This window comes from Apium graveolens, chromosome 11 (genome assembly GCF_009905375.1).
Source record: "Apium graveolens cultivar Ventura chromosome 11, ASM990537v1, whole genome shotgun sequence".
In the NCBI taxonomy this organism is placed as follows: Eukaryota; Viridiplantae; Streptophyta; class Magnoliopsida; order Apiales; family Apiaceae; genus Apium; species Apium graveolens.
Genome location: NC_133657.1, coordinates 170,007,957 through 170,080,045, shown reverse-complemented (window position 1 = coordinate 170,080,045; position 72,089 = coordinate 170,007,957). Strand labels below are relative to the sequence as shown.

General features: G+C 36.9%; 2 non-coding genes across 2 annotated transcripts; one reads left to right on the top strand and one right to left on the bottom strand.

Annotated features, from left to right (window-relative positions):
• The first annotated feature begins 47,155 nt into the window (after positions 1-47,155).
• Positions 47,156-47,262, top strand: LOC141699327 (small nucleolar RNA R71). Its single transcript, XR_012565798.1, has one exon. It is a non-coding gene; the product is annotated as a small nucleolar RNA R71 (small nucleolar RNA).
• A 5,146-nt stretch (positions 47,263-52,408) lies between these two features.
• LOC141698710 (small nucleolar RNA R71) lies at positions 52,409-52,515 on the bottom strand. The gene has a single exon (XR_012565215.1). It is a non-coding gene; the product is annotated as a small nucleolar RNA R71 (small nucleolar RNA).
• Positions 52,516-72,089: the final 19,574 nt, after the last annotated feature.

The following is a 72,089-nucleotide window of genomic DNA, read 5'->3' as shown; positions in this document are numbered from 1 at the left end:
AAGAATTAACAGATGTCAATTTAGAAGTAATAACAAGAAGTAGTAATAAAATACCTAAACATATACCAATCGGACATCATGCAGAATTTAAAGAATTTGTAGGATCCATGACACAAGGTGTAAGCTTAATAAATATTTCTTAGACTTAGATAATGTATATGAAGAACAAGAAATTAGTAGAAGGATTACAGATTGGAATCTAGGAACATATATAGCACTAATGAGTTCTACACATACTGATAATTTAGATTATACTTATGATTTAATATCCAAAATATTAAGAGGAAAAGTGGCATTTTGGATATAATCTATTGTTACGTGCTGATTCTCAATGATCAGGAGAAGCTCATGATCTAACTGTGTTTGGATATCATCAGTATTTGATGTGTTGTCAGGATTTGATGCATCATAAGTATCTACAGAACATCAGCATCTGAAGGCAGTCTGTTGTGAAGATTGATTCTGTTCCTTATTTTAAGGGATGGATATCTGTTACGTTCTGAGTGATAGGACTTTGTATATTCAGTTAATGTAACACCCCCAAATCCGGGGTCGGGGATCCGGGTTGTCACGAGTTCCATTTCCCTTAATAATACTTAATCTTAATAATCAACCAACTACTGCGTACTGTGACCCCACAATACACACACACCACAAGTTATAGTCTCAGAGATGAATATCCAAAAATAACACAAGTCAATTTATTCCACAATTATAAGCCATTACACCTCAAAAGGGTTTCTGAATAAATTTACATATTTCTTTGCCATTATTACAATTCATAAGTATACATAAGTCTGGTACATCAAAAGTTAAAAGCCTAGCCTATTGGTAGTTACTACCTCAGCTACAACGGCATCAACGCCTACAGGAAACTGCGGAACGTTTCCTATCCGCTCACGAATTGGGAGATTTGTCCTGTTCATCTTGTCTATCTGTTGTTGTGTGATGAAAGAAGAAAGCAAGGATGAGCAACAAGCCCACCAAAATAATATGTATAATGATTTACAATATGTGAGCATTCTCATAGTACTCATGAAAGTCTTGGTCAAGCAGATATGAACCAAGTTTGATATCTTAACGCGACCAAATCGCAAAATATTCAGTATATATGTATATATACTTTTCAAAATTTTGGAAATCCTCTTTCATGCATAATATACACAGAGTTCCAGTTTATAACCGTATAAAGATATCTTTGCAAGGTGATCTCATATATCTAACCTTGTCTCAATATTTTTCTGAAAATCTTTGTCATGCATAAGATAATCAATAACCAGATATAAGTTGAAAAGATGAAGTTACAAGATACTCCAATATACTTATATCTTTTCCGAATACTACTTGAACTACCACCGTTCAAGGTATAATCAGTTTCAAAACTTCATCACATAGATGAGACTACAAGATAAGACTTGAATAGATTCAATCTTTGAAATATCATTATAAAGAATGAAGTTACGAGATACTTCATTAGGTCCCGATATATATACACCTATATATACATTTCATACACTCCTTGAAAACATCTGTTATGAAAATTATAAACAGAGTTGCAATATATAATGAATTTGGAAAGGAGAAAACCTTGGCATAAACCTGATATCTTGCTGATCAGGCAAAGATACCAATTAAGTCACCTTTTCTACTAGTAGATGGACGAATTCCCCACTGGTCATCACCCTGGCCGCATTAGGACCTATGCTGGACTGCCACTCAGCCACTTACGCATTGATGGACTCCCACTGAGCCACTTACACTTTCATGGAGGCCCACTGAGCCCATGTTGCTTATGTCGACTCAAATAGATGGACTTACTTCCCGAACGTTGGGCAAGTAATCAAAATGTTTTCTCAAAATAGCAACCTCGTTGCGAATATAACATACACCACAGAGTCGGATCCCTCAGGTTTTGAGCGAGTATTTAAATCCCCTTCGAAAGGAAGATCTTAAATCTAAAAATGAGTTTTGGGATCCACTCTAACTTTTAAAATCATTTTGAAGACTCGAAAACATTTTAAAGAATGTTTAGAGTAATGATGATTTAATAAAATAAATCAATCCCGATATATTAGAAAAAATCTGAATATTATTATTTAAATAATATTCCCATAAGTATAATCTTTATAAAAATAATTGAAGTAAAAGTTTTAAAACTCCTACTTGAAATGAATAATAAATAACCAAAGATATACTTATACGAAAGTACGATCTTTATTTGAATAATCGAAAATAAGTTTGATTATTATTCAAACTATCGAATATAACTTATTCAATTAATAGTTATAGAAACTATATATATATATATATGTCATACTCGGGAACATCGACTCCCGGTTTAGAAAAATGTTCACCTTTGGGTCCCCTATACTAAGGGTATACGCAACTATTGCTTATCTCTAGCATAGGTATTATGCAGTTTATAAGCATTTGAATTGATAATAGAATATCAAGACTACGAAACATGCATGCATATAAATGTCATATCACATGCTTCAATATATCTCAAGACTTTGCTAATAATAACCATGCACTTATCTCAAGACAATGCATATATATATATACATCACAACAACAGTTAGACGGGTGGAAAACTTGCCTGAGTGTTCCGGGATAGACTTAAGCTTAGAGTGGGTCCGGTAACCTATGAACAATAACATAAGCCGGAATTAGACCACAGTCGCTTAATAAACTAGTCAAAACTCACTCATACCCTAACGGTCGCTTACGGTGGCTTATACGCTTAACGATTTGCGTTAATCGCTCGCGTACCCTCGACTCCACTAATTTTAATAAATTAACCGTTACGAATTTTAAGGCGACTCTTTCGCGAGAACTTTAATAACTGCCTTATTCACCTGACATAATTCTCTCGTGTTTCGATTAATCATTTAAGGGTCTCAATTATGGTCTCAAAGTTACTCGAGATTTCGGGATTTGCTCGCGAAATGCCGTTACTTAAAATGGTCGTTTCTCATCGCTCGTAACTCGGATTTAGGCGAACGACATATCAAAACGAAGCTCATAACATGAACTATCTAAAGATGGAAAAGGTCAAAATCTTACAGTGAGTTCACAGGTCCTAAAGTTAATCACATAAACAGTTAAGGAAAATCGGGCATTATGACGGCTAGAACTTAGCGATTTCCAATATTTTTACCACTTTAAATCAATCCCTTCCAACTACAATCCATCCACAACTTCAAGATTCAAACCTAGGCTACTGATCTTAGCCAAAACAAGGTCAAGAATATAATTCCAATTCAATATTATACCATCTCCATAATTAACTAATCTACTTAACAACCAAAGTTCAATTCAAACTTAATCATTCAAACAACTACTTATCCATCCAAACCATCCCAAAATTCAAGCAACAAACTTAGTAATTAAAGTTCCAGAAGTTTTATATCTTTATTTGTGAGGGGAAAGTTTCTAGGAAGCCTTAAAACCTTGATTAATCCTTATACAAGCTTGGATCTCACAACCAATCAAGAAAACACAAAGTTAGATTTTGAAGTTTCTAAAAGTACGATTTAAAGAACTGCAAAAATGAGGGTCTTACCATGCTTATTTGGACGAGACTTGTGAACAAGAGTTGTAGGCCATCTCAATACCTTTCCAACGAGCTATAGAACACAACATTTGAGTGAGTATTGATGGAGATATGGCAGTTTGAAGTTGCTAGGTTTGTTTTGGCCGAGAGCTTTCTTCTTGGAAGGCAAAGTCAACTTTCAATTTTGTGTGTTATGATTTTGCTTGGTTGCTTCTCTTGCTTTGTTAATTAAAATTTTACCATGGTAAATAATACTTGGCTCACATTCAACCAACTAAACATATCCATTTGTCATGCTTAAGTCATCTTGATTGTGTCATCTTGTTTGTGTCATCTTTTAACACATGTCTCTTCCTTGTGGTTTGATGATGTCATACTCATTGGCTTCTTGTACAAGATTATCTCTTGATCGTTCATTTGTTTTACGGTTCGCTTAACTTTCGTTTCCGTTCGTCGTTTGAGGGATCATATCTGGGATCTTATTACTTGGTTCCCCTAAACCTTTCTCAATATCTTAAATTTCCCTTTTTTTATCCTTTCTTATAATCCTTGAATTTAAATCCTTTTAATCGTGTTACCTTATACTCAATTCTTTCGGTATCTGGTGGATTTTCGAGAAAAATCAAAGTGTCCGGATCCGAATTCTAACGACCTTTACATACACTCATTTACTTTATGGAATACTAATACGATCTTAGAATTTCCATAACAGTACTACTATATAGCGTGGTCTGATAATTTTCCTTAATCATCATAATCGGCAAAAGTTACTATTCATCAGTGTCTCATAAATTCCAAAATTTGGGGTTATTACAGTTAAAGATATGTATCATTTTCTGTTAGTAATTTGATAATGCATATCTTAGACTGATTTGTAGCAACTGTGTATTATATAAACACAATTTAGGTCATCACATAGTGATTAACTAGAGTATTGTACGACCTAGCAGCTCTCAAGAACATCAGTATTTCTTGAGAGAGTTTGTAACAGTTTTTATCAGAAATATAAAGAACTGTTATATTTTTATACTTGTTCGAAATATTTATACAATTGTATCCAACCCCCCTTAAATAATTGTATTAATACTGAGCAACAATTATTATCAGAGCGAACTGATAAATTTACAATCAGAAGTGATCTTAACATGTCTCTGAACAAGTATGAAAGTATTTAAATCCCCATTTTGAAAAAGGATGAATATCCTACATGGAAGGTGAAGATGCTCATGCACCTGGAGGCTACAGATCCAGACTATCTCGACGTAATCAATAATGGACCCTACATACCAACAAAACTGGTGTCTGTAACTCCTACTGTTGTTGAACACTATCAGTTGAAGGAGAAGAGTGAGTGGACACCAGAAGAGAAAGTTGTTGTGTTGAAGGATGCAAAGGTAAGAAACATTTTGCATAACAATCTTGATTCTGTGATGTCAAATAGGGTTTTAGCCTACAAGACTGCCAAGGAGATCCGGGATGCTCTTGAAACTCAATGTCAAGGAACCATGGCCATCAAGAAGAATATAAGGGCTGTTCTAATTCAAGAATATGAACATTTTGAGGCCAAACCTGATGAAAGTCTCACCGATATCTATGACATGTTTCTTACCCTGCTCAACAATCTATCCTTGGTGGGAAAAGTGTAAGATCAGGAGGATTCAAACACTAAGTTTCTAAGAGCCTTGAATGAGGAATGGGAGACTTAGACTTCAATCATACGATATCAGTATGACTTGGAAATAATCACCCTTGATAAAGTCTATGGCATACTAAGAACTCATGATTTGGAAGTTCAGCAAAGGAAAGAGAGGAAAAGCAACAATGAAAAATCAGTTGCTTTGAAAGTGAATGCTAAAGCTTCAAAAGAAAGGTTTGTTGAAGCTGCAAGGAAAAAGAACAATCTGCCAAAATCCAATACTGATGGTTCATCATCAAATCCTAATGATGATACTGATTTTGAAACTGATGAGAACATGACAGATTCTGATGTCATGCAAATGGCTGCATTGCTAGTTAAAGGCTTCAAGAGGATGCAATTCAGGAAGTCTCAGAAGAATAGAAGCTTCAGGAAAAAGTTCACTAGAGGAGAAAGGAAGTCATCTGGAAGAAGAGAAGAGAAGGACTCTAAAGCTGGAAAAGTCGACAGGTCAAAAATCAAGTGCTACAACTGTGATAAACCTGGTCACTTTGCTACTGAGTGCAAGAAGACAAAGCATGACAAAGGGAAGAACAAAGCCTTGGTTACATCAACCAAGGATTGGATGGACTCCACTGATTTAGAAGATGAAGAAACATGCTATGCACTGATGGCTAGCTTTGATGCTCCTGCTTCCTCTGATTCCAAGGTATCAACTTCATTCTTCTCTTTTGATACTGAAGATATATCTGAACTAAAATCTATTCTTAAGTCTCTCCATGGAAATTTTAAAAATAAGATTCTAGAGAACAATAGACTGTTAACTGAAAATGAAATCTTAAAATCTAGAAATGATCAGTTGGAGTCTGACTTAGTAAATCAGATTGAAATTCAGAAAGAATGTGAGAAAGCTAAACATACAACAAAGATTACTAACATGACGACTGTAGTATAAAGAGTTTCTGCTGACACAAAAGGAACCGACGGGAACAGTCGACATCAACTGTAGTCGACACAACGGGAACGGGGTAGATGGACGAGAACGGAACAGCAGCTAAACTAAGTCAAATAACAACCCTTAAAAATAGGAGGGAGATTAAACTACATCTCCTATTTTCCAGCAACAAACAGCAAGGATGTGGCTTAATTGTAGCAACCGTGGGAGGTATATGAGGATGGTTAAACAAAATAAAATGGAGAGATAATCATTATCTACATATACACATACTTACACAATTCTACTTGAATTGAAACTCTACTTCATCTCATACACCCACTCTCTTCAATACTCACACATTATATATATAAAAACTCCATACATTATCTACTTATATCCATAACATATATACTTCTACTTACACAAAAACACTACTACTCTCTCTACTACCTATGTATTCGTAATATCACTTGATAATGGTTCATTAGCCAATTTACATTCATATATACTTTATCATCTACACTCATTCACTTCATTACTCACATATCCAATGAATCATATATATTAATAGTTCTAATTCATACATTATCTACAACACACAGCCCTATAATACATATATAAACTACAACACTTCCAATACTCAGCCTCTACATATATACACAATAATACACCATATAGATAATTATCTCCTCAACCGACGAGTAGGCTACACAGCCGACGAGTACATGCACAGATGACGAGTAGGAATTGCACACTCGACCCGTCCAAACAACACATTCGACATGTCCAAACTACAGACTCAACACGTTCAAACTACTATTCGACACGTCCAGACTGCATTCTTGAAGTATCGTTATGTTCTCTTATTATTCCATTGGTTGTAATCACTTGTAATCATCTTGATATGAACTTAGTAGAATCATTTCGGTTGGGTATCGTCCCACCCGCGGTTTTTACCCTTTCACGGGGGTTTTCCGCGTCACCATTTGCTTCTGTCAATTACTTTTATCGTTCTTATTCTTACTTTCTTACTTTTATTACTTAAACAATAAATCATTATAGACTTAGCTTTTAACCCACAAATTTTGGTAAAAACAATTGGCGCCGTCTGTGGGAAATTAGCTAAGAGTCTATATGGTTTTCAACATGGATGACAATTCTACACATTAAGGTATGACGACAAATCAACGTGATGACGTGGATACAAACGGAGATATGGTTCCATTCCTTAAAAGGATTCAATATGACTTGAATGTTTTATTCGGAAAAGGAGGCACTCAAGACGAATCTTGGCTCTATGAAATCATAAAAAAGGTGGACAGTACAAAGTGTGGTACGACGACTAGACAGGGACGACATCTACGATGACGAAAAATAGCGCCGTGTGGAGGAAACTTTTATCATTTCCTTGAGAACCCTAATATGGGAGTACGAAAAGAAAATAACATGCCAAAGCTATGGTGCAAATCAGATTTGAAGAAGGCGGACATGAAGATTCTGAAAATTACCATCATTCTAGTAGGAAGTCGACAACACATGACTCGAGATTCTGAATGTTGTTATTAGATATGACATGATTCCAAAGATAGAGTTCAACTTTATTGATTTTCTGACAAAAATAATGGACGCCTTCGCTTGGGAACATGACGTAATGATAGATACCAACCCTGACGTGATCACACACAAGTTTAATGACAAGTCAAATGATGCACATGTCAAATAGGAAATGAACATAGATTAATTAGTAAATGAAGATATAGATCACACATACTTGACATTATTATCAACATGATAGTTGGACATGAACTCTTGACATGATGATAGAAATGACGGCTAGGCACGAACTCTTGACATAATGATCGACACGACGACTGGATACAAACTCTTGACATTTTCTGGATGCATAAATGGTTATAACTAGATTCAAGTTCATCCTCCAGATGAAGAGACAAAAATTTTCATAACGGATAGGGGCATTTATTGCTACTTGGCCATATCGTTTGGCCTAACGAGTTTCGATGCGAGATTTAAACGTCTTGTCAACAAGATGTTTAAAGCTCATATTGGACATACAATGAGACAACTCCTAGAGATTTAAAATTGGACACATTCAAGAAAATTATGGCATCTTACTCATTTTGATCGATGAATGTCATTGGATGAGAGGCCTACAAGTTGTTCAGAATTGACAATAAACATGTTCCAAAGAATCAGACTTTTCTCAATTGGAAAGCATACTACAAGTAATCTCTTTTCATGCTTCTCTGTCATTTCTTTGTTATTCTAGTTACTTTTAAATAAATCATTAGAAGATTGTGCTAGTTGTCTTCACTCTCCTAAACTTGCTTTCAAATGTTATCTTTTACGTTGAATTAAATAAAATAGATTTGATACCTATAATATCATCATGTTGTTGTGTTGATGAATTTCATTAGATGTTTGGTTGACGTTTGCCATGATACAATGATTCACATTTCACTAGTGTAAAGTGGGGAACTCATTACTCTCTCTTGGCATGATATCACTCACGTACTTATTAATTAATTATATTTAGATCTTTCATTTATGCATGTTATTCACATATCATGACGCCGTGTTGATTCTTGTTATTTTTTCATTAAAACTTTACAAACATGTATTAAACTCTTAGATTAAGCATAACATCTTTGAGACATAAATATGTATATCTAATATGCATCAATTTCACCTTAGATTCACAAGTAGTTGTTATACTGTCATGGCTTCGTCATATGATCACAATTTCTTGTCATCACGTCATAATTATTGAATGTTGTCGTATTAATCAATCAACACCTTGTGGCCAAATATAAATTAGTTTGTGCGTGACGAACCAAAGTAATTTCTGATTGAACATATTTCTTGTCCGGATGTTATTTTTATTCTTATTTTCGTTATCTTTGTTATGTCATATTGAAATGTACTGGTTTTACGATCAATGAATGATACTTTTGTCATGAGTAATATGCTTCTAAACATAAATTGTTTTATAACGACTTCATCATGATATATTCGTACGTAATTATTGCATCAACAATATCGATTAGTTAAATAAAATACATGTGAGAAAGTATGAGCCGGATGTGTGTGATATCACCTAAAAGTGATAACCCACGAGCCTACACAAAATTAGAAATATAATATTACCTTCAATATTACTATGAAGATAAGACACATGAATGCGCAACATTGAGGAGGGAAATTCAAGTACTCTTCAAGAAAGACTACATGACAGAGAACATGTCGAGATGTGAGAACGAGTACGATAAGAGGGAGACGACAACTCCGAAATGACTACCCCCACCTTCACGGAACTCTAGAAACATGATTGATCATGTCAAACACTTGACTAGAGCTTTGGAGTTGACATGTCCAACATCATTCCAATACGTCCAAATATTGACATGATGACTAACTTCTTGGAAAAAATTCATTTCATATTCATTAGGTAAGTGCAGAATGTTCCACGACATACTACAATGAAATAAAAGATTCTATTGAATGGAGTAACATGAAGAAGCCTTCACAATTAAAGGCATACTTGACGACTATGATCTCACAAGATGTAGTGATTTTGTGGCTGATTTCAATCCAAGTCTTTTGACACAACTGAACGGAAAAGTGAAGCAATACATGACAGCTCCAAATGCCAATGAACGTGATTGGGACTTGTCTTAAAATTACCACAAGGGGACACCAAAGCATACTCTATATATCGTGACTTTAAGAACAAAAACTACAAGAGACATGGAATATGATTCAAATGATTTATGATGCTCTAAAGTCCTTAAAAGAGATAACACCGACATTGTTATGATCTGTTATGATCGATGCTTTCAATATGTAGTATGCAAGTAGTTGACAGTTTGAGAAGGAGACAAACGATTTGTATCGCATTGTCCAATATTTTAGAGAACAACTACAAAAGTACTCGTGCGGATTCAACAACGAGAAGATGACCATACACAATTGTGACACGACCACGACCATAGAGGCATTTGAATGAAGACCAACAAAAGATTCACACCTCAACGATGAATCGATAAAGTAACACAACAAGACAGTGAATGACATACACCCTAAATCCATGATACAAATCAGGCTTGAATAAGATAGAAATGAATATTCTAACAATGGCTATGACTTTGGTATGAAGTCGATAACATGAAATTAAAGAGACTACAAAGCTGAGGCAAACGAGGAGGGAAATACGTCAATTCTATGTTAAGGCGCACGATATGTTCACATATTGACAAGGCATACATATATAGAGATAGAGTAAAAACTCGCTAGCTTATTGGCAGATCCACATATTCACACGATGGACAATACAACACCTGAGCAAGAATTATTGACACTTCTGGAAGCATCTACTGGTTTCACCTGATTCGTCTACAACGTGTGTACAAAAAGAAGGCAACAACTGTATCACAGAAGGATGCATAAATCTATATGATGACATGAACTCTGAAAAATAGCTGAACATATCGAACACTTCACAGAAGATTTTGAGCTAACAACTTTGAGACATCTCCAAACGAGTTCCCAAAAGTTGGAACGTAATCCAGTTAAAGGCTTATCATATGTAGCGTCCTTATGCAATTTCTCTATTACGGTGTGTTCCTCTATGAACTACTTTCCTCTTTGTTATTTATTTCAAACAATATGCAACGTGTTTTCCTTCGATAATACATGATATCTTCTTTACAACCTAAATGTTTTATGTGAAAGATTATTTGATTATACATGTTTAAAACAACATATGTCATATATGTTTATCTATAATGCTTTATTCACAATGTCTTTATAGAAATGCTAGATCTAAAGTGTGTTATTTAAGTCTTGCATTTAGTTAATTCATTTGCATTACATATCATACATGATACAAATACATAACAAGTATGACGCACGGGGAGATACCCCACACAGCAGATGAGGGGCATAGTATCCTGACTATAATACTTTGAGAGGACTGATCATCCTACTATGATATATCGACAGGGGCAAACCCTTACCTACATATAATAGAACGAGGGACATGGTATCCCGAATTCTAACATAAAAACTACAAATAATAGGTGAGCTTCAATAGGGAAAGACCTCTTAGCCACTTTACGAGTGCATGCACCAACGTAAGACGACGAAACGCCAACAAAAAATGACGAAATATTAACGAAAGACAATGAAATATTAACGAAAGACAACGAAAAATTTACGAAAGACAACAAAATATTAACGAAAGACAACGAAATGTCAACGAAAGACAATGATATATTAACGAAAAATAACGAAATAATGACGTAAGACAACGGAATATCAACATAAGATGACAAAGTAATAACGAAAGATGACAAAATCATGACGTATTCTACAAGAAGTCCAAAGCTTGTACTTTGCTAAAAACTGCTAAAAACGAACATATGGATACATATTTTATGACGTTTAAAGCATTTAGAGAACATCAGCAGCAACATATCATTTTTTGGAACAACATGAATTCATTAGCTAAGGTGCTACACTTAAGGAATTTCCAGCAAAGTATGTTGCAAGCGAAAGTAACTTAATTTTACCACAAAAATTTGACTTGAAAAAAATAAAAGCCAAGATCCCCCGCTTGAAAGTGAAACAGGGACTAAAGTATCACAAAAACTACGACGAGGAACTAAGTTCGAAATTTAGACAGAAAATGAGTCTGGAATACTTAAGCAAAAAGATACGATAAGAAGACTAAATCACTTGTCTTCAGGAGCATCATCTCGTGGAGACTTTGTTTCATCACCATCACCGTTAACACCAAATTCATCCATACTAAAAGCATCATCCGGGAAAGACTCATTATAGATCTTCACTATTTCGGCAAAATCCCAGGATATCCATTCCCCTATATATCTTCAAAATTGAAGCAACCTACTTTGGTATTACATGAATCTTCTCAACACATTTGGCTTCTTTCGGTTGCAACAATAGTGACATCAGGTTAGCTTCTTCTCTAACTTTTGCACTTTCATATCAAGTACGCTTCATGTTGGACTATTGTTATATGTTTCGCACATTCTCCACACCTTAAGAGCAACGACTTCCTTCAAACGAGATTAATGAACATGGAGAGCAAGTAAAGTATCTTGAACAACATACACATATGACAAAAAAACGAGTACAATTATTACACAATATCATGAAAACTACAAAAGTGATGCAACAAGTACAACGCCCCACAAAAATGTGATAAACGAGAATCGAAGAGTACACACATATGCTGATTTTACAAACATCGCAATATGAAAACAACTTGGATGCAATTTTGCGTAACTCCAAACAACCGAGAATGTACACATCATGGCGAGACATGTACAATGGCTAGACAATTTGTCTATGATAAACTAGATAACAACAAGCACATCTACCTGTAAGTCTACTCAGCAAGGTTTGATTACTTCATCGGAATAAAAAGTCAATATGAAGGTACATACTTATCAAGACAGTAACTGCATGACCTAAGAAGATCAAGACATTACAACGATAGATCAATAAAATGCACATACAACTTGAGCCATAAGCCGAACAGATGAAATATTATATCAGAAATTTAAGAGAAAACTACTGCAAAGAAGTTAATATATTACTCATGTATATATCAACGTGTATAGAAGTTCCACGCGTCAACCTGACAGTAACTTGACATGTGATATTTCGAGTCGTGGTTAGACAAGAAACAAATCTACAATCAAATCGACTAAAGTGCGTGTGAGAGCAAGTTATTCTTTGAAGATGGTGACACTAAAATCAGAATTGACATGAACAAGGATTGAAGATAATTTCATTGGGTATTGCACACTCCCAACAAAATTAGGGGCAAATATTGGTATCGGATTTTCACCCGTCAGGACATGAAGATTACTAACATGACGACTGCAACATAAAGAGTTTCTGCTGACACAAAAAAACCGACGAGAACAGTCGACATCAACTGCATTCGACACGACGGGAACGGAACAGACGGACGAGAACGGAACAGTAGCTAAACTAAGTCAAATAACAACCCTTAAAAATAGGAGGGAGATTAAACTACATATCCTATTTTCCAGCAACAAACAACAAGGATATGGCTTAATTGTAGCAACCGTGGGAGGTATATGAGGATGGTTAAACAAAATAAAATGGAGAGATAATCATTATCTACATATACACATACTTACACAATTCTACTTGAATTGAAACTCTACTTCATCTCCTACACCCAGTCACTTCAATACTCACACATGATATATATAAAAACTCCATACATTATCTACTTATATCCATAACATATATACTTCTACTTACACAAAAACACTACTACTCTCTCTACTACATATGTATACGTAATATCACTTGATAATGATTCATTAGCCAATTTACATTCACATATACTTTATCATCTACACTCATTCACTTCATTACTCACATATCCAATGAATCATATATTAATAGTTATAATTCATACATTATCTACAACACACAGCCCTATAATACATATATAAACTACAACACTTCCAATACTCAGCCTCTACATATATACACAATAATACACCATATAGATAATTATCTCCTCAACCGACGAGTAGGCTACACAGCCGACGAGTACATGCACAGATGACGAGTAGGAATTGCACACTCGACACGTCCAAACAACACATTCGACATGTCCAAACTACAGACTCGACACGTTCAAACTACCATTCGACACGTCCAGACTGCATTCTTAAAGAAGGAGCTTATCTTTATGTTCTCTTATTATTCAATTGGTTGTAATCACTTGTAATCATCTTGATATGAACTTAGTGGAATCATTTCGGTTGGGTATCGTCCCACCCGCGGTTTTTACCCTTTCACGGGGGTTTTCCACGTCACCATTTGCTTGTGTCGATTACTTTTATCGTTCTTATTCTTACTTTTTTACTTTAATTACTTAAACAATAAATCATAATAGACTTAGCTTTTAACCCACAAATTTATGTAAAAACAAGTATGTTAGAGAATGATTTAGAAAATGAGAGGAAAACCCTTAAAGCCTGGATTATTTCAGGTAAAAAGGTTCATGAGATGATCTCTAAGAAAAACTGGAAAGGATGTCTTTGTTATGTAGATGGAGTTAAGGATGTTGACACTGAAAATAAAACTACTCTTAAGACTCCTGTTAAGTTTATCTCTTCAAAAGCTGATGAACCCAAATCTATCTTTGAAAAGGGTTCAACATCAGCATCCCAAGAAAATTCAGTAAGTGATAAATCTCGAAGAAAGGAAAACAAGGAAACCATTAAGACTGTTACGAAAGAAAAGAACATAGGACTTTAGTCTAAAAGATAATTGAAAAAGAAATTATCTGAGGTTACTAACAAACCTCAAGTTAAAAGTCCTAAAAGGAACATGAATGGTAAGCAAGGTATTTCTAAGGATTCTAATTACAAATTTGTTCCCAATGCTCCTAGAAAAACTTGTTTTAACTGTGGTAATACTTATCATCTTGCTATTGATTGCAGGAGGATTAAGAAAATGAAAACTGCTAATCCTGAGTCTAATGTTAGGGGTAGACCAGTATTTTATAAACCATAAAATCCTTGTTTTCATTGTGGTAGTAGTTGGCATTCAATTTACACTTGTAGTTCCTATCATAAGCTATATCACAACTATTATGTACATTTGCCTAAATTCAATAAAACTGCTTGTGTGCTCAATTCTTCTAGTTCTACTAAATCGACTTCTGATAAGACAAATCCTGATAAAGGAAAAACTGTCAGAAGTATTTCTGAATCACAAAGGCTTAAGTTATCCAAAAAGAGGGCCCAACAAGTATGGGTCCTTAAAAACCCTTCTAATTAATTACTCTTCTAACTGCAGGGTAACAAGAAAAATACTCTTGTCTTGGATATTGGATGTTCAGGACACATGACTGGAAATAAATCCCTGCTGTCAGAGTTTCAAAAGAAGGCTGGCCTAGATGTATCTTATGGAGATGGAAATATAGGACATACTCTGGGATATGGCAACTTGATAATTGGGAAGGTAGCAATAGATAATGTAGCTCTGGTTAAAGGACTGAAGCATAATCTTTTAAGCATCAGTTAAATCACTAACAAAGGTTATCATGTGGTGTTTTATGACTCTCACTGTGAAGTTGTTCACTATTAGGTCCCCAATTATCATAGAAGGGGGGGGGGGTCGAATACGATAATCACCAAATTAAAAATTCTTTCGAATCTTTAGCGGATAAAATATTTATTGCTCGGTTAGTGGTTTTGTGTTCTTGAGAGGAATAGTGTTTGGATCAATAAAACGAGGAACACAAGATATTCGGGGAAATATATATTCATATATAAATCCTCGAGGGTGTTGCTACACTCCGGTAAATAAATTAACCGGCTACAATCTAAGAATAACAAAGTTCCTAGCTACTACAAAGATTTACAAATCAAATCCTATACAATAATCTAGCTTTTGTTTGTACTAGGATTTAATTACCGGATAACAATTATAATGCCCCTAAGAATAACAAGAGTTAAATCGGGCATTATAACGTTACTCCGGTGAGAAGTTAAACGGATATTCAAAAAGCTTGAGCTTATCTGTAAATCAATGCTGCCATTTTCACTTCTCTTTTTGGGAGAGAAGATGAACAGAAAAAAATGAATGGCTCATTTCTTCTGTTGTAAAGTGTAGACTTTATCTAATAAAATATGTGGGTGAGGAGAGAGGAGTTCTGTGGCGACAGGTTCTATGTGGTGAATCCTATGATGCTCTGTGGCGACAAAGGGGCTTCTCCTATCACTTAAGTTGACAGCTTCCTGAGATGCTTCTCCTGTCACTTAAGTTGACAGCTTCAGAGATGCTTCTCCTGTCTTTCTTACAACCTGCGTAATCTATATCTATATAGCCAAACATGTTAAGCATAATATCTTTAGGGTACTTTACTCCAAGAGTTGGTAGTCCCTTTAGATATCTAATAATCTTGTTAATAGCTATAAGATTGGATTCTCTAGGATCCATTTGGAACCTTGCACTTTGGCATCTTGAGAACATTACATGTTGTCTATTAGCATTTAAGTAAAAGAGTGAGCTCGTCATACCTCTATAGCTTGTCATTATACCTGAGTTGTACTGATCAAGCTTTAGTGGTTTCTGTTGGTAAGTAGTCTTGGCATGTTCAGAATATTCCAAATTTTGCATCTTCAAAAGATCCTTAACTTACTTGTATTGCCATCATTTTTTTGGTTTACTTATGCTCCTAAAAGAATTGTTCTTTGGCTTGCTTGAGCTCCTAAAAGAATTATTCTAATGGCTTGCTTAAAGTAATCCTAAAAAGAATTACAACCTTTCCAACACGCTCCTCCATACCTACTCTGCAATTACTTAACAAGTAATCTTGCACAAGTTTTTGTTAGTAGACCAACATATAACATTATCATTATATCACTGCACATATAAAATAATGTGTTTGTGCCTAGTGATAAGAGAGTTATTAATATAACGACTCTACTAGTTTATATTAAACTGTAATTTCAGTTAGAGTGTCATACCATGTCCTTGACAATTGCTTGAGTAGTATACTAGTTCATACCAACTTGAAGTGAGCTTGTGAAGAAGAGATATATGTAGTCCAATAGGCCTGTAACTGCAAAGTCCATGAACTGTTGTGCATAGACTTCCTCTTTTGACTCACCAACCAGGAGTGCACTTGTACACATCTACTAGAGTCCAATTCCAAGTGTAATGTGCATCAGGTTCTTGATATATCGTAATATCCTCAAGTCTTTTCACTGGTGCTATCTCTTAGATACTGCAGCCTGATAATATCCTAGCATCCAGTTTGGCCTTGTCCCTCGTAACAATGCCATTGTCATCTAGTTTGACTTCTGGTTATCCTTGTACCAATTACAACATTGTTATTTGGTTTGGATACCAGCTTCCCTACAATCTGCTTGCTGACTGATTGAGTTCATCTTGCTTTGCAATCACCCAATCAATCCGGATCTATCAGAGCTTCTGTAACTTTCTTAGTTTCTTCCTCAGATAAAAAACTAGAGAATTAATTATTCATACTCAGTAGCCCTGCTAATCATTGCTCCACTATTTGGATCACTTAAGAACTAGACTCTGGGAATAATATTGACATCAAACCCATTGTCTCAGCAAATATGTTCTTTAGTGTCCTCTGATTTTCAATTTGGTGTTGTGTCTGACTAGTTAATCCTTCTATTGCTCCCCTAAAGCTGTTACTGGGATTTCCTGAAAATCCTTACCCTTGCTGACTGGCTTCATTGAAATAATGAGTTGTGTTATACACTTCCATTCCACTTCTTGGATATGAATCATCAATACCATCAATTTCACCTTTAACAACTTGGAGCATGGAGTTGTTGAACTGTGCACTTAGACTTTCTATCACCTTCTGTTGATTAAACACAAATGCCCTGTAGGTTGCAGACTCCACTGAGTAGCCATGGATAATATCCTAACTGTAGAACATTCTCTCCAAACACTTTGAGGTTATCCAGTGTTTGCTTCTATTGGCCATTAACTCATTAGTGGTCTTCATGTATACATCCAAATCAAGGCTTGATCTTATGTGTTGCAAACTGTTTTGACTGCTCCAGCCCTTTGGTATTTATAAAATCTTGATTAGCTTGATATTTCCCTTGTAGCTTTAATCAAGTTCCGGTTCTTCCTTTGTACCACTCAATTCTGACACGGAGCTCCCAGTGCTGAATATATCTCAAAATATTCTTGATGTTACAGATATTAATCAGAATTGCTTCTTGAATTCAGTCTCATTATCTGACCACAAGATCATTTCTTTTACAGTTGCTTCCAGCTTGATCTTCTTTGATGTGACCAATCACCATTTGTGATATCTTGTCTTGAGAACGCACGAACAATAACTTTATTTGATTAGAGTAGTCAACCACCATCACTAAGGTATATCTTTACTTTGATGTGATGTTGTCTTTGACTCCTCTTTTTGACATGTCTCACATTTATCATCTTCTGAATTCTAGATGAGGCAGTCTTCTCACTAATCCCTTTTCACAAAAGAGTTCCTTGAGTTTATGTTCAAGGGTGATGGCTTCCAATGCCATAGATAAACTTTTGTCGGATGAAGCTTTACAGTAGAAACCATTGACTTCACCTTTACAGAGATTTTAGTCTAGCCACGAGCATTCCCTTTCCTTACTATAAGAAGAGCAAGGTTCTCAACCTTCCTGCTTCAGATGAGACACTAATCCTTTTTTAAATTGACATTTTGTCCTTTGATGCAGAACTGTCTGATAAGAGGATTTGTGCCTTTATTCTCCAACAAGGAAGTTGCTTCAATTATTATCAGTGACTCCAATGATTAGTTATTATCAGTGATATCAATTGTTGAATCAATGATGACATCCCTTTTTCTGTATAGCTTGTCCCGTAATAAACACCTTTGCTGTCATCTCCAAAGATTATTGACTGAATAGCTTTTGTCAATCACATTTGATTGTGAGTCTCTTTCTTTGATCATATTCCTTGAGTATGAATTATCAAGAATACATATGAATCAATTAACCTGTTATGTCATGTACTCACAAATGTATTAACAGTTCTTGGTACCCAACTTATCAGTTTGGGTCCAGTTGGATTAGAGATGTTATTATAAACAGAAATAACAACAGCTGCAACCTTATCATGCTAATTATAATCTTTGAATGACCTTTTTCTCCATTTTAATACCCTTGACAAATTTGTCTCTAGGGTAGGGGAAAATGGTTTCAACCTTACATAAGGAGGACCAGCAGTCTTTGCCCTATTGTAATTCTAAACATGCTTTTTCTACAATTAATGCAAGTACTAAGAGATGCATTCATGGCATAAAAATAGACAAGCATTGTATTAAAAATACATGGCATTCATTCAGAGACATTACTCATAAGAATTAAGCAAGACATGCATGATATGGAACAAACAGAATTAACAGATAATCACTAATTCTATCTAGTCCAATCATGTTGATGTATCTCATCTAGCTATCTCAATCCAAATATAACTGATAAATCTTAACAAACAGTTCAGATCAAATGAATAAATCACATTGTATTAGAAAATAGGAGATAATCATAAACAAAGATCTTATATGCTGGAAAACATATATCTCACTAAAGCAATTAATCATGTTCAAAAAATATTCAAACAATTATTTAAGATCATCTAATGTAACATGCAGAAGTTAAACATCAATCCTAGTTACCAGAAAATAATCTAGTGAACTAGTCCAGGTTATCTATGTGTGATGCTATCATGCTTGTGTGAGTGTTAAACATTTAAACACTATGATCTTATCATGCATTGAATATTGAGAGCAAAATATTGCAATGGTTCAAGAATTTGAAACCTGAGATATGTGAGTTGGACCATCTTCAGAGATTGCTATGAAAGCAAGATATTCATGATTCTCGTCATCTGATCCATCCCAACTCTTTCCAGTGCACTATAAGTTTTGACTGGTTGCGTCCCTAAGAAAACATTCCACCTTTGTCTCAACTCTTCAACTGAAACCCTACTCATCCTTGTTTTTCAAGCTTCTTGCTCTGTTGTAGCAAAACCCCTGATAGTTACTTGACACATATGTCTTGTCATAATTGTAGCTATCAAATCTTGTATCTATCCCATTCTCAGTCTTTTAATCACCCCTTGAACTGAATCTGTATGAATCTCTGCTTCGGAATAAATAGGCTTGATCCTTGGATATAGCTTATGTACTCCTTGTGAATCTGATGCGACTAAACTTCCCTGACAAGTGAAACACTGCCCTGACGTCCAGTCCCTCAAGTACTTTTACCTGAGCTTCCTTTGATTCAGCTGTCAGTAACTCTTACGTTCTGTCCTGAGGTACCAATTATACTGCATGTAACTGAGATATTTGTCTGTCCCCGCTATAATCTCTAACCTCCACAATTCTTGTCTGTATGATCTCATTGATTCCCGGATAAATATAGCATTGGTACAAACCACTGTCTGACTGTATAATCTGGAATCATAGAGTTGTCATGAAATCTCCGAGAAAAATTGTACCCGGAGAAATTTCATTCATTCCCTGCGTCTGAAAACCCAGTGGTATCCTATGGAGTAAGCCTTTGAGGAAGTTCCACAATTTTCGTCTGTAGGTCTTGAAATCAATTCCCTTGGAGTAAGAAAACCATTATCTTTCCGTTTGAATAGCACATGGTCTTCGTTTTCTTCGAAAGATTAAAATCCACTTTAAAAGCCCGGAGGAATCCTGAGTCTACCAATCCTTTGAGTACCCTTAATTTAATATTTAAGAGAAATTTAAATTTCCAATATTTTAATTTTCTTAGAAAATAAATTAATCAAAAAAAAATATTTACGTAAAATCTAATTTTCAAGAATTTCAAATTTTCTTAAAAATAAATAAAATGTAAATTATTATTTAAGAAAAATTCAAATTTAAGAATTTTAAATTTTATGGAAAAATAAATAAATTAAAAATAATAATTAAGGTAAAAAAAATTAGTTAAGAGCTCTATGGTGACTACTGGCCGTGGCGATCAGTTTGTGCGGCGACTTAGAATGCAGATAGGTTGTGGCGACGAGTAAACAGGAAGCCTGCGCGTCTATGATGACTTAATGTGCCAGGAGTGTACATAATTGCCTTAGAATTTTCTATTTGTATGGCGACTACAATTCCTCCTTGTATCTGCCTTGGAAGATTATTCCTTAGCACAAGTAGTAAGCTGATACTCCTGCTTTTTCTATGGCGATAGTTTTGCTTCTCCCGCATACTCTGCAGGCGCGTGTTGTACCACAAGTGCGTGACTTGTGTTATCAGCCTCCTGCGCGTGATGTGCACGCAGCCGTGACCAACCAATTCCTGTGATTGCATCTCTGGCTGATTTTATGTGGAGGTGCCAAAACACACTACACTGAAGCTGTCGAAGAGTACCATAATTGGCAGCCAATAACCAAACAAAATGGAAGCCTAAATTTTCCGAGAAAATTAATCTGGCAGCTAATTAAATCGAGAATAAATTTAACTAAATCTAAATTAAAAATTCTTATTTACTATAATTTAAATTATAAATTAATTTAAATCAAATTTATAAATAAATTTATTTAAATTAAGTTTAAAACATAAACTTATTCAAGTTTAAATAATAAACTCATTTAAAATAAATTTATAAAATAAATCTCCTAAATTAAATTTATAAAATAAATTAATGTAAATTCAAATTAATAAAATAAATTTATTTAAGAATTCTGATTTGTGTATCAATCAGTCAGCTCTGATACCAATTATTTATTTCCTTTTTTTTATTTTCTTTCTTTTTCCTTTTTTTTCTTTTTCCTTTTGTTTTTTTGTTTTTGTTTTCTCTTTTTTTTGTTTTGTTTTCTATTTTCTTTTTCTTTTCTTTCTTTTTCTTTTCTTTCTTTTTCTTTTTCTTTAAGTATAAATTGTAACTAAATTAATTTATAAAATAAACTTAAATATAACTTATATAAATAAACTAATTTAGATTTATAAAATAAACTTATTTAAAGTTTCTAAAATAAATCATTTTAAATTTATTAAATAAATTATATTAAAGTCCATTAAATAAATTTATTTAATTTAACAATTAAACTTTGAGCTTCGCCAGTCCCCTGAGTTGTTGAGCTGTATACACCGCACACCTCTTCTCGTATTTTAACATATAAATGTTCAATCCAAGTACGTTCCTCAACTTAACAATTCTTCTATAAATAATACCCAGATTCCTTTCACGAGCTGTTGATGCCTAGTGCAAGTGGTCTGGTTCACAAACGACTAACCCCGATTCAGGTCTTCGTATTATGGCCTTGATTAAATTGTTAAGCTTGCCTCAACTTTATTGCTTCGAACACTGACTGTCAATAAACAATTGTACTTTCACTGGAATCCTTTCTGGTACTTTAGACAACGTCTTCATTAACCTCTGTCTATACCCTGTCTTCAATCTTTAGATTCCTATGCTTCGAACACTGTCTATCTTCAATCAATGCCAATACACTGAAATCTTCCGGTAGCACTTGTATACTGAATCTTCAACATTTATGAAACCCTAAAAGTCTTTAACCTTTGTTCTTCACTGAGGCATGATTATATTAATGAACTCCTTTTAGTGACCTATAGACGGACTTCAGGCTTTCTTCTAATCTTCTGATTCTTTATATTCGCCTTGTCTTCATTCTTCCTGATTTCTTGTGTAGACGTAGTATTATTAATCTGTCATGTTCTAGTGTTGTTATCGTGTTGAGTTATCACGTAACTGTTCATACAGCTGCGCAGTCTCACCAACATTCATAACAAGTCAAAGAAGATTGTCTTGATGGGATACAGACATGGCAATATGTATGAAGCAAGACTGCATGAAAGTCTTGAGCAAGAAGCTACTTGCCGTATCTCAAAGGCATCAGTAGATGAGAGCTGGAATTGGCACAAGAAGCTCTCACATATTAACTTCAATTCAATCAATGAACTTGCCAAGAAGGAGCTAGTAAGAGGATTACCAAATATGATATACTCATCTGATTGTCTTTGTAATGCTTATCAAAAGTCTAAGCAAAGAAGAGTATCTTTTAAAAGTAAAATAGAATTCTTTATCACTGAGCCATATCATATGTTACACTTGGATCTCTTTGAACCAGTAAACATAATGTCTATCAACAAGAAAAGGTACACACTTGTAATTGTTGATGATTTCACTCGATACATTTGGGTTTATTTTCTACAAAGGAAGGATGAAACTCCATAAATTCTTCTAGATCATATAAGGCAAATTGAGAATGGATCCACCTTTAAAGTGAAAATACTGAGAAGTGATAATGACACTGAGTTTAAGAATTCAAAAATGGAGGGAGTATGCAAGTACAAAGGCATACAACAACAATTCTCAACTCCTGGCACACCTCAACAAAATGGTGTTGTTGAGAGAAAGAAAAGAACCCTGATTGAAGTTGGCAGGACTCTGCTGGAAGAAGCAAAACTACCCACTTACTTTTGGGCTGAAGCAGTAAACACAACCTGTTATACTCAGAATATCACACTGATAAACAAACATGGTGTTACTCCTTATCAGATGCTGAATGAAAAGAAGCCCAGTATCAAACATCTTCATGTATTTGGATGTAAGTGCTTTGTTCTGAGAACTCATACTGACCAGCTAGGAAAATTTGAATCGAAAGCTGATGACCATCAAGAGCATACAGGGTTTTCAATATGAGAACAAATACTGTAGTTATCTCCATAAATGTATCTTTTGATGATAAGAAGATTCCTGGTTTTGAAGAAACTCTCATGAAATTCTAATCTTTGCAAATGAAAATGCACTGTTGGAATCTGCATCAAAATCTAATGAACTTTCAATTACTGATAATTTAAATCCTGATACTCCTTCAGGTTCTGAAGATGATCATTGTACCAATGAACTTGCACATGTTGAGGGGGAGCAACAACAAGGTTCAACTGATAGTACTAACACTGAACAATCAACTCAAGGTTCTTCTCAATCTGGTCATTCAGAATCCAATGCTGATTCAATATCAGATGGACATGAGTCACGTCCCAAAACTTCATCAGGAGATAACAACACTGATTTAGGGGGAGCCTCAAATGCATTTGATAAGGCATACAATTCAGGGGTAGCATCTAACTCCAGAAGGACATTTCCTAGTGCAAGAAAATGGACTAAAGATCATACTCCTGATCTGATCATTGTAAATCCTGATGAAGGTGTAAAGACAAGGAGTGCAACTCAAAATGAATGTTTGTATCATAATCTACTTTCAAAAGAAGAGCCAAAGAAAGTAAAAGATGAACTCAAGGAAGCAGATTGGGTCATAGCTATGCAAGAAGAGTTGAATGAGTTTTAAAGAAATGAAGTATGGAAGCAGGTGCCTAGACCTAAAAATAGGTCAATTGTAGGAACAAAGTGGGTCTTTAGAAATAAGACGGATTCTGATGAAACCATTGTTAGAAACAAGGAAAGATTGGTGGCTAAAGGATATTCCCAATAGGAAGACATTGACTATGATGAAACATTTGCTCCTGTTGCTAGGCTGGAAGCAATCAGAATTTTCTTGGCATATACTGCACACAAGAAATTTAAAGTCTTTCAGATGGATGTAAATAGTGCATTTCTCAATGGAGAGCTTGAAGAAGAAGTTTATGTTGAACAGTTGTTAGTCGCTAAGCACACGCTAATAATTCACACAAGTATACGCGATCGCAAGTAATATAGAATTATTTCTAGTTCGTTCCCACATAGACTGGTTTAGGTTAACTTTGTGATTTATGCACTTATGCAACAATGATATGGCTATTATTCAATGCTAAGATGAATAATATATAACACAACATGGGATTCTAACTTTATTAAATACTTCATTCAATAGCCTTTTCATTCTTAACCTTAGCATGTAATGGTGATGACATTAATCAGATAACACGAAACTGATAAACACCAACTTTCGTTGTACTAATACCATACTACCAGACATCCACAAAAGAGATAGAAGCTGAATAGACACCAATTATATTGAGACCCTATATGGCTATAGAATTTGACAACATAACGGTTTATTGCACAAGTTAGCTATCGTGATTACATAGGGCAAGTAAGATGGTTTAAATTACCTACGAATCATGCATAACAAATACATGAACCTATGCTAGCATGGCAAGTTCTAAACCCTTAAATTCACTTTCGCTTCATTAAGAATTAACACGCTATCTTATAAGTTCGCGAACTTCAAAAGGGGAATAAGCACAACCAAAACTAGGTTATGATACAATCACCACACACTTAAGCATCGAAACAAATTAACTAAAGAAATCCATAAATAAATCCGCTAGAACCCCACGATAATGATTAGCCCATAATCGGACTCATCATCAACATGGGTTCCGATAAAAGCATGGTATAATAAACGTAGTCTTTATACTGAATAAATAATAAACCAAGTACGAAACAAGAGTATAGGTTCACGAATAAGAAAACTAGCATCCAAAGTTACAACTTAGAACAAAAAAACACAAGTATAAACTAGATCTTTTTCGCCTTCATTGAATTGTGCTAAAACGGTCTTCTTACGCCTTCTCCTTGTGCTCTGGTACGTCTACTTCTTAAAAATGACCTTTATTTAGGTATATAACAGCCCATGCATAGTAGAAGTCCTCCAATCAAAAGCCCATAAGAATCAGGATTCAGAAATCCCGACCCGGCGCGGCTGCACGCTTGATCAGCGCGGGCGCACCGTGTCTCTGTTCTTCGGGCGCGGGCGCGCGCTATGACAGCGCGGGCGCGCCGACCTTCTGGAGAAAATTCTTTTTTCTTCTTTTCTTGCTGCAATGAGTCGGTCTTCACGAGCTTTATTCCTTGGACACCATCCTAACACCATATTAGCATCAAATCAATGTTAATTCACCAGAATTCCAGATTAATGCCTGAAATGCAAAAACACTAGAAAATACATTAAAACACCAATAACTTGAGTACAAAAACACCAATTCAAAGCTTAATGGAGCGTTATAAAGTGTCATAAATGCCACTCAACATACCCCCAAACTTGAACTGATGTTTGTCCTCAAGCATAAACAGACTCGAAAAAATAAGAAACAAAAATGCATGAATGCAAACTATATGAATGCAACGATCCCCATAGAATAACTAAACCAACCGATAAGCAACATCTCAACAAATGTAATTATTCGCATAAAGATCAAAAAAACCCCACAAATCAACCTACAAACCAGAGACGTGCGTGTGTGTAAATGCCTACAGATATACCATTGCATCTAGATCAATAATCATGACTCACTACTCATCAAAGCAATCGCAAGGTTATATATAAAATAAAAGCTAAACTCAAAATAACTTATAACACTTCAATTCTTATATTGGAGTTTCATATGGATTTATGCTTTTATTCATATCACAATAACAACACAAATATGCTTATTTGACCGTGCAATGGGTGAGGTCCACAAAAGACTTATACAATAGTACCCATGTAGCGAGCGTTAGGTTAGCGAATCCCAGACTATACAAGCCTTAGGTCACTAGGCACAAAGTCCCCTAAGAACTTAATAACTCGAGTACTAAAGAGCCCACTCGTGATCAATTATACATAACACTTATATTTTTTTTCTCTTTTTTCAAATTTCTGAACAAGTGCGTTTCGCTCCATCTCGCTCAACCCTAGACTACTCATAAAAAATGAGCTGACTACTAGCCATTTGACACCTAGCCACAACAACTAGCAATGAAATCCAATTTTCTCTAATTTCTAAATATCCATGTTAATTTATTATTAAGAGAATATCTTAAATTCTAAATATAAACAAGCAATTAAACCTCAACAAACAAATAAACCATGACCATGAGCTAGCCCTCAAGCAACCTATAAGAACTAGTGAAATACAATTGTCTCTAGCATGCAAATCAACTCGACAAGACTTAACATCACTGAATACGACCTCACTATACTAGCATCAATATCACAAATCAATCGGAAAAATCATCTAAGGGATCATGTTATTATGTAAATTCATGAAACTATATGAACAAACTATCATAAAAACTACAAAAATAAAAAAAAACTACTTAATGGAAAATAAGCAACTATATGAACTAAACTATCATGAATATGCAAACTATATGCGACTCACATAAAACATATTCCTTCAACTACTACCCCCAAACTTAAATTTTTCACTGTCCTCAGTGAAGGTAATAATAAGGAATCGGGCATACCTACTCGGAATCAGGATCCTCACCCCCAACGGGTGGAGTGTTAGGCATGTCTGGAGGTGGATACACAGAGTCCTCACCAAATACTGGCCACTGGATGTCAATACCAGTGGCTCTGAAAGTAGTCCCTAGTGCCTGGGTGAGATCACGTACAAATCGACCATGGATGTCATGCATAGCATCCATCCTCCTCGTTAGATGCCTATACTGTGCCATGCTCATACCAACTCCAACATCTGCTTCTGCTCCCTCCTGCTCCCGCTGCGATGGACCAACCTCTTCACCCAACTGCAATCTACACGTTGTTCTGCTCGAGTGAGCCACCCCAGCAGTTGGCCTTCCACCAGGCAGATGGTCAAAAGAATAACAAAGTCCCTTCATTTTAGGCTTGCCTCCATCCCACTCTTGCATCATCAATAGAGTGGTGCTGTCAATCGGAGCACTCGGAATCTGGAGCTGCTCGTGTGCTGGCCAATGAACACCAACTGTCACACACAGCTTTGTCACAATGGACGCATATGGTATAAAAACCCGTAGTACTCCCTCGTAAAAATCTCAAAATCCCTTGGTGAATAACCATACCATGGTCCACATAGTCACCCTGAAGAATACCCCACAACAAGTGTGCACGCTCCATAGTAACATCATGCACATGAGAAGATGGCATGATGTTAGCACAAATAAACAAATTTCATGCACGTGCAAACCTGTTCATGCACGAAGCAGGGAACGTGGAATAATCAGTCGTGCCCCTCTTGAACTTCCAGTGAGTCTCAGGCATACACATAATAGCTACTATCAAATCCAAATCAAACTCCTCCGGAGTCTTCTCGTTCCAAATATCCTGACCGGGCTTCCTCGAGGGCTGCTCAATCACCCTCCTTATTGCCTCAACACTGTGCTCCACCGTCATCCCCCGAACCACAATGAAACTATTCTTCTCCGCCTTCGCATTAGCATAAAACTCATGAACCACACTCATGGGCAGAGCAGCGGGTTCCTCGGAAAAAGCAACCCATACCATCTCCAAGATCATCTCCAACATCTTACCATCTTTCCCTGATGGCAGAAAACCATACTCTTTGGCTATAGGCTTCGAGAGAAGCCTCGTATACTCTGTTTCAGCCTCGGGAGTCGAAAACCTTGGCCTCACACCACCTGCACTCGAAGAATCAGTGGTGCTGCTGCTTACTTGAGTTCGCTGCCTTTTGGGTGCCATTGGTTGTGACGACTGAGAATTTTGCGACGTAATTAAGTCAATAAAGTATGCTTTATGTGATTTGATTATAATTATGTGACTAAGTGCTGATTAATTGTCTTTTCTGTATATTAGAATATAGGAGCGTAAATAAAAACGTTCCAATTTAAAGAGTCAGCTTAGGAGTTAAGCTGTGTCGTCGGGCTGTCAGGTAGAACGAAACTCGTCCTAATAAGGAGTTAAAGAATATAAAATGTGAATCATGTGTGATTGAATGAAATGTGTGTTTAAATAAAGTATTTCGTCCTAAGTGACGTGTCGATTGGTAATGATAATGAGAAGCGTAATAGAAACGCTGAGTGTCGGGCCGTCAGGCTGAACGTGACCCGGTACGCGTAGAAAAGGATAAAGATTAAAGAGGGATAAAATCTATGATCAAACCTGAGTCATTATCTGATCGTATATGTGTGATTGCTTGTCTGTGTGCATGACTATGTGCTCTGTGACATTTTTTATGAATTTAAAGGAATTATTTGATTTAAATAAAGATTTATTTAACCTTCGCGCATTTTTATAAAATTATCCGAGTAAGATAAAAATATGGGATTTGTTTTGTTATCTTCATAGTAGTCCTAGAGACTTTTTAAAAATGATGAAAGGATTTATTTGGTGGTCTTTGTATTTTAAATTGATTTTTAAGTGGAAAAGTTTTATTATAAGCTCGAACTTGCGAAAATCATATAAAATTAACCGTTTGCTCAAAAATCTATTATGAGTAATGGTTGGAAAGCTAATTTCGAGATCTACATTTCAAAATCATCAATCGCTATAATTTCCAACTTTCTGAGAGAGATATATTTATTTTTCCACCAATAATCTATGGGAGTAAAAAGAGAAAGGAAAATCACTTTATAAAAGGGAATTAGAAATGTACTAAATTGCCCTTGATTTTGATTGAGTATAAAACTCATCCTCCCCCCCTTTTTTTCCGAGCACATCAATCTCTCTTCTCTCTTTCTTTCTCACACTCTCTCTCTCTCGGCTACTCTCTCTCTCTCTCTCTCTCTCTCTCTCTCTCTCTCCCTCCCTCTCTCGGTTCTTCTTCTTTTCTCTTGGTAAACTCCTTGTTTCTTTTATAACTCTCACCAATCCTTCTCAAAATCTCTTGATTAACATATATAAGTGATTATTGGAGTGTGCATGTGTGTGTTTATGCTTACATGCGAAGTGTGTGTGTGTGTGTTTGGGTTCGGTTTTGAGTCGAGACCCGGGGTTTGCTTGATCAATTCTTGTTTCTGTGATTATTGTGATGAAATCATATTGCATGTAGTGTTGCTGCATTTTTTTAGAGAATCGGAGGTTTTATGGTTGGATACCCTCGAATGAGGCCACCACCGTGAAGCCACCGCTACCGGTGATGAACTCCGGTGAACCGGTGGTGAGTTGTGATGTTAAAAAATGAAATCTAATACCATAAAATTTGATTTTGGTGTTTGCATGCTTGGATCGTTTAAATTTCAAAAAGGGTTTTGATTTCCAAAAGTTAAATTGATAAGTGTTTATTAGAAATGAGTTGTCGATTTGATTATGGGTTGATTTGTGATTTAAGGATTAAGAGAAATCATTTGCATGTGTTGTTTTCTTGAAACACCCCAATGGTTTTGATCCTTGGAGTGATTGATTTGATTTTTCTTGTTGAATAAAGTAATTATGGATTGTTATTGGAATGGTTAATGGATTAAAATGAGTGAAATTGTTATTGCATGCTAAGTTTTGGTCCGGGTTTGGTACTAATAAAAAGGGAATTAAAATTTTGTAACTTGATTCTTGGTTATTTAGCTAGTCTCGAGGGTTGCATATTGATTTACAAGAGGAATCAGTGATGCATATTAAAGTATAGCCTTGCATGTAAATGTCAAGTTAAAAATAAGCTAAAAAGGATGAGTGTTGGAATAATCTCAAGTTTTTAAGCAAATCTAATGGTTGCATGTCAATGTTCGACCTTTGAATCGTGTTTTGTGAATATAACTGAATGGAATGTAGGAATAAAAGGAATTGATTTGATGCTAAGCCAATGCATGAGTAATTTTAGAGATTATGTGATATATATGTTTATTTGGGTTCGAATTTTGATGTTAAAAGAGAAGAGAATGATTCTTTTTAAAGATTTTTGATTATGATATATGTTTATGTGAGCTAAGGTGGAGATTGATTGATTTTGATAACCATAAGTGATAGTTATGGTCGTAAAGGTTTAGTTGTGAATAAATCGTGTACTCGTAAGAATTATATTAGTGTTATTTGAGAAATAGCTAAGGTTAAGCAAGTACTTTCGATTGTTAAGTATATAAAGATATAAAGGTTACAAGAAAGGAATGTGTTATTTGTTATGTGCTTATGTGTATAAGTTATATTCGTATACTCGAGTAAAGGATATAATCGAGTTATCGTAATTGAGTGATCGTTCCGGGAACGAGAGTTGAGAACTGATTAAGGTTTTGGTTTTGATTGTAGATTCGGATCGTGAGGGCATTCAGGCTAGGAAAGGAAAGAATATACTAGGTGGCAGTAGTTCAACCTTCAGGAAAGCAAATTCAGGCAAGTGACTCTGATTACTTGTGTAAAAGGTTATAAAGAGAATGTTGTTCATACCATGTAGAGTATTGAACTGTTTAATTGTAAAACCCTGATATTGATTTGAGATACCCTGCCTTTGATCTTGATAAACTGTTATTGATAAGCTTACTGATTCAACCCTTTGGTAATTTGTCCTTTCTGTTCAAGTTATTTATTAAGCCATGAATTGTATTGAACCCTATAATTATCCTTGTGAACACTGTTTAATGATACCTTATTTCCTGATCACCCTATTGATCCCTAAACAGATGTTGATCCTTCTAACTTAAGTGCCTTGTTATCCTTGATATAGAATCCTTAAGAATTGTTTCTTGCTTATCTTTGAATCACTCCCTGAACTTTGTTTATCTTAAAATCTGACTTAAGAATGAGTTTCGACTCGAAAGAGTCCGAATGATTTCATATTCTTGGTAATGATAAAATGGATTTTAGAAAACCTATTTGTTTTTCCAACTCAAGGTTTTCCAAATGAATTCCTGATGGATTGGATTGGAACATAAGAGCCTAGTGGGACTAGTCCAGTCATGGTAAGAGGCTAGCGGGGCTAGTCCAACTTAAGGCTGAAATTATGTCGATTGGTACCTTAAAGACCGGATGGAGGTCGGTACGGGCTGATCACCCGTATTATAATGAAATGGAAAGATAAAGTGATCCAATCAAGGGTTCTAAATGATTATTTAAAAGGGAACTGAATCTTTCTGTTCAGTAAATTGATTCTTGAAAACTGAAAATGGTTTATATTGTTTTGAAAAGAGTAGATTATGTCAATGTGAAGCTTAAAGCTCGAGAACCCTGATTCTTAAATCTGTTGATCATATGATTGATTCCATATATTGAAATACTGTTGCTTTCTTCTTTTTGAAAGATCTATTCTGATCCTTTAATGATTTGTGATGAATGCCAGCTTTCGACCTACGTTGAGCCTTGTTCCTTACAAGCTCCATATTGTTCCTTCAAAACCTTTCCTTAACCCAAAAGCTGGAAATCTGCCACCTAGAACTAATAAAGTAGAATGCACTGAGTTTGGTAAAGTATATTGTGATTTGATATCGTAGAACTGCTTTATAGTTACTTGCTGAGTTTTATACTCATATGTTTTATTTTAATCTAACCATGGCAGTTAAGCAAGAAGATGGCCAGGCTTAGGCGCACTGCTCGTAAGAGCGTAACTGGTGGTCCCTACCGTGTTGAGGGCTTCCGGTTGCCAGAGCAGGTAGTGGTATTTTTGAGTGAGCACGCGCCTAGAAGGAAATATGTAAAGATACAATGGGTTATCTGTCGGTTCCCAGCCGGAATCGATATTGTTTATTTAATAGTATTTTGGGGTTGTAAGTTATATTTTATGATTGGTAGTTGTAATCTTGTCTCATACTTTATCCTGTTGATCCTGTCAGTAGTTAATCGGGGTTTATGCTTATTTAATTATTATGAGTAAAGGTGTGAGAGTCCTCATTTCCTAACCCCGAGATTGAGGGCGTCACAAGTTGGTATCAGAGCTACAGGATCTAGTCCCTGAGACAAGTTACGAATAAAAAGGGTATTTTGGGAATTTATATATCTCGCAAGAGAGTTCGACTCATATAGAGTTGAGTTAGACTATTAGGTATAGTCCAAGGAAAGTGTTTATTGGTAAAGTGGAAACTAGAGTTAGGGTGTGAGTTAGATGGAAGCTTTATTTAACCCTAACATTGTTTCTTGGTTGTTGTTTTGTGTTTTCTCTCAGGATCCTAGTAGTGGTAGTGACTCAGACTCAGAGATTAGTTTGACTGGTACCCCAGTGGACCCCATTCTACCTTCTCCAGAGGAGCCTGTGTACGTTAGTTCAGACCCAGAGGAGGACCCTTCTGAGAGTAGTGAGATCCCTATGCAGATTTCACTTTTGAGGCCAGATTCAGAGACCCTTCCCCTGAGCCAGAGTCTGAGATGGCTAAGACTGTACCTGTCAGTGTTGGTGGCAAGTTAGCCCAGGATCGAGACTTTGTGTACTCCCGCATTCCTGAGTTGGGAGCTTTGGTAGATAGGTTGATTCGAGATTCTAGGCAGAGGACTTCAGTAGTGATGGAGGAGTGGAGAGCTAGGATTTAGTTGGTAGAGCAGGTTGCCAGGAGGAGACTGGATGAGGGACCATCCACTAGTGATGCTGATGCTGAGGCCCGGAGGCTGCATAAGATCATTCGCTGGATGTTGGTTGTGTTGAGAGAGATTCTAGATGATTAGACGGGATTGTTGGTTGAGCCCGTAGATTGTTATTTTTCAGCGCCGATAGGCTTTGGGATACTTGGTCAGATGCCGGGATCCCTTTTCATTTATCTTGTTGTATTTCAGATCTGTGTTGTAGTAGTAGTTGTTGGAAGTTAGGGGTAGATAGGGGGATATTTTCCAGTTTTTCCTCTGTTTAACCCTGCTATATTATTGTACCTTATTTCAGAACCTGTGATAGCCAGACTTATCTTTATGTACCCTTGTTTAAATAAATCCATTATCTTGTTTTCCATAGTGTACCTTAAATATCTCATAAACTATTCTCAATATCATGTTTCTATACAACCATGTTTTCGTATAACCATGTTTAAATATCATAAACCCCTATTCTGTGCCATGATAAAACAACACTGATATGAGAATTATGTAGTAATAGGATTGCATGTACAAATTGGGTAAAACTTAAAACCCACAAAAGAGATTTTATAGAAACTGTTGTTATATATATGCCATGCCATCGTATTGCTAAATAATTGCTCAATAAGGTTTTTAAGAAATGGCCAACTCACCAGATCACCAAGAAGAAGAAATTCCCACCCAAGGCCCAAAAGTAAACCCAGAAACCACCATGATGAGCAGACTTGCTTAGCTTTTGCAATAACCTGTGGCCCCTAAAGTTGGAAACTTTAAACACTTTCAATCTGTTCATCCCCCAGAATTCTTAGGTTTGACAGACCCGATTAAAGCTCAATCGTGGTTGAGAGAAATGGAAAAAGTTTTTGAGTTAGCAGAAGTTAAGGACGATAAGAATGATATGTCAGTAGCGGAGTATGAAGTGAAATTCTCAGAGTTGTCTAGATTCGTACCTGAGTATGTGAACACAGAAGCGAAGAAGGCTAAGAGGTTCCAACAGGGACTTAAGTCGTGGATTAGGAGTCAAATAGCAATGTTGGAGATCAAGAATTATGCTGCCTTAGTTCAAAAAGCAATGATAGTGGAAGGTGAGCGAGAAGCTGCAAGAAGAGAAAATGAAGGAAGAAAAAGGAAATTTGAAAGCTCTGAGCAAGAGCAAGGGAGCTCAAAGTTTAGAGGAAGGTTTGGAAAGAATGGTGGAGGTCAGAACCAAAAGTTCCAGAAGTTTAAACCCGGTAACGGAGCTCAGAAGAACCGTTTCCAGAAATCAGGACAACCGGGGAAGGATAGCAGACCCCAGATTCAAGAATGTAGGAATTGTGGAAAGGGACACCCGGGAAGGTGTAATAAGTTGGATGTAACATGTTTCAAGTGCAACCAAAAGGGGCATTACTCTTCAGAATGCCCAAGTGGAGCGAGGAAGCCTGATTTGGCTTGTTTCAAGTGTGGTAAAGTGGGCCATATGGCCAGGAATTGTAAAGAGCCTGTTTAAAAGGCTAATGTTCTCAGGATTGCTGGACCGCCTTCTCTCCCAGCACCATCAGCTCATCCCAGAGCTAGAACCTTTAATATGACGATGAAAGATGTGGTACAAGATGTGGACGTGGTAGCAGGTATGCTTGTTATTAACTCAGTAGAAGTAAAAGTTTTGATGGATTCTGGAGCAACTAGATCTCTTATCTCTGAAAGTATTCTTGATAAGTTAAATTGTGTTGCGTACCCTCTAGAACCTAATTTGATTATAGAGGTAGCAAATCAAGAGAAAATTATTGCTAGCAAGATTTGTCCCGATTGTGAGGTGACTATAGAAGGTCGGCACTTTTCTGCTGACTTAATTCCCTTTAAGTTAGGAGAATTTGAGGTTATACTAGGAATGGATTGGTTGTCAAACCATGAAGCGCAAATAGAATGTAAAAGTAAAAAAGTGAAGTTAAGAACCAAGGATGGTGAAGAGGTGATATTTAAAGGAAAGAGGCAAGAGAAGAAATTCCTAACGGCTATTGAGGTGAGAAGATTAATACGTCAAGGATGCGAAGTCTATATGGCTCATGTCGTGAATGTTGAGAAATAATCTATGAAGATCGAGGATATTCCGGTAGTAAGAGATTTTCTGGATGTGTTTCCTGATGAATTGCCTGGACTACCTCCAGATAGAGAAATCGAGTTTACGATTGATTTGGCTCCTGGAACGTAACCAGCATCAAAAGCTCCCTATCGTATGGCGCCGGTCGAGATGAAGGAATTGGCAGCTCAGTTGCAAGAATTGTTGGACAAAGGAGTGATCCGACCGAGTGTATCCCCGTGGGGCGCACTGGTGTTGTTTGTAAAGAAAAAGGATGGAAGCATGAGGTTGTGTATTGATTACCGCGAACTGAATAAGTTGATGATTAAGAATAAGTACCCTCTACCGCGGATCGATGACTTGTTTGACCAGTTAAAAGGAGCTTCGTGTTTCTCAAAGATTGATTTAAGATATGGGTATCATCAATTAAAGATCAAAGCGGAAGATATACCCAAGACAGCGTTCCGAGCGAGATATGGACACTATGAGTTTTTGGTAATGGCATTTGGCTTGAGGAATGCGCCAGCCGCATTTATGGATCTTATGAACCGAGTGTTCGAGCAATATTTGGATAAGTTCGTTATTGTGTTTATCGACGATATACTGATTTACTCCAAGACGGAAGAAGATCATAAGGAGCATTTTAGGATTTCCTTGGAAATTCTGAGAAAAGAGAAGCTGTATGCTAAGTTTTCAAAGTGCGAATTTTGGCTAAAGGATGTGCAATTTCTTGGTCATGTAGTTAATAAAGAAGGAATCAAAGTGGACCCAGCCAATATAGAAGCTGTAATGAATTGGGAAAGACCCAAGACTCCTACGAAAGTCAGAAGTTTTCTGGGATTAGCCAGATATTACAGGAGATTTGTGCAAGATTTTTCTAAGATTGTTGTTCCGTTAACAAAATTGACAAGAAAGAATGAGAGGTTTGTTTGGACAGAAAAGTGCGAGGATAGTTTTCAAGAGTTAAAGAAGAGGCTGGTAACCACCCCAGTATTAGTATTACCAGATGAAAAAGGGGAATTTGTGATATTCAGTGATGCTTCATATAAAGGACTTGGATGTGTGTTAATGCAACATGGGAAGGTAATAGAATATGCGTCAAGGCAACTCAAGCCGCACGAGCAAAAGTATCCAACGCATGATTTGGAATTGGCAGTAATCGTGTTTGCCCTTAAGATTTGGAGGCATTATTTGTACGGGGAAAAGTGCGAGATTTACACGGATCATAAGAGTTTAAAGTATATCTTTACTCAGAAAGAATTGAATATGCGACAAAGAAGGTGGTTGGAATTGATCAAAGATTATGATTGTGCGATAAACTATCATCCTGGAAAGGCAAATGTGGTAGCAGATGCTTTAAGTCGCAAGGAAAGATTGAATATGTTAACGTCATCGGAAGAATTGATTAAAGATTTTGATAAGATGGAAATAGAGGTGCAGACTCCAGAATTTGGAGGTGAAGCTATATATGCAATGTCATTTCAACCTGAAATTTTGGAAAAGATTCGATGCTGTCAAGAGCAAGTAATGAATCACGAAAAGGATAAGTTGATGGGAGAAGAAATTAAAGCTGAAAAGGATGGAAAAGGAATATACCGTGTTAACTCACGTATTTGGATACCTAATGTCGTGGAATTAAAGCACAAGATTTTGCAGGAAGCGCATAACTCGAGATTTTCAATTCACCCAGGAAGTACGAAAGTGTACCAGAATTTAAAAGAAAGTTATTGGTGGCCAAACATGAAAAAGGAAATTGCGGAATGGATAAGTAAATGTTATACGTGCCAAAGAGTCAAAGCGGAACATCGAAGGCCGAGCGGATTGCTTCAGCCACTGGATATACCCGAATGGAAATGGGAGCATATAGCGATGGATTTCGTGGTAGGATTACCTAAAACCAAGTCAAATCATGACGCGATTTGGGTGATAATCGATCGGTTGACCAAGTCAGCACATTTTTTGCCGATAAATGAAAGGTTTTCGTTGGAAAAGTTGGTCAAATTATATTTGGATGAGATCATGATGCGTCATGGAGTTCCTGTATCTATCGTGTCTGATAGAGATCCAAGGTTTAACTCGAGATTTTGGCGACAATTCCATGATCATTTGGGAACTAAGTTAAAAATGAGTACGGCATATCATCCACAGACAGACGGACAAAGTGAAAGGACAATTCAGATAATAGAAGATATGTTGTGAACCTGTGCAATAGATTTCAAAGGAAATTGGGACGATCATTTGAACTTAATTGAGTTTTCCTACAACAACAGTTATCACGCGAGTATTGGCATGCCGCCTTATGAAGCGTTGTATGGAAGAAAGTGTAGGTCCCCTACTTATTGGGACGAAGTTGGTGAGCGCAAATTAATTGGCCCAGAGCTAGTTCAAAAAACGAAGGAAAAGGTCGAAATGATTCGAAAGAGATTAATTGCAGCTCAAGATCGACAAGCAAAGTACGCAAATGAAGAATGTAAAGATGTACAATTCGAAACTGGAGACAAAGTCTTATTAAAGATATCTCCTTGGAAAGGTTTAACCCGATTCAGAAAGAAAGGAAAGTTGAGTCCTAGGTATATTGGACCATTTGAAGTATTGCGTCGAGTTGGGAAAGTGGCATATGAGTTGGCGCTACCTCCGCAAATGCAACATCTGCACAATGTATTTCATGTATCTCTTCTGAAGAAGTATAATGCTGATGCGAGCCATGTGATCGAGTTGGAACCAGTGGAAATCCAACCAGATTTGTCCTATGTGGAACAGCCAGTTCGAATTTTGGACCGAAAAGAGAGGACGCTTAGAATAAAGTTGTACCTCTAGTTAGAGTGTTGTGGAGAAATCCATTAGTTGAAGAATAAACTTGGGAATTAGAAAGCGAAATGAAAGAAAAGAATCCCCATCTATTTGCTTAGATTAAATTCCGGGGACAGAATCCTTTTAAGGAGGGTAGATTGTGACGACTGAGAATTTTGCGACGTAATTAAGTCAATAAAATATGCTTTATGTGATGTAATTATAATTATGTGACTAAGTGATGATTAATTGTATTTTATGTATATTAGAATATAGGAGCATAAATAAAAACGTTCCAGTTTAAAGAGTCAGCTTAGGAGTTAAGCTGTGTCGTCGGGCCGTCAGGTAGAACGGAACCCGTCCTAATAAGGAGTTAAAGAATATAAAATGTGAATTATGTGTGATTGAATGAAATGTGTGTTTAAATAAAGTATTTCGTCCTAAGTGACATGTCGATTGGTAATGATAATGAGAAGCGTAATCGAAACGGTGAGTGTCGGGCCGTCAGGCTGAACGTGACCCGGTACGCGTAGAAAATGATAAAGATTAAAAAGGGATAAAATCTATGATCAGACCTGAGTTGTTATGTGATCGTATATGTGTGATTGCTTGTCTGTGTGCATGACTATGTGCTCTGTGACATTTTTTATGAATTTAAAGGAATTCTTTGATTTAAATAAAGGTTTATTTAACCTTCACGCATTTTTATAAAATTATCCGAGTAAGATAAAAACATGGGATTTGTTTTATTATCTTCATAGTAGTCCTAGAGACTTTTTAAAAATGATGAAAGGATTTATTTGGTGGTCTTTGTATTTTAAATTGATTTTTAAGTGGAAAAGTGTTATTATAAGCTCGAACTTACGAAAATCATATAAAATTAACCATTTGCTCAAAAATCTATTATGAGTAATGGTTGGAAAGCTAATTTCGAGATCTACGTTTCAAAATCGTCAATCGCTATAATTTCCAACTTTCTGAGAGAGATATATTTATTTTTCCACGAATAATCTATGGGTGTAAAAAGAGAAAGGAAAATCACTTTATTAAAGGGAATTAGAAATGTACTAAAAATGTCCTTGATTTTGATGAGTATAAAACTCATCCTTTCCCCCCTTTTTCCTTCTTTTTTTTCCCGAGCACATCAATCTCTCTTCTCTCTTTCTTTCTCACTCTCTCTCTCTCTCTCTCTCTCTCTCTCTCTCTCTCTTTCTCTCTCTCTCTCGGTTCTTCTTCTTTTCTATTGGTAAACTCCTTGTTTCTTTGATAACTCTCACCAATCCTTCTCAAAATCTCTTGATTAACACATATAAGTGATTATTGGAGTGTGCATGTGTGTGTTTATGCTTGCATGTGAAGTGTGTGTGTGTATGTGTGTTTGGGTTCAGTTTTGAGCCGAGACCCGGGGTTTGCTTGATCAATTCTTGTTTCTGTGATTATTGTGATGAAATCATATTGCATGTAGTGTTGCTACATTTTTTTAGAGAATCGGAGGTTTTATGGTTGGATACCCTCGAATGAGGGCACCACCGTGAAGCCACCGCCACCGGTGATGAACTCCGGTGAACCGGTGGTGAGTTGTGATGTTAAAAACTGAACTCTAATACCATAAAATTTGATTTTGGTGTTTGCATGCTTGGATCGTTTAAATTTTAAAAAGGGTTTTGATTTCCAAAAGTTAAATTGATAAATGTTTATTAGAAATGAGTTGTCGATTTGATTATGGGTTGATTTGTGATTTAAGGATTAAGAGAAATCATTTGCATGTGTTGTTTTCTTGAAAAACCCGAATGGTTTTGATCCTTGGAGTGATTGATTTGATTTTTCTTGTTGAATAAAGTAACTATGGATTGTTATTAGAATGGTTAATGGATTAAAAGGAGTGAAATTGTTATTGCATGCTAAGTTTTGGTCCGGGTTTGGTACTAATAAAAAGGGAATTAAAATTTTGTAACTTGATTCTTGGTTAATTAGCTAGTCTCGAGGGTTGCATGTTGATTTACAAGAGGAATCAGTGATGCATGTTAAAGTATAGCCTTGCATGTAAATGTCAAGTTAAAAATAAGCTAAAAAAGATGAGTGTTGGAATAATATCAAGTTTTTAAGCAAATGTAATGCTTGCATGTCAATGTTCGACCTTTGAATCGTGTTTTATGAATATAACTGAATGGAATATAGGAATAAAAGGAATTGATTTGATGCTAAGCCAATGCATGAGTAATTTTAGAGATTATGTGATTTATATGTTTATTTGGGTTCGAAATTTGATGTTAAAAGGGAAGAGAATGATTCTTTTTAAAGATTTTTGATTATGATATATGTTTATGTGAGCTAAGGTGGAGATTGATTGATTTTGATAACCATAAGTGATAGTTATGGTCGTAAAGGTTTATTTGTGAATAAATCGTGTACTCGTAATAATTATATTAGTGTGATTTGAGAAATAGCTAAGGTTAAGCAAGTACTTTCGATTGTTAAGTATATAAAGATATAAAGGTTACGAGAAAGGAATGTGTTATGTGTTATGTGCTTATGTGTATAAGCTATATTCGTATACTCGAGTCAAGGATATAATTGAGTTATCGTAATTGAGTGATCGTTCCGGGAACGAGAGTTGAGAACTGATTAAGGTTTTGGTTTTGATTGTAGATTCGGAGCGTGAGGGCATTTAGGCTAGGAAAGGAAAGAATATACTAGGTGGCAGTAGTTCAACCTTCAGGAAAGCAAATTCAGGCAAGTAACTCTGATTACTTGTGTAAATGGTTATAAAGAGAATATTGTTCATACCATGTAGAGTATTGAACTGTTTAATTGTGAAACCCTGATATTGATTTGAGATACCCTGCCTTTGATCTTGATAAACTGTTATTGATAAGCTTACTGATTCAACCCTTTGGTAATCTGTCCTTTCTGTTCAAGTTATTTATTAGGCCATGAATTGTATTGAACCCTATAATTATCCTTATGAACCCTGTGTAATGATACCTTATTTCCTGATCACCCTATTGATCCCTAAACAGATGTTGATCCTTTTAACTTAAGTGCATTGTTATCCTTGATACAGAATCCTTAAGAATTGTTCCTTGCTTATCTTTGAATCACTCCCTCAACTTTGTTTATCTTAAAATCTGACTTAAGAATGAGTTTCGACTCGAAAGAGTCCGAATGATTTCATATTCTTGGTAATGATAAAATGGATTTTAGAAATCCTATTTATTTTTCCAACTCAAGGTTTTCCAAATGAATTCCTGATGGATTGGATTGGGACGTAAGAGGCTAGTGGGACTAGTCTAGTCATGGTAAGAGGCTAGCGGGGCTAGTCCAACTTAAGGCTGAAATTATGCCGATTGGTTCCTTAAAGAGCGGATGGAGGTCGGTACGGGCTGATCACCCGTATTATAATAGAATGGAAAGATAAAGTGATCCAATCAAGGGTTCTAAATGATTATTTAAAAGGGAACTGAAACTTTCTGTTCAGTAAATTGATTCTTGAAAAATGAAAATGGTTTATATTGTTTTGAAAAGAGTAGATTATGTCAATATGAAGCTTAAAGCTCGAGAACCCTGATTCTTAAATCTGTTGATCATATGATTGATTCCATATATTGAAATATTGTTGCTTTCATCTTTTTGAAAGATCTATTCTGATCCTTTAATGATTTGTGATAAATGTCGGCTTTCGACCTACGTTGAGCCTTGTTCCTTAAAAGCTCCATATTGTTCCTTCAAAACCTTTCCTTAACCCAAAAGCTGGAAATCTGCCACCTAGAACTAATAAAGTAGAATGCCCTGAGTTTGGTAAAGTATATTGTGATTTGATATCGTAGAACTGCTTTCTAGTTACTTGCTGAATTTTATACTCATATGTTTTGTTTTAATCTAACCATGACAGTTAAGCAAGAAGATGGCCAGGCTTAGGCGCACTGCTCGTAAGAGCGTAACTGGTGGTCCCTACCGTGTTGAGGGCTTCCGGTTGCCAGAGCAGGTAGTGGTATTTTTGAGTGAGCACGCGCCTAGAAGTAAATCTGTAAAGATACAATGGGTTATCTGTCGGTTCCCAGCCGGAATCGATATTGTTTATTTAATAGTATTTTGGGGTTGTAAGTTATATTTAATGATTGGTAGTTGTAATCTTGTCTCATACTTTATCCTGTTGATCCTGTCAGTAGTTAATCGGGGTTTATGCTTATTTAATTATTATGAGTAAAGGTGTGTGAGTCCTCATTTCCTAACCCCGAGATTGAGGGCGTCACAAGTTGGTATCAGAGCTACAGGATCTAGTCCTTGAGACAAGTTAGGAATAAAAAGGGTATTTTGGGAATATATGTATATCGCGAGAGAGTTCGACTCATATAGAGTTGAGTTAGACTATTAGGTATAGTCTAAGGAAAGTGTTTATTGGTGAAGTGGAAACTAGAGTTAGGGTGTGAGTTATCTGGAAGCTTTATTTAACCCTAACATTGTTTTTTGGTTGTTGTTTTGTGTTTTCTCTCAGGATCCTAGTAGTGGTAGTGACTCAGACTCAGAGATTAGTTTGACTGGTACCCCAGTGGACCCCATTCCACCCTCTCCAGAGGAGCCTGTGTATGTTAGTTCAGACCCAGAGGAAGACGCTTCTGAGAGTAGTGAGATCCCTATGCAGATTTCACCCTTGAGGCCAGATTCAGAGACCCCTGCCTCTGAGCCAGAGTCTGAGATGCCTAAGACTGTACCTGTCAGTGTTGGTGGCACGTTAGCCCGTGATCGAGGTTTTGTGTACTCCCGCGTTCTTTTTCTGCCTTTTATTTTTTTATCAGAATTAGGGGGCAGCGCGGCCGCACGCTACCTCAGCACGGGCGCGCCGTGATTTTGACTTTTCAGCGCGGCTGCCCCACCAGGCCGGCGGGCGCTCTGTTTCTGGAAAATTGGCGCGGTCGCCCCGCTTCCTCAGCGCGGGCGCTCCGTGCCACTGTACTTGGCCCCAAATTCTTTTATTTTTTTGATTTTGTTTTTGTTTTTCTCCTTTCTTTCTTCTTCCTCTATCTACTAATGTACAATAAACTTGGGTTGCCTCCCAAGAAGTGCTTGCTTTACGTCGTTAGCTTGATGTAGAATTGCGAGATCAAACAGACAATAAAACGATACTAACCACCTCGCGGTTTGCCGTGTCACCATATTAATGCTTCAACCTATGACCATTTACCTTGAATGTTTGGCCCTGATCATTCTCAAAAATTTCCACCGTTCCATGTGGAAACACAGTTTTGACAACAAATGACCCTGACCACCTTGACTTCAACTTCCCAGGAAAAAGACGGAGACGAGAATTAAACAAAAGAACTTGTTGCCCCGACACAAATGATTTGAGCACTAGACCCCTATCATGCCACCTCTTGAATTTCTCCTTATACATTTTGTTGTTTTCATATGTTTGAAGTCGAAAATCGTCGAGTTCATTCAATTGAAGCATCCTCTTCTTTCTAGCTGCATCCAAATCAAGATTCAACTTCTTCAAAGCCCAATACGCTTTATGCTCGAGCTCCACCAGCAAATGACACCCCTTACCATAAACCAATTGAAAGGGCGACATTCCTAATGGAGTCTTGTATGATGTTCTATATGCTCAAACAGCTTCATCAAGCTTCAAAGACCAATCTTTCCTTGATGGACACACAACCTTCTCTAAAATGCGCTTGATCTCTCTGTTAGATATCTCAGCTTGACCATTCATCTGAGGATGATAAGCCGTAGCAATGCGATGATTCACATTATATATTTGCATCATAGCAGTGAACTTGTGATTATAAAAATGCAACCCCTCGTCACTGATTATGACTCTCAGAGTTCCAAATCTTGTGAATATCTGCTTATGAAGAAAATTAAGCACTACATTCGCATCGTTTGTTGGCAACGCCTTGACTTCAACCCATTTCGAGACATAATCGACCGCCAAAAAGATATATTGATTGTTACAAGATGAGACAAATGGCCCCATGAAGTCAATTCCCCAAACATCGAAGACTTCAATCTCAAGAAGCACATTAAGAGGCATCGCATCCCTCTTGGACATATTACCCACACGTTGACATCGATCATATTTCAGCGACATGATTCTTAGTACCTTTCCTGTCTTCAATCTCTAACTCAAATTCTTGAAGCAAAAGAACCCATCTAATCAACCTAGGCTTCGAGTCCTTCTTTGAGACGAGATATCGAATTACAGTGTGATCAGTAAAAACTGTCACCTTCGTCCCAAGCATATAAGATCAAAATTTCTCAAAACCATAGACAATAGCCAAAAGTTCTTTCTCTGTAATAGTATAATTCACCTGAGCACCATTTAGGGTCTTACTAGAATAGTAGACCACATGAAATATGTTGTTCTTTCTCTGCCCAAGAACTGCTCCAACTGCATAGTCACTTGCATCACACATTATTTTAAACGGTTCACTCCAATCAGGTGCAGTTATGACAGGTGTCGTGACTAAACTCTTCTTTAAGAACTCAAAAGCAGCCAAACACTCGTCATCAAACTTAACAGGACATCCTTCTCCAGAAGATTGCACAAAGGTTTAGAAATTTTTGAGAAGTCCTTGATGAACCGCCTATAGAAGCCCGCATGTCCAAGAAAACTGCGAACTCCCTTAACAGAAATTGGTGGGGGTAGATTTTCGATGACCCCCAGTTTGGATTTGTCCACCTCAAGACCCTTACTAGAGACCTTGTGCCCAAGAATAATGCCCTATCTCACCATAAAGTGATATTTTTCCCAATTGAGAACCAGATTGGTCTCAACACACCTCTTGAGAACGTCGCCTAGATTCTGCAAGCACTCATCAAATGAATCTCCAAACACCGAGAAGTCGTCCATGAACACCTCTACATTCTGACCAATCATATCAGAGAAAATAGCCATTATACATCTCTGAAATATGGTCGGTGCTCCACATAACCCAAAAGAAACCCTTCTAAAGGCAAAAGTACCAAATGGACAAGTGAAAGTAGTCTTCTCCTGATCTTCTGGAGCAATGCAAATTTGATTATAGCCTGAATAGCCATCCAGAATACAGTAGTACTCATGCCCAACCAATCTGTCAAGCAACTGATCAATAAACGACAGAGGGAAGTGATCTTTACTCGTGGCCTTGTTCAGCTTCCTATAATCCATGCAAACTCTCCACCCCGTGACTGTTCGAGTAGGAATGAGCTCATTGTTCTCATTAGCAATGACTGTGATACCTCCTTTATTTGGTACACACTGAACTAGTCTGACCCAAGAACTGTCAGAAATGAGATAAATGATCCCTGCATCCGGCCACTTAAGAATTTCCTTCTTCATGACTTCCTTTATGATAGGGTTTAACCTTCTTTGTTTCTCAACAATAGGCTTGCTACCTTTCTCTAGTAGAATTTTATGCATATAATAAGAAGGGTTGATTCCCTTGATATTTGCTATCGTCCATCCAATTACCGATTTGAATTCTCTCAGAATTCTCAAGAGTTTTTCCTCATCGCTACCTAAAAGTCAGATGCAATAATAACAGGAAAAGTAGATGTATCACCTAAAAATGCATACCTCAAATGTTCAGGTAAAGGCTTAAGCTCAAGAGTAGGAGCTTCCTCAATAGATGGCTTCAGGCGCTTAGGAGCTTTGTTCAGATCCTCCATTCCCAGAGATTCAAAAGGCATATCCATCTTCCTCTTCCAGGGAGAAGCATTCAGAAATTGTAACTGCTCATCCCATTCATTATCTTTACTAACGGAATTCCCCAACAAGGCCTTCTCTAAGGCATCAGACCTTAGGAAGTGATCAAGTTCTGAAGTAACCACATAATCAACCAACTCCACCTTTAAGCACTCCTCAATTTTCGGAGGGAACTTCATCGCATTGAACACATTAAAAGTGACATCCTAATCCAACACTGGCATGGTGAGCTCACCTTTCTGTACATCAATCAAGGTTCGGCCGATCGCCAGGAAAGGTCTTCCCAAGATTATGAGAATCTTCTTACCCTCCTCGAAATCAAGAATTACAAAATTAGCAGGAAAGATGAGTTTATCCACCTTGACCAAAACATCCTCAACAATGCCTTGTGGATAAGTAATAGAATGATCGGCCAACTGCAAAGTCAAATAAGTAGGCTTTGGATCCGGTAAGTCCAACTTCTTGAAGATTGACAAAGGCATCAGATTGATGCTAGCTCCCAAGTCACATAAGCATTTGTCAAATGACACCTTTCCAATGGTGCATGGAATAGTGAAGCTTCCAGGATTTTTAAGCATTGGAGGCAATTTCTGTTGCAGCACAGTACTACATTCCTCCGTGAGAGCAACAATCTCTAAGTCATCAAGCTTCACCTTCCTAGAGAGAATAGCTTTCATAAACTTCGCATAACTAGGCATTTGTTCAAGAGCTTACCGAAAGGTATATTGATGTGAAGTTTCTTGAACACCTCCAAAAACTTCTCAAACTGCTTATCCAGCTTTTTCTTCTGCAGCCTCTTAGGAAAAGGAGGTGGGGGATAGATCTGTTTCTCCTCTGTATTACCCTCAGGAGGAGTGTGCTCAATAGTAGTCTTCATTGGTTCCACTTCTGCTTCCATCTGCACTTCTTCTTTTTCAGCCTCAACTTCAGATTCTGGAGTCTTAACTTTTTCAGGATTTGCAACCTTATCGGACCTTAATATAATTGCCTTAACATGATCATTAGCTTCCTTCTTGCCTGGCATTTAGTATCGCTTGAAAGCGTGCTAGGTTGACGATTCAGTAATGCATTAGCAATCTGCCCAATCTGCTTCTCAAAGATCTTGATAGAAACAGTTTGGCTCTTACACATGAGCCTCAACTCCTCCAATTAAGATTTTCATTAGCTTGCGGTAACTTCTGAAGTTGAAGTTGTTGCCTAGGGGCATATTGCGGTTGTTGAAAACCAGGAGGGTTATACAGTTTTGCTGTGCATGGTTGATAAGGTTGTTGCACCACATTCTGATTATTGCTCTAGCTGAAGTTGTGATGATTGCGGTTATTAGGATGATAAGTGGCTGGAGCTTGCTGCTGTAATCTCTGAAAGTTACTCATAAATTGAGCTGATTCGCTAGAAATAGCACACTGCTCAGTTTCATATGCCCCGCACAAAGTTCACAAACACTAGTGATTTGATTAACTCCATAATTAGCCAAAGAGTCCACTTTCATCGTCAAAGCTTGAAGTTGAGCAGCTATAGCAATAGCTGTATCCACTTCCAGAATTCCTGCTACCTGGCCTTACAACATTATTTGCATAGGATTCTGGTATTCATTAGCTGCCATGAGCTCAATCAACTTATAAGCTTCATTATAGCTTTTGTCCCACAAGGCTCCACCAGATGCTACATCGAGCATAAGTCTAGACTGTGCACCCAAACCACTGTAGAAACATTTTATAATCATCCAATCAGGCATGCCATGGTGTGGGCACTTCCTTAGCATCTCCTTATATCAATCTCAAGCCTCACACAGAGATTCTCCAGTTTGCTGTGCAAACTGAGTAAGAGCATTCTTGATTGCAGCAGTCTTCGCCATAGGAAATAATTTAGTGAGAAACTTTTGAGCAAGATCCTCCCATTTGGTGATAGACCTTGGTGGTAAAGAATATAACCAGCACGTTATTTTATCCCTCGGATAGAATGGAAAAAGTCACAGCTTGATAGCATCTTCAGTCACCCCATTGAACTTGAAAGTGTCGCACATATCGATGAAATCCCTGATGTGCATATTGGGGTCTTCTGTAGGAGAACCCCCAAACTGAACTGAGTTCTGTATCATCTGAATCATGCTCGACTTGATCTCAAAAGTGTTAGCCGAGATGGCTGGTCTGATGATGCTTGACTGAATATCATTGATCTTAGGCTGAGAATAGTCCATCAACGCCTTAGGAATTTCTGCTTGATCTCTAATCACTACAAAAGCTGGTTCATTGACTTTCTCTTCTTCTTCTTCCTATTTTCTCTTCGTCCTAAAAAACTTCCCTTCGAATCACTACAGCTTCCTCCTTGGCTTGATCCAGAGTTCTCTTATAAGCCCGCAAACGCGTATGCATGCACGCTCGCTACCTGAAACACGATAAGGAAAAGAGTAGGTATGTAACAATGTTCGAGTCAATGAACTTTAACGATCACTGATGACAAACACATAAAATAAAAGTTAACACGGAGTCCCGGGCAGCAGCGCCAAAAACTTGTTAGTCGCTAAGCACGCGCTAATAATTCACGCAAGTATACGTGATCACAAGTAATATATAATTATTTCTAGTTCGTTCCCACAGAGACTGGTTTAGGTTAACTTTATGATTTATGCACTTATGCAACAATGATATGGCTATTATTCAATGCTAAGACGAATAACAATTTGGGTTTTGATTATACTATGATTAACTATTGAGAATTATCCTAGAGAACATTAACTAAGAGATTAAAGAGAGTTGAATAATATATAATACAGTATGGGATTCTAACATCATTAAATACTTCATTCAATAGACTTTTTGTTCTTAACCTTAGCATGTAATGGTGATGACACTAATCAGATAACACGAAACTGATAAATGCCAACTTTCATTGTACGAATACCATACTATCAGAAATCCAAAAAAGAGATAGAAGCTGAATAGACACCAATTATATAGAGACCCTATATATCTATAAAATTTGACAACATAATGGTTTATTGCACAAGTTATCTATCGTGATTACATAGGGCAAGTAAGATGGTTAAAACTACCTACGAATCATGCATAACAAATATATGAACCTATGCTAGCATGGAAAGTTCTAAACCCTTAAATTCACTTCCGCTTCATTAAGAATTAACACGCTATCTTACAAGTTCGCGACGCTCATAAGACGAATAAGCACAACCAAAACTAGGTTATCATACAATCACCACACACTAAAGCATCGAAACAAATTAACTAAAGAAATCCATAAATCAATCCGCTAGAACCCCATGATAACGATAAGCCCATAATCGGACACATCATCAACGCGAGTTCTGATGAAAGCATGGTATAATAAACGTAGTCTTAATACTGAATACATAATAAAACAAGTACGAAATAAGAGTATAGGTTCACGAATAAGAAAATTAGCATCCAAAGTTACAACTTAGAACAAAGAATCACAAGTATAAACTAGATCTTCTTCGCCTTCATTGAATTGTGCTAAAATGGTCTTCTTACGCTTTCTCCTTGTGCTCTGGTACGTTTCCTTCTAAAAAACGACCTTTATTTAGGTATATATAGCAGCCCATACGTAGTAGAAGTCCTCCAATCAAAAGCCTATAAGAACCGGGATTCAGAAATCCTGAGCTGGCGCGGCCGCGCGCTTGATCAGCACGGGCGCGTTGTGTCTCTGTTCTTCGGGCACGGTCGCGCGCTATGACAGCGCGGGCGCGCCGACCTTCTAGAGAAAATTCTTTTTTCTTCTTTTCTTGCTGCAATGAGTCAGTCTTCATGACATTTATTCCTTGGACACCATCCTAACACCATATTAGCATCAAATCAATGCTAATTCACCTGAATTCCGGATTAATGCCTGAAATGCAAAAACACTAGAAAACACATTAAAACACAATTAACTTCAGTACAAAAACACCAATTGAAAGCTTAATGGAGCGTTATAAAGTGTCATAAATGCCACTCAACAACAGCCACTAGGTTTTTTGGATCCTAAACATCCTGATTATGTTTACAGACTTGATAAAGCACTCTATGGACTAAAGCAAGCACCCAGGGCATGGTATGAGACCCTTGCTTAGTTTCTGTATGAAAGTGGATTCAAAAGAAGTACAATAGATAAAACTTTATTTTATCTGAATCAAGGTAAAGATCTGCTTTTAGTTCAAATTTATGTGGATGATATCATTTTTGGATCACCTAATCAAAAACTGTATGATAAGTTCTCAAAGTTGATGCAATCAAGATATCAAATGAGCATGATGAGAGAGATGAGTTACTTCTTGGGATTGCAAATTAAACAGACTGATAATGGTATCTACATTAATCAGTCAAAGTACACAAAGAATCTGTTGAAGAGGTTTAATATGCAAGAAAGTGCAACTACAACTACTCATATGGCAACTGCTACAAAGCTTGATTCTCATGAAGGTACAACAGTTGATGTGACACACTACAGAGGTATAATTGGTTCTCTTTTGTACCTAATGTCTAGTAGGCCGGACATTATGTTTGCCACCTGTTTGTGTGCAAGATTTCAGGAAAATCCTAGGGATTACAGTGAATAGAATCTCCAGATACCTCAAGAGTACTGTATCACTTGGTCTCTGGTATGCAAGGGAAGCTGATTTCAGATTATATGGATATTCAGATGCTGACTTTGTTGGCTGCAAGATAGACATGAATAGTACATCTGGGAACTGTCAGTTTTTGGGAGGCAGATTAGTCTCATGGTTCAGTAAGAAACAAAAATCCACTTCAACTGCAGAGGCTGAATATATTGTAGCTGGGAGCTACTGTGCTCAGTTGTTATGGATAAGAAACCAGCTTATGGACTATGGATTATCATTTTCTAAAATTCCTATTTATTATGATAATTAAAGTGTTATTGCTATGACAGGAAACCCAGTGCAACACTCTCTTACTAAACATATCAGCATCATATATTACTTTATTAAAGAGCATGTCATTGATAAGTGGCACTTTATATCACTTAGAGCGTCTCATAACAGCTTGAATTGGTATCTTGGACTGAAGTATTCTGTGTATTTGACGCGTTTTCTAGTGTTTTTGCATTTCAGGGTATAACTTGCTTAGATAGGTGGTTTTCATCAAATAAATCTTAAGGAAGTGCTTGAAATCAGTCTAGGGGTGATGAACAGAGAAATCAGCACAAACAGGAGCAAAATAGAGAATTTTCCAGAAGGGTAGCACGCGACCGCGCGCTAGGAGCAGGCGACCGCGTGCTAGGAGCAGGCGACCGCGTGCCAGCAAGCTACCGCGTGGAGGGAGCAAGCGGCCGGGTGCGTGCGGAATTTCAGATTCTGGTTCTATTTGTTTTCAATTCTGTTGGGGCTTCTGTTGGCGCGGTGACTCCTGGACTCTTATATAAACCTTATGGGAAGACGTTTTCTTCAACCAGAGCGAAGGAAAGAAGATTGAGAAGACCGTTTTAGCATGCAACAATGAAGAAGAGGAAGCATTAATTTATCTTGTGATTCTTTTAATTCGTTGTAATAGTGGATGCTAGTTTTCTTTATGCTTTGAACCTTAATACTCTTGTGACGTACTTCATTATTTATTAAGTATTTTTCAGCCTTATACTGTTGTGTTATTATCATGCTTTCATATGAACCCATGGTGACGATGAGTTCTATTATGGGCTAATCGTGATCATGGGATTCTAGCGGATTTACTATGGAATTTTTTAGTTAATTGTTTAATACCTTGGTATGTGGTGATTGTATGATATCTAGTATAGGTCGTGCTTATTCGTCTTATATGCGTCGTGAACATGTAAGATAACCTGTTAATCTCTTGTGAAGCGACAGTGGATCTTGAGATTTATAACTTGTCATGCTAGCATAGGTTCATGTGTTGTATGCATGATTAGTGGGTAACTCTAACCCTTTTACTTGCCCTGTGTAATCATCATGAATAACTTGTGCTTAAATCGTTATGTTAACAAATTCTGTAGACATATAGGGTCTCAACATAATTGATGCATATTCAACTTCTATCTAAATTGTGGATGTTTGGTAGAATGGTATTCGTACAACGAAAGTTGGCGATTATCATTTTCGTGTTGTTCGATTAATATCATCACCATTACATGCTAAGGTTAATAACAATAATTATTGAATGAAGTAGTAATGAAGTTAGGATCTCATGTGTGTTTAATATTGATTAATTCAAGTGTTTAATTCTCGTAGTTAATATTAGTATTGAATAATAACCATACATTGTTGCTTAGGTGCGTAATTTAGATAGTTAACCAATACAGTCTCTGTGGGATCGAATCTGATTTATATATTATACTACTTGCGAACTCGGGGACTGCAGTGTTAATTATTAGTTTATGTGCTTTCCATCAGTGGTCGTTAAAGTTCATTGACTCGGACATTGTTACTTATTTGTTTCCTTGTCTTGTTTCAGGTGATCTAGCGAGGGTGTATGCATACGCATTCGCGTACTCGTAAGAGAACACTGGATAAAGCCGAGGAAGAACTTATGATAATTCGCAGGGAAGTTTCTGAGGAAGAAAAGAAGGTAGAAGAAGAAGAGAAAGTTGAAGAGCCAATTATAGCAGTTATGGGTTATCAAGCAGCAAATCTGAAGGCTTTGATGGACTATTCTAAGCCTAAGATTAATGACATTCAGTCTAGCATCATTATACCAGCCATCGCGGCTAACACTTTTGAGATCAAGTCAAGCACGATTTAGATGATACAGAATTCAGTTCAGTTTGGGGGTTCTCCTACCGAAGATCCCAACATGCACATCAGGGATTTCATCGAGATCTGCGACACTTTCAAGTTTAATGGTGTGACTGAAGATGCTATCAAGCTATGACTCTTTCCATTCTCTCTGAGGGACAAAGCTAAGTGCTGGTTACACTCTCTACCAGCAGGGTCTATAGAAACTTGGGAAGATCTTGCTCAAAAGTTTCTCACTAAATTCTTTCCCATGGCGAAGACAACAGCAATCAGGAATGCTCTTACCCAGTTTACGCTGCAAACTGGAGAATCTCTGTGTGAGGCTTGGGATTGATATAAGGAGATGCTATGGAAGTGCTCACACCATGGCATGCCTGATTGGATGATTATCAACTATTTTTATAATGGATTGGGTCCTACTTCTAGGCCCATGCTTGATGCAGCATCGGGAGGAGCCTTATGGGCTAAGAGCTACGATGAAGCTTATGAACTCATTGAACTGATGGCTGCTAATGAGTACCAGAATCCTACCCAGAGGTTGACTAAGGGAAAAGTTACAGGAATTCTGGAGTTGGATGCAGCAACTGCTATCACTGCCCAACTTAAGGCTTTGACAATGAAGGTGGACACTTTGGCTAATTATGGAGTTAATCAAATCACTAGTGTCTGTGAACTTTGTGTTGGTGCCCATGAAACTGATCAGTCCACAATTTCTAATGAATCGGCTCAGTTCGTGAGCAACTACCAATGATCGCAGCAACCTGTGCCAGCCACCTATCATCCAAAAAACCGCAATCATCATAATTTCAGTTGGAGCAATGCTCAGAATGCGGTTCAACAGCCTTATCAGCAGTATTCAGCTAAGCAGTACAACCCCCCTGGTTTTCAGCAACCGCAGAATGCGCCAAAACAACAACTTCAGCTGCAACAAACTAATGAAAAATCAGAATAAGAGGAGTTGAAGCTTATGTGCAAGAGCCAAGCTGTTTCTATCAAGACCTTGGAAAATCAAATTGGGCAAATTGCCAATGCCTTGCTAAATCGTCAACCTGGTACACTACCTAGTGACACTTAAGTGCCAGGGAAGAAGGAAGCTAAGGAGCAGGTAAAGGCAATCACTTTGAGGTCTGGGAAGGTTGCTAATCCCGGACAAACTCAAGATTTGGCTGAGAAAGCTGGAGCTGAGAAAGAAGTAGAGTAGCAGGATGAAGAAGTGGAACGAAGGAAGACTACTGTTGAGCACACTCTTCCTGAGGGTAATACATGAGAGACACAGATCTATCCTCCACCACCTTTTCTTAAAAGGCCGCAGAAGAAAAAGCTGGTTAAGCAATTCAAGAAGTTTCTGGAGGTGTTCAAGAAACTTCACATCAACATACCTTTCGACGAGGCTCTCGAGCAGATGCCTAGTTATGCAAAGTTTATGAAAGGTATTCTCTCTCAGAAAGTGAAGCTAGATGATTTAGAGACTGTCGCTCTCACAGAGGAATGCAGTACTGTGCTGCAGCAAAAGTTGCCTCCAAAGTTTAAAGATCTAGGAAGCTTCACTATTCCATGTACTATTGGGAAGGTGTCTTTTGACAGATGCCTATGTGACTTGGGAGCTAGCATCAATATGATGCCTTTGTCAATCTTCAAGCAGTTGGACTTACCTGATCCCAATTTAACTTACATGACCTTGCAATTGGCCGACCGTTCTATTACATATCCGAGAGGTATTGTGGAGGATGTCTTGGTCAAGGTAGATAAACTCATCTTCCCTGCTGATTTCATTATTCTTGATTTCGAGGAGGATAAGAAGATTCCCATAATCTTGGGAAGGCCTTTCTTGGCAACTGGCCGAACCTTGATTGATGTGCAGAAGGGTGAGCTTACAATGCGAGTGTTGGATCAGGATGTGACTTTCAATGTGTTCAATATATGAAATTTCCTACTGATAATGAGGAGTGCTTAAAAGTTGAGTTGGTCGATTCGGTGGTCACATCGGAACTTGATCAAATGCTAAGGTCGGATGCCTTAGAAAAAGCCTTGTTGGGAAATTCAGACAGTGAAGATGACGAAGGAGATGAGCAATTGCAATATTTGAATGCGTCTCCCTGGAAAAGGAAGATTGATATGCCTTTTGAATCTCTTGGAATGGAAGAATTAAGTAAGGCTCATAAACGCCTCAAGCCTTCTATTGAAGAAGCACCTACTTTGGAGCTTAAACCATTGCCTGAACACTTGAGGTAAGCTTTTTTAGGTGAGGCATCTATTTTTCCTGTTATTATTGCATCTGACCTTTCAGGTAGTGAAGAGGACAAAATCTTGAGGATTCTGAGAGAATTCAAATCGGCCATCAGATGGAATATAGCATATATAAAAGGGATCAGCCCTTTGTACTGTATGCATAAAATTCTGCTAGAGGAAGGTAGCAAGCCGACTGTTGAGCAACAGTGAAGGCTTAATCCTATCATCAAAGAAGTGGCGAAGAAAGAAATTCTAAAATGGCTGGATGCAGGAATCATATATCCTATTTCTGACAGTTCTTGGGTGAGCCCCGTGCAATGTGTACCTAAGAAAGGAGGTATTACTGTGGTAGCAAATGAGAAGAACGAGCTCATCCCCACTCGAATAGTCACAGGTTGGAGGGTATGCATAGACTACAGGAAGTTGAATAAAGCCACAAGGAAGGATCACTTCCCTATTCCATTCATTGATCAGATGCTTAACAGGTTGGCTGGTCATGAGTATTATTATCTTTTGGATGGCTATTCGGGCTACAATCAGATTTACATTGTACCAGAAGATCAAGAAAAGACTAAATTCACTTGTCTATTTGGCACGTTTGCTTTTTGTAGAGTTTTTTTGGCTTATGTGGTGCACCTGCCACTTTTCAGCGATGTATGATGGCCATTTTTTCTGACATGATTGGCCAGAATGTGGAAGTGTTCATGGACGACTTTTCAGTCTTTGGAGATTCTTTCGATGAATGCTTACAAAATCTTGGACACGTCCTCAAAAGGTGCGTTGAGACCAATCTGGTTCTCAATTGGGAAAAATGTCATTTTATGGTGCGTCAAGGCATAATTCTCGGGCACAAGGTTTCTAATAAGGGTCTTGAGGTGGAAAAGGATAAGGTGGGGGTCATTGAGAATCTTCCTCCACCTATTTCTGTTAAGGGAATTCGCAGTTTTCTTGGTCACGCGGGTTTCTACAGGCATTTCATAAAAGACTTCTCGAAAATTTCAAAGCCATTGTGCAGTTTACTAGAGAAAGATGTTCCTTTCAAATTCGATGACGAGTGCCTTGCAGCGTTTGAGACATTGAAGAAGAGTTTAATCTCGGCACCTATAATAACTGCACCCGATTGGAATGAACCTTTTGAGATGATGTGTAATGCAGGTGATTATGCAGTTGGAGCAGTTCTTAGGCAAAGGAAGAACAACATATTTCATATGGTCTACTATGCTAGTAAGACTCTAAATGGTGCTCAACTGAATTATACTACTACGGAGAAGGAACTTTTAGCTATTGTCTACGGTTTTGAGAAATTTCGATCGCATCTACTTGGGACAAAGGTGACAGTGTTCACTGATCACGCTGCCATCCGCTATCTGGTCTCAAAGAAGGATTCAAAGCCTAAACTTATTCATTGGGTTCTCTTACTACATGAATTCGAGTTAGAGATCAAGGATCGAAAAGGTACTGAAAATCAAGTAGCTGACCATCTCTCTAGATTGGAGAATCCCGATTCTACTTCACATGATAAGATATTGATCAACGAATCTTTTCCTGATGAGCAGCTGTTCACAATTCAGGAGGAAGAGTCATGGTTCGCAGACATTGTGAACTATCTTGTTAGAAATATAATGCCTCCTAATATGAATGCGGCTCAAAGGAAGAAGTTTCTGCATGAGGTGAAGTAGTACATGTGGGATGAACCATATTTGTTCAGACAGGAAGCTGACCAGATCATCAGGAGATGTATCAAATTCTGTGAGACGGAGGGGATATTACGAGACTCTCATTCCACAGCTTATGGTGGTGAAAAGACAGCAGCTCGTATTCTTCAAGCAGGTTTTTTCTGGCCTACGTTGTTTAAGGATGCACATCAGTTCGTTTTAAGGTGTGATCGTTGCCAAAGAGTGGGGAATCTTTCCAGAAAGGATGAGATGCCTTTAAATGTGCTACTTAAAGTTGAGGTCTTCGATGTTTGGGGAATCGATTTCATGGGACCATTTATCTCATCCTACAATAATTAGTACATCTTGATGGCAGTCGATTATGTCTCAAAATGGGTAGAAGTCAAAGCTCTACCGACTAATGATGCAAAGGTAGTGTTGAGTTTTCTTCACAAACAGATATTCACAAGGTTTGGTACGCCACGAGTTATCATAAGTGACAAAGGGTCGCATTTCTGCAATCATAAGTTAACTTCTATGATGCAACGCTACAATGTGAATCATCACATTGCTACTGCCTATCATCCGCAAACTAATGGTCAAGCTAAAGTGTCTAATAGAGAGATCAAGCGCATTCTAGAGAAAGTTGTTTGTCCGTCAAGGAAAGATTGGTCTTTGAAGCTCGATGAAGCTGTTTGGGCTTATAGAACAGCATACAAGACTCCGTTTGGGATGTCCCCGTTTCAACTTGTCTATGGTAAGGGATGTCATTTACCTGCGGAGCTTGAGCATAAAGCTTATTGGGCATTGAAGAATTTAAACCTTGATCTAGATGCAGCTGAGAAGAAGCGAATGCTTCAGTTAAATGAACTTGATGAATTTCGACTTCAAGCGTACGAAAAAAACAAAATATACAAGGAAAAGGTAAAAAGGTGGCATGACAAGAAGCTATCGCTTAAGTCATTCATGCTGGGGCGACAAGTTCTTCTATTCAACTCTCATCTCCGACTTTTTCCTGGAAAGTTGAAATCAAGGTGGTCTACACCATTTATCGTCAAAACTGTGTTTCCACATGGAGCGGTGGAGATTTTTGAGAATGATCTAGGCCAAGCATTCAAAGTAAATGGTTAGAGATTGAAGCACTATTATGGGGATACGTCAAACCGTGAAGTGGTTAGTGTCATTTTAATGTCAACTTGATCGCATAACACCATGTCAAGCTAATGACGTAAGAGAAGCGCTTCTTGGGAGGCAACCCAAGATATGAGACCATATGACACCTTAGAATATAGTACTTTATCCAAAAACCCAAAACAATCTGAAAACAGTAGCAGAATTTTTTTCCCAGTGCTAGGAGCACGCAACCGCGTCCGACCCTGACTTTTGAAAAATCGTTTTTACTTTAAAAAAATCATGTTTTTATCAAGAGTGTTCCAGAAGCTATACCACCCATTAACCCACAAATTCTTCTCATATTTAGCCACAATCCCCACTCCTAATCAAATTCTAACCCTAATCTTACCCTATAAATACATGCAACCTCTCCATACACATCCCACACACTTTCAACTCTACAAAATCTCTCCTACACACCAAACACAAACTCTCCAACTCTTATTCTCAGTTCTCATGGCCCCAAAGAGATCACAGACTGTGGGCGCAGCAGCACCAATCCGACTGCTACTGATTCTTCGAGGAATACTGCTGTGAGGCCCCGATTGTTTGATAGGGCTGCTGAAAAAGAGTACGCCAAGCTTCTGACTAAGCCTATTATGAGGGAGAGGGGGTTCTTGCCATCAGGGAGGGATGGTGAGTTGCTGCCGATGATTGCTGGGAAGGGATGTATTACATTCTACGAGTCACCTGAGGCGGTTCCGATGAGGATTGTTCGTGAGTTCTATGCGAACGCCAAGGCCGACAAGAATGGGTTTTCTGTTGTTCGTGGGCTTACTGTTGATTAACAGCCCGAGGCGATTTTCCGTGTGATTGGACAGCGACAAAGGGAACCACATGAGGAGCACTGGAAGACTTTGATTCGGACTTGATTGTTGCTACGCTCTGTCGGTCGGGCACAGTATGGAAGTTCAAAAAGGGATCCAACAATTATCATACTTTCCTTGTAGCAACGATGAACAAGTATGCTCGTGCTTGGAATGCGTTTATATGTGCTAATATTCTTCCTTCTTTGCATGCACATGAGGTTACTGTGGAGAGGGCGAGGTTGTTGTGGGGGATTCTGAATGATGATTACGTGGACCTTGGTGAGTACATCTACCAAGGGATTTTGAAGTTTTTGAGGGAGAAATCGCAATACTCTATCCTGTATTCCTATATTGTCACGAATCTTTGTAAGGCAGTTGGAGTCCAGTGGCCTTCTTATGAGCAGCTGCAGATGTCGGCCGCTCCTATTAATTTGACTTTGCGTGCGATGCAGGAGTGGACGGGTGGAGAGCCCGATCCACATGGTTTGGGGTATCACCTTCCAGGAGGAGTTCCAACAACTAGTGCTACCATGGCTAGGCCCAGTCAGGCTCAGGGAGAGGCAGGCTCTTCGAGAGCCCAGGGAGGAGATGGTTCAGGATTGGCTGATGTCCAGTACAGGAGGCTTTCGAGGAGGATGGATGCGATGTATGAGTCACAGAGTCAGTTTGCGCAGGAGCTCACCCAAGCACTTGGGACTGCATTTAGAGGCCTTCGAGCTAACATCCAGTGGCCGGTTTTTTGGTGAGGATTCTGCTTATCCACCTCCTGACACTCCACCCTCTGAGGGTGATGATGATGATTCGTCTGAGTAGGTATTCCATGTGTTTCTTTCTATTACCTTCACTGGAGACAGTGTAGATTTTAAGTTTGGGGGTAGTAGTTAAGGAGCATATTTGTGTGTGTGTCATGTAGTTGCATATTTATGATAGTTTAGTTCATATAGTTGCATATTTTTCCATATAGTTTTTTTATTTATAACTTTATTTATCATGTCATATAGCTCATGCATATACCATGATCCCTTTTCTATTGCTTTATCGATTAATATGTTATATTGATGCGAGTGTAGTGATAGCGTTAGAGTGATGTTGAATCTTGTTAGGTTGATATGCATACTAGTAACACTTGTAATTTCACTAAGTCTTAGAGTATGCTTAAGGACTAGATCGTTGTCATGGTTTGATGGTTTTTGAGGTTAATCTATTGCTTATACTTAGAATGCATGATAGGCTTTTAATGATAAAAGACATGAAAAGAAAAAAATTAGAGATAAAAAATTGGAATTCATTGCTAGTTGTGGCTAGGCGTCAATTGGCTAGTAGCCGACTCGTATTGTATACGAGTAGTCTAGGGTCGAGCAAGATGGAGCGAAACGCACTTGCTCAGAAATTGAAAAAAAATATATGAGTGAAAAAGAAAAAGAGAAGAAAAGAGAAGAAAAAAAATGGTTTAATGCACAATTGATCACGAGTGGGCTCTTTGGTATTCGAGTTATTAAGTTCGTAGGGGACTTTGTGCCTAGTGACCTAAGGCTTTAATAGTCTGTGATCCGCTAACCTAACGCTCGCTAAATGGGTACCATTGCATAAGTCTTTTGTGGACCTCACTCAATGCACGATCAAGTAAGAATTTGTTTTATGTGTTGAATAAAAGCATAAATCCGTAATAAACTCCAATAATCTTGTAGTGTTATATGTCATTTTGTGTCTAGAATATATTCTTCGTATAAGCGTGTGATTTCCTTGAGGATAATTAAGTTATAATGATTGATCTAGTTTCGAAGCATATCTGTTAAGCATTCGCACACACCACATTTCTAGTTGTATGTTAGCTTGCATGATTTGATTGATCTTTAGTAGCATAATTGCATTTGTTGATATGTCATGTGTTGGTTGGTTTAGTCATCGCGAGGGGATCACCGCATTCATATAGTTGCATTCATGCATGTTTTATTCTGAGTTTGAGTCTGTGATGCTTGAGGACAAGCATCGATTCAAGTTTGGGGGTGTGATAAGTGGCATTTTATACCACTTAGAGCGTCTCATAACAACTTGAATTGGTATCTTGGACTCAAGTATTTTGTGTATTTGACGCGTTTTCTAGTATTTTTATATTTCAGTGTATAACTTGCTTAGATAGGTGGTTTTCATCAAATAAAGCTTAAGAAAGTGCCTGGAATCAGTCTAGGGGTGATGAGCAGAGAAATCAGCATAAACAGGAGCAAAATAGAGAATTTTCCAGAAGGGTAGCACGCGACCGCGCGCTAGGAGCAGGCGACCGCGTGCCAGCAAGCTACCGCGTGGAGGGAGCAAGCGGCCGCGTGCGTGCAGAATTTCAGATTCTGGTTTTATTTGTTTTCAATTCTGTTTGGGCTTCTGTTGGCGCGGTGACTCCTGGACTCTTATATAAACCTTATGGGAAGACGTTTTCTTCAACCAGAGCGAAGGCAAGAAGATTGAGAAGACCGTTTTAGCACGCAATAACGAAGAAGAGGAAACATAAGTTTATCTTGTGATTCTTTTAATTCGTTATAACAGTGGATGCTAGTTTTCTTTATGCTTTTAACCTTAATACTCTTGTGACGTACTTCATTATTTATTAAGTATTTTTCAGCCTTATATCGTTGTGTTATTATCATGCTTTCATATGAACCCATGGTGACAATGAGTTATATTATGGGCTAATCGTGATCATGGGATTCTAGCGGATTTACTATGGAATTCTTTAGTTAATTGTTTAATAACTTGGTATATGGTAATTGTATGATATCTAGTATAGGTTGTGCTTATTCGTCTTATATGCGTCGCGAATATGTAAGATAGCCTGTTAATCTCTTGTGAAGCGACTATGGATCTTGAGATTTAGAATTTACCATGCTAGCATAGGTTCATGTGTTGTATGCATGATCAGTGGGTAACTCTAACCGTTTTACTTGCCCAGTGTAATCATCATGAATAACTTGTGCTTAAATCGTTATGTTGTCAAATTCTGTAGACATATAGGGTCTCAACATAATTGATGCCTATTAAACTTCTATCTTAATTATGGATGTTTGGTTGAATGGTATTCGTACAACGAAAGTTGGCGATTATCAGTTTCGTGTTGTTCGATTAATATCATCACCATTACATGCTAAGGTTGATAACAATAACTATTGAATAAAGTAGTAATGAAGTTAGGGTCTCATGTGTATTTAATATTGATTAATTTAAGTGTTTAATTCTCGTAGTTAATATTAGTTAACCAACCTTAATTTGTTATAGTCTTAGCATTGAATAATAACCATACATTGTTGCTTATGTGTGTAATTTAGATAGTTAACCAATACAGTCTATGTGGGATCGAATCTGATTTATATTTTATACTACTTGCGAACTCATATACTTGCGTGTAATATTAGCGCGTGTTTAGCGACTAACAGTCATGGAAGGAACGATCGAGCTTCATTTTGTTCCTACTAATCAGCAGTTGGTTGATATCTTTACAAAGCCATTACCTGAAGCAGCATTTACAAAGCTTGTCAATGAACTTGGTATGGTTAGTTGGGACAGATAAATTTTTTAAATTTATATTTGATCAAATCTTGATGTATACTGATCAAATCCCGATATGTCTTAAATACTGTTCAAGATATTAAGCTGGGAATTTTTAATGTATTTTATTATATGCATGATAAAATAAGTTAATTTTTTTGCTAAATGTGCATGTATGAAAATATATCATTGTCATCATTGCAAATCAGTCTAGGAAGACGCGCTTTAATAAGATATTTTTTTGGTTAAATCATTAAGTTAACTCTGCACTTAATTATTAATCATACCCCTAGTCTTTTGATATTCCCTCTCTCTCTCTCTCGGTTATTTAAACCATCACCCATCATCTAGTCAAATCATCTCTTTCTAAACACAAAACGCTCTCCTCACTATCATTTCTCATATCTCTTTCTTCTCAAACAATGGCGCATTTCAACTGGTTCTACAACCATTTCACTAATATTGTGACAATTTTCCATGAAGGAATGCAAACTTCATATCACATCAATGCCATTCCAAACGACATCTGGATTCAACTTCCAGAAGTCATCAAAAATGACCTTATGGGATTCCAAAAAGATCTTCACCTCTACACTCTTCGACAGCAAGAGAGAACCATTCATCTTGCTATCCTCTCTATTGAAAGCATGAAGAAGCTGTAATAACCCCAATTTTTGGAAAATTTTTGAAACCCTTATGAATAGTGTTTTTGCTGAATGAGAAAACTTTTCATGCCACACTATGTAGGGGTTCTGATATGGATATTCTGAGATTTTATTAGTACTTTATATGGGATATAAGTGTATGTAAAGATCGTCAGAATCCAAATCCGAACACTTTGATTTTTCCCGGAAATCCACTGGAAACGGAGAGAATTGAGTATAAGGTAACAGGATAAAAAGGATTTAAATTAAAGGATTATAGGAGAGGATCATAAAAGGAATATAATATATTGAGAAAGGTTAAGGGAACCTAAGTAATAAGATCCCGGGTATGATCCCTCAAACGATAAACGAAAACGAAAGTTAAGCGAACCGTATAACAGATCAGCGGTCATTAGGCAAACAATTAGGAAGTTAAGAAAAGGGATTAGAGGAAGTGATGTCACCCAACCAATGAGAAGAGGACAAGGAAGGGAGGATGACATAGCAATGTGATGTAAGCATGACATAGGGAAGGAAGGAGGTGTGGTTGAATAAGGACCACACAAATTCAAGGGCAAGGTAGTAATTTGCTAAATCAAATACAAATCAAGCCAACCAAGCTAGCAAAATCATTTCATCAAAAATCAAAAACAACCAAGGCATTTGTTCTTCATCTTAGCTTTCGGCTTTTTACATTTTTAAAGGCTAGATTTTTCAAAAATCAAGATCCAAGCATCCTAAATTGGTAAGAAAATTCCCTAATCATCTTTATGCTTAGTTATGGCTATATCATGAGTTTAAGCCATTAATTCTTTCTCTAACTTCTTCATTTAATCAAGGAAGAAGACAATGAATAGTGTTTTCAAGTTTTTAACTTGAACTTTTTCTTGTTTTCTTGAAGATCCAAGCTTTCCTAAGGCTTCTCAAAGCTTCTTAAGGCTTCCTAGCTCCACCCACCACTTCAAGGAAGGTATACCATTTCCAAACCCTAGGTTCATATATATTATAAGGTGATTTTGAGTAGTGGGTTGATATTGTATCTTGTTGTTATGATTTAGAGTTTGAGATTTGGTATGGTAGTAAATGGAATGGTAATTATTGTGGTTTTGATTTAAAAGAACTTAAGAATGATTAAAGTTAAGTTTAAGCATAAGTATGAAAGATTAAATTGAATTGGTTGGGGTGGTTATGATGTGATAAGGATGGAGGATGGTTGTATGTTGGATTTGAGGTTGATTTGGGTTGATTGTGGATGGTTTAAAAATTGGAAATCGCGTAAATATAGCCGTCGTAACGTCCGATTTTCTTTAGACTGTTTTGTGCATAACATTAGGACCCGAGGACCCCCTGCTAGATTATGACCACTGCCATGTTTAGATAGCTCATGTTACGAGCTTCGTTTTGATATGTAGTACGTTCGATTCCGATGCATGGTTTAGGAGAAACGACCGTTTCAAGTAACGGCGTTTCGCGAACGAAACTTTTTCCCTCGCCTTACTTTGAAACATAGGTTAAAGACCAAAAAGGGTTAATTAATGTATGAAACATTTATGGTAAGTGTGTTAGGCAGTTGGTAAGACACTCGCGAAGGAATCGCCTTAAAACTCGTAAAGGTTAAATTATTAAAAATGGTGGAGCCGAGGGTACCCGAGTGACTTAAGCGAATCAGTGAGCGCAAAACAAGCGTTAGAGTCTAAGTTAGTTAAAGTATAGATTTACAAGTGACTTTGGTTTAATTCCAACTTACTTGTTGCTTATAGGTTACCAGACTCGTCCCGAGCCATTCGTAACCCCCAGTCGCTCAGGCAAGTTTTCTACCCGTTATACTGTTGCTGTGATGTAAATATATGTATATGCATTATCTTGTGATATTGCATGATTGTTATTAGCAAATTTTGCGATATATTGGAGCATGCTAATATGGTATATATGCATGTCTGTTTCGTAATCTGGTTATCTATCTGTTGATTTCAATGCTTATAGTTGCATAATACCTATGCTAGAAATAAGCAAGTAGTTGCGTATACCCTTAGTATAGGGGATAAAAGGTGAACATATTTCTAAACCGGGAGTCGATGTTCCCGAGTATATTATATATATATATATTTATTTATATATATATATGGATATAGTTTTTAAAACTATTAATCGAATAAGGTTTATTCGATAACTTTAACTTTATTTTATTATTGAATATTATTTTGAATATTCATTCGAGGACTTATGACTCCTTTTACTTTATTAATGAATATTATTTTGAATATTATTTGAAGGCGTATGACTCCTTTTATTTATTTATCTGAATATTATTTGAATATTCATTCGAGGGCTTATGACTCTTTTATATTATTTATTGAATATTATTTGAATATTCATTCGAAGGCTTATGACTCAGTTTATATTATTTAATGAATATTATTTGAATATTCATTTGAGGATCTATGACTCCGATTATTTGCTGAAATATATTCTTTATTTTATTAAAGAATAAGGTGTTAATAATCAAACTTATTTTCGATTATTCAAATAAAGATAATACTTTCATATAAGTATATCTTTGGTTATTTAATACTCGTTTCAAGTATAAATTTTAATACTTCTACTTCAATTATTTTTTTTATAAAGATTATTCTTTATGGGAATATTATTTAATTAATAATATTCAGATATTTTCTAATATTCTGGGGACTGATTTACTTCATTAAATCAGCTTTTCTCCAAACACTCTTTAAAGTGTTTTCGAGTCTTCAAAATGATTTTTAAAGTCAGAGCGGATCCCAAAACTCATTTTTATATTTAAGATCTTCCTTTTTAAGGGGATTTAAATACTCGCTCAAAACCTGGGGAATCCGGCTCTGTGGTGTATTTTATATTCGCAACGAGGTTGCTGTTTTGAGAAAACAATTTGATTACTTGCCCAATGTTCGGGAAGTAAGTCCATTTGATTGAGTCGGCATAAGCGACAGGCCGGGGTACGGTCTATTATTGTGTAAGTGGCTGGGTGGCAGTCCATCAACGCGTGAGGGGCCGGGGTACGGTCTAGCGCGAGGTCCTAATGCGGCCAGGGTGATGACCGGTGAGGAATTCATCCATCTACAGTAGAAAAGGTTACTTATTGGTATCTTTGCCTGATCAGCAAGATATCGGGTTTATGCCAAAATTCTTTTCCTTTCCAAAATTCATTGGATGTTTCAAACTCTGTTCATACTTTACATAGCAGAGGTTCCAGGAAATATTTAAAGGGGTATATATATGTGGATATATATATACCGGGACTAAATAAAGCATCTCATAACTTTTTCATTCAATAATCTTTCAAAGATTGAATCTATTCAAGTCTTAACTTGTGGTCTCATCTATGGGATGTTTTTCTTAAAACCTATAATACTTTGAACGGTGGCAGTTCAAGTAGCTTTATATATGATATAAGTGTGGTGAAGTATTGGTAACTTCATTCCTTGTTTTTACTTATATCTAGTAAGTAATTATCTTGCATATGATAGAGATGCTATTAAGTATCCATTTAGATACTTATATTATTGTTATCACTATACATATTATCTTGCGAGCTGTAAGGCTCACTCTTGCTTTATTTCTTCATCACACAACAACAGTTAGGAGAGATGGCCAGACTCCAGCAGACCCAGCGCAAGCGCGTGGGAAGCGCCCCGCGTCTTCCCGATGATGTTGTAGCTGCTATAGCTGCAGAGGTAGATCCATTGTAGTTCAGACCATCTACTTTTGAGAATCAAATTATGTATAATTATAACTTGCGGCAGATAATGGCAATTAACTGTAAATTTATCAAGTAATCATTTTGGGTTGTAATAATTTTAAATTGTGGATTCAAAGACTTGTACTTATTTCAATTTCATCTCTGAGACTATAACGGGTTGTGGTGTGTGTTAGTGTGGGGTCACAGTATGAGGTTATTTATTATTAATTGAGTGAAGTGATATTGTGGAAAGAAAGACCGTGACAACCCGGATCCCCGACCCCGGATCTGGGGGTGTTACAGAAGCCATGATCATCCACCGCCTCAGTCTTCCCAGCAAACACCCTCTGGCTGTTTCTCTTCATCATCAGCTTTGTCGGGCTTCTTCGACTACGACTGTTGATGTTCTTCTCTTATACTAGGACTATCTTGTAATCACCTATGCATGTAATCAAAAATTTCATGAAATGTACTCTCTTGAACTATTAATGAAATTTTGTTTGTTTTACTTACAAGACCTAATCTATGTTCCTTAGTTGTGTATGCATGTGCTCGTTCTTCTTTGTAGCCTGTTAATCTCTAAATCATACAATTAACATATTTCTTATGTTGATTCTTGAGATTAAAATTGTGGTTTTCTGATAAGTTTGAGTTGTTTTGACAAATACTGATGATTTTGAATCGATAAATCCTGACATTGTCAAATCCTGACAGATAAAAGGTTCCAAATACTGATGACAGGTCAACATGTTTTAATTTAGAATATTATTGAAAAATGATTTCTGAATTATTTAATGCTGAAAAGTGATTGTCTTCTAAATTATTGTTTAAAAGTGAATAAATTGTTAAACAAATTTACACAGTAATTTACTGAAAGAGCTGTGCATCTTTTATTGCTAATTCCGTATATTATTCCGCTTTTCACTCCTCTTCTTCAGTAATTACCCTCTATCAGAAGTCTCATTCACTAAGCTTCTTTCTCCGTGTATGTTACATTCAACTAAGCTTAGTAAACTTATATTTGTACAAGAACTTCTGTGACACAAATCATCATACACACAGCCTCACCATTCATATCTCACGAATATTTTTCCTCACTATCTACAAACATTATGTCATCTTCTGAAATTTCACCTTTCTTCAGTCAAACCACCGTTATTCATGGCAACACTTTTGGAACCAATAACTACTTGGCTCCGCTTTCACATCAGCAGTTTCCTCAAACTTTTTATGATATACAGGATTTCTTACTCCAATGTCCAATTGGGTACGCTCTCACAAATCCTACTAAGGTATCATACATGGCTGTAATGCAGGTATGGAACACAACTCTAGTTAATGAAACAAATACTGCTTTCTCTTTTGAATATAAGGGATGTAGATATGAGGTTGATGTTGATCTTCTGGTTCAAGCATTGAGGTTGCCTGCTTGTGATGTTGCTCCTGATAATTATGCAACTGAGCAGCTGTTTGATATGCTCAAAAATCTGAACTACAAAGGTGACATCACAACAATTGGAAAATTGACAAGGACAAAATTAAAGAGAGAATGGAATTTCTTCTTTGATTGCATCAGCAAATGTCTCTTGAATAAGATAACAAATTTTGATGCTCTTCCGTTTACTTCTCTGAAAATTGGGTACTTTCTTCTCTATTCTGATAATTTTGACTATGGTAACACCATTCTTCAATTCATAATTGCTAGGAGAACAGATACATCAGGAGTAATAGGGTATACTAGATTTCTTCAACTAATTTTTAATTTTCTATGCCCTAATGCTGAATTTGCTAACGATGAATTGCTTCATGTGTTTCAAATTTATGAGAAGGCTATCACTGATCATATTAAAAGAGATGAAAAGAATAAGTTTGCAGGACCTCCTTTCCTCAGGAAATTTCTATTGAGAAATAGACCTACTCCTTCACAAGTGCCTGCAAATCCTAATGATGGCACCTCTGTAAAATTTCTTGATGCTGTGGAACAAGACACTACCCATCTTGTTTCTAACCCAAGCATCCCTTCTTCTAAACAGAACTCCAATCCAGCTTCTAAATTAGCCTCCTCTGATGTCTCTCAAAAGGCATCAGTTGTTCTAAAGAAAAGGCTGGTTAAGAAATCTATTCAATCTAAACAGAGAGCTCAACGGGCCTCACTGAGTGAGAGTGGGAAGAAAGAAGAATGTTTTCCAATCCGGAAAAGAAGGCTGATCATGCAAGATGCTTCTAACTCTAATGATCAGATGCCCATTGGGCCAAGGGTGACGATAAAGAAATCAACAGTTGCAATTCCTGATGACTGTGTCGAAATAACTGGAACTAAGGAGCCAACTATTGATGCTAGTGCTTTGATCAAACAGATTCTGATAATCAAAGAAACTGTTGTGCCCAAGACAGGTGACAAGAGCAAGTTGAAAAGAAAAGTCGATGCTGTGGTTAGGTACATCAGAAAGAAGAAAAAGGCTCAGTCCTCTTCTATGAATGTCAGTCCATAAGAACCTAAGTCTCAAAGGGATTTAGCAACTGAGACACATCCAGTCACACAAGAACCATCTTCTCAAAGGGAAGATGCAGACAAAAAGGCTGCACAAATAATTGTTGACTTTGCTCAAGGTGGTCTTCTTGCTGATTCCGAACAACTGCTACAAGAAAAGAAGGCTCATCATGATGTATTATCAAAGGTGGATGCAGTTATTAATGATCTTATGTTTGAGGAGAGTACACAAGAACCTTCATCAATCCTTGCTGAAGCGGCTTATATTCCTCAGGCCCCACAAGAACCATCAGTTCAAAGTACTGATGTTGACCTAGTTCATTCTCCTGACAAATCAAAATCTTGATGTTACAAAAAATCCTAATATGGATCAACTGTTCATTCAAGCAGCTTCTACTGATGATTTCTTGCTGCTAATTAGCTTGAAAAAGCATCCTGATGCATTGTTTGTTCCTCCACTATCATCACTTCCACTTGAGGACTCACCTTCAGGTATTGTATATTTTCCTCTATTGTTCTTCATATTTGTATGATTATAAATAGTCTCTTATTTGAGGTTACCTCTATTTATATGACAAACATACTACTCCTCTCAACTATCTCTTATTTCTTTGCAAAATGTGTGATTGTGCTTTTTGTAAGAATGTGTCAAAATACTATGTGAGAAAATTAAATTTTGAGTGGCAGTCTCCTATACTGGCAAAAGGAAAGGTAAATTTGAGAAAAGAATTTTATAAGTATTTCTTTACTTATAAACTTTCTTATGTGAGAAACATATTCCTCTTAAAAGTAATATATTGTGTGAGAAGTGATGAGATCACTTGAAAATAAAAGAGAGATTTAGGTGTTACCTTGTTTTATATTTTAGGATCTCATCAGGAACATACACCAATTGCTAAGGATCCTCTTAAAGGCAAAACAATTCTGCCTAGCTCTGCAAATTCTTCTGAGGGTCTGTCTAGCTTTGATTCTGATGAAGATAGTTATCCTGATAATTCTGACACAGCTCAGCTTAAGATTGTTATTGATGCATCTAAGAATTCCAATGTTGGTTCTTTTTCACATTTCAATACTAATCCTTCTTATTACAATGCTGATGCTGAGCATTTTTGAAAGACTGAATGGAATTTTGCATGGAGAGATGCACATACTTCTATCTTTTCATCTGTTGGTATGCAACATGTTTACAGGGCCTATGATGAACTTCACAACCCTGAACTTAAATTGCATCTTAAGGCCTCTACCATTTCTTTTAAAGGAATTCTCTCTAAACTTGTTGATATGAAGAAATCTCATACTAGTTTACGGAACAAGTTTGATGCATTTATGATTAATCCACTTACTTCAGCTGAACTCATAAGTGTGAAAAAGGCTGTTAAAGCTGTGGTTCAATCTCAACAAAGCATGGATACTCAATTTTCTTCCTTGGAAGATAAAGTGTCTTCAATGGATGATAAACTCGATGCTATGTTTTCTCTTCTTTTAAATACTGATGCCAAAAAGGGGGAGAAGATAGCTGTCATAAAATGTACACCTGACTCTATTCAGTTGAAAGATAAAGATGCTGATGGTGATGGTGATAAAAATCCGGTTACAAATGTTCAAATTGCTCCTATTTCTCAACAACCTCAACATTCTAAAGATCTGGTTTTTCAAGAGAAGGAAAGTCTACTGGTGCTCATGGAGTTAAGCACGAGACTAATGTTGATGCTTCTGAAACCGGTGATTTTACAATCTCTAACCTAGCAGATGTTATAGGATTATTATTTCCTTACAGACATAAGGAAACAGGGGAAGAGATTGTTCTGTACTATAAAGATAAAAGGTTTGAGCAAAAGAATGTCAGGAGTGCTCTTGGGTTGATAATTAAAGAATTTTATGATCTAACAACTGAAGAAACAGTTATACAATAGAAGGAGTTAATGGCTCAAATTGAAGCTGAAGCAAACACCTCTAAAGGAACAGGAAAAAGAGGTGGAAGAACTACAAGAGCTATAGGAAGAAGAGGAATAATTTCTAAACCAAGTCAAGTGTCTGCAATTGATTCTGCATTTTTGAATGTTCTATTCAGAGAAGGTTTTGTTCCTGTACAAGGACATGATTTAGCAGAAGAAGCTAAGAATACTGAAGAAATGATTGTCTAAAGAAAGAAGAAATCAATCGCTGACATTGCTCAAGTTGATATAACTAATGCAAATGTGTCTTTTAAAGCAGACTCAAATTCTGAGGAAAAAGCATATCCTGATGTTGTGAACCTGATAGCTGATTTTGACACTGATGAAAGAGTGATCAAAGTACTGGATGAATCGATTCTTGATGAACAAGAAAGAATTGATAGAAGGAGAGTTGATCGAGCATGCAGTGACTATGTGCAAAGAATTCTAAATTCAAGGAGAGAGCTATGGCATAAAACAAAAGGGAAGATTCATGATTTATCTACAGGGTATGCTCCTCTCAACAAGAAGGATAAAAGATGTAAATATTTTTATTCATTTAGTTATACTAAAGGATTCAAGCATATTGAATTTGTGTCAGCAGGACTAAGGGATCCTATTTCAGAATAAGAGAATTTTGATAAGTCCATCAAGAAACCTTCTTGGGTGGAATATAATGAAAAGCTAAAGCTTATCAAAACTCGTACTAGAGGAGGTATTGGTCATTCTGGAATGGAAACTCTGATGTCTAATTTACTGGACACAGATATTCTGACTGACAATCTTGGTAAAAGAGTTACTCCTTCACATCTTGAGAAGGTTGAAGCTGTAAAGATTGTATATAGGAAGATAAATCTTGATGATGTCAGAGAGGAGATTCTGTACTTCTTGAGAGATGGTAAAGTGAAAAGATTTACATTGCAACAACTCTTGATGAAGACTGTGGCAGAGTTGAAATATATACACTATCTTCTTATAGTTTAAGACAATGTCATCAGAAACTAGTCTTCTATGATACTTGAGAGTATTAGAAGAAGAGTCATGAACAAAGAAGACAAATACAATGGTGATTATGTTCCTACGTACAGACCCTATACTTGTTAAGAAATGAAGATGGAAAAGGGGGCTGCAATTCTAAAAGTTTTTCTCAACACTCTTCAGTTATCTTTCAGTCCTGATCATGAAGATGTTAGCTTAAGCTTTATGTTGATTGGTGATCTTGAAATAACTAAAAGTTCGATTTCTAAACTAAAATCAGCCATTTATCAGCTTGGAGAAGATACTGAAGAGAAGAGAGAGTTGAAGAAAAAGCTTGTCAAAGTCCTTCAAGACAAGGAGGAAGAAAGGTTGAACAATTTTATGGAAATAATTGTCAGTTATCTTAGGATACTGAAGTAAACCTTATTCCTTATACATTTTGTAATTAGTTTTGGCATCATTAAGAATGTAATTTGTGCTTCATTACATTAAGCATAAATTAGGGGAGATTGTTACGTGCTGATTCTCAATGATCAGGAGGAGCTCAGGATCTAACCGTGTTTGGACGTCATCAGTATTTGATGTATCGTCAGGATTTGATGCATCATCAGTATCTGTAGAACATTAGCATCTGAAGGCAGTCTGTTGTGAAGATTGATTATGTTCCTTATTTTGAGGGATAGATATCTGTTACGTTCTGAGTGATAGGACTTTGTATATTCAGTTAAAGATATGTATCATTTTCTGTTAGTAATTGATAATGCATATCTTAGACTGATTTGTA